The sequence below is a fragment of the Grampus griseus genome, assembly GCF_964374135.1.
Source record: "Grampus griseus genome assembly, chromosome: 6".
Classification (NCBI taxonomy): domain Eukaryota; kingdom Metazoa; phylum Chordata; class Mammalia; order Artiodactyla; family Delphinidae; genus Grampus; species Grampus griseus.
Window position 1 is genome coordinate 99911342 of NC_139000.1, and position 71508 is coordinate 99982849.

General features: G+C 44.5%; 3 protein-coding genes across 4 annotated transcripts; 1 reads left to right on the forward strand and 2 right to left on the reverse strand.

The window, feature by feature from the left end:
* Positions 1-1552: 1552 nt before the first annotated feature.
* Positions 1553-36900, reverse strand: LOC309824089 (tumor necrosis factor receptor superfamily member 10A-like; the record flags this gene model as incomplete). Its single annotated transcript, XM_082656848.1, has 9 exons — positions 1553-3527; positions 4714-4786; positions 6970-7146; positions 7609-7640; positions 8164-8420; positions 9247-9358; positions 10076-10189; positions 11006-11108; positions 36721-36900. 9 exons carry the CDS (start codon positions 36898-36900, stop codon positions 3214-3216), a joined length of 1362 nt encoding a protein of 453 aa, XP_082512974.1. The 3' UTR covers positions 1553-3213.
* Positions 36901-52626: 15726 nt separating this feature from the next.
* Positions 52627-52761, reverse strand: LOC309823537 (uncharacterized protein; the record flags this gene model as incomplete). The annotated part of the gene is made up of 1 exon (XM_082655899.1): positions 52627-52761. One exon carries the CDS (start codon positions 52759-52761, stop codon positions 52627-52629), a length of 135 nt encoding a protein of 44 aa, XP_082512025.1.
* A 1222-nt stretch (positions 52762-53983) lies between these two features.
* Positions 53984-67333, forward strand: CHMP7 (charged multivesicular body protein 7). 2 transcript variants are annotated; one of them, XM_082656756.1, is made up of 10 exons: positions 53984-54342; positions 56297-56468; positions 62608-62793; positions 62930-63063; positions 63924-63972; positions 64201-64320; positions 64606-64704; positions 64916-64976; positions 65471-65650; positions 65878-67333. In XM_082656756.1, the coding sequence occupies exons 1-10, from the start codon at positions 54044-54046 to the stop codon at positions 65928-65930; spliced, it is 1353 nt and encodes a 450-aa protein (XP_082512882.1). In that variant the 5' UTR covers positions 53984-54043; the 3' UTR covers positions 65931-67333. The 2 variants fall into 2 exon arrangements, with proteins under 2 accessions (XP_082512882.1, XP_082512883.1); XM_082656757.1 differs by lacking the exon at positions 64916-64976.
* Positions 67334-71508: the final 4175 nt, after the last annotated feature.

The window sequence follows — 71508 nt, forward strand, 5'->3', positions numbered from 1 at the left end:
CGTATACATGGATACAAATACATACATGCTACCCAGGTCTACACAGACACACAAGGACTCCCGTATATAACTGTGGCAAGGTAACTTGTTAACTCACTAGTAGGATCTCAGACCTGTCAGGGTTTCAAACAAAATATTGAGAAATGGAACAGCAGAAGTAGTGGGACGTCTCTTTCAAGATCAGGGTAGAAGGACGGTGACTTCAGTCACCCTGACACTCCCCCCAGTCTCTCCCTGCTCTCTCGCTCTGATGAAAGAAGCTGCTATGTGGTGTGCAGCCCTATGGAGAGGCTCACAGCACAAAGACCCAGGGTAGCCTCCTGCCAACTGCCCCCCAAGAACTGAATCCTGCCACCACCTTGTGTGTGAGCTTGGAAGCTTGTCCTTCCCCACTCAGGTCTTGCAGTGACCGCAGCCCCAGTCTTGTGAGACCCAGAATAGAGAACCCAACTATGCTGGGCCTGGATTCCTGATCCATAGAAATGGTGATGTAATAAAGGCTGTGGTTTTTAAAACACTAAGTTTTAGAGTAATTTCTAGTAATACGGGCTTTTACGTATCCTGCAAAACTGCTCAGGTTCATCCCAAGTGGACTGTGAAATAAAGCCTATTGACCATGGAATATCGCCCCTAACACCTTCACCTTCTCACCCCGCAGGCTCCAGTAAAACTTTGACAGACACAGAAACAGATGGAGGCCCAATCAGACTGCCCAGTTCAAGGACAATTCAGATGATTCGATACAAGGGCCTCATACAGGCAAAATTTCTTTTCAAGAATTTATTTTAAAGTAATTATAAATTCACCTCTTACTCCTGATTTGTGATCTAAAATATTTTTCTTCCCAATCCTGATGTAATATGTAGTAACTCACAGGCAGGGGCAGTGGCAGGAGGGGGGCCCAAGGGAGTGTGCAGCTCTGCACCCAGCACCCTCACTCTGGGGAAGGGGACAGGGGTGGGACCATGGGGCCTCCCAGGAACTCTGGTGGGTGGGAGAGCCAGACCCTAAGGTCCAGGGGAAGGGAACTGGGGCTCCATGAGGTTGCAGGGCTGAGCCACTGGGCCCACTGATGAGGATGCAGAAAGGCCAGCGGGGAGAGAAAGGGAAGATGGCCCAGGAGTTGCAGGAGGCCCCCAGGTGAGGGATCACAGAATGACCCCAGCAAGCAGGGCCCCACCCCACTTCCCAGCAGCTCTGTCAGAGCCAGTCTGCACCTCTAGGGAGCCCAACAGGCCCAGGTGTGGCCCAGAGACATCACCTGCGGAGGCTGTGGGGAAGCCGCGCCAGGCTGGGGTCCTCCCCCAGGGGAAGGGCAGGGAGGAGGAGCTGGATTGCAGTCCCCCAGGAACCTGGCGCCCAGAAATCCAGAGTCAGAGCAGGAGACGCCCATGCAGGGCGAGCTTGAGCCCGAGGCATAAAAGGGAGAAGGATGGAGCGGGTCACACAGCAAGAACACACACCCCTGTACCTGTGTCACTCAGCACTGTTCTACAGGAGGACAGGAGGATGGAGGAGAAAAGCACACATAAAATTATATAAAATTGCATATTTAATTTGGTCACGAATTCATAAAAATGCATATTTATATAAAATTATAAAATTTTAAATATAATATTGCATAATTTGGTCACAAATTCATAAACACATGAGTATTTTATACCTAATGATATTTCTTGTATTGCCTGATATTTCTAACAAAATCTTCAAGAAGGGGTCCTCTCATTGAGAAGAGACTTGAACAGACATCCAATTTTCAAGTAAAACTTCAAAAGTATCATATTTGCACTGGCATAAAGCAATACAGGATGCAAGTTCACATTTCTTAAAGATTCTCATTGGTAAAACACACAATAAACATGCGAACAAGTGAATATAGCTGACAGACACTGGCAAGGCTAATACTTTAGATTGGCACTCAAGGAAGTCTTCTGAGAAAGGGACAAGTGACCCAACACCTGACTGACAAGAATCCATTTATATTTCCCACTGAAGATGAAGGCAAAGTGTCCTGCACAGAAGGAACAGCAAAGGCAGGAAACACCTGACTTCCAGAAAAGGGAGGGACATCAGGGCCAGGGGCATATAGCACCAAGACCACAGGGTCGGCCCTTCTAGAAACTCAAGTGGACTCCGCATGCTATATCCTGATGTGCCTAAATTCAGGCAGTTCCAGGTTTGGCCACATTAGCCACATCAACCTTAGGGAAGACAACACACAAAGCTTTGAGATGGAATAGACCAAAAACCCCTGAGAATTGTTTCCACCATTAAATTATCCTGCAGCAGTTGGAACACTATGGAGAAGGGTTTAATGGCAGAAAGATATTTTTAAAAAGCAATAAAAGGACCAAACCTTAATATAGCAGCCATTTTAGGTCAATTCTCACAGTATTTAAGAGCTGGTAGTTTTGTGTGAGTCTCTTCTGCAGAAGGCCATGAGATCCTTTATATAGCCAATTCAGGTGAACAGGAGGAGGCCCAGGCACCACAGCCCAGTTCACGGACCCCAGATGCAGGGCTGCACGTGGAGGCCACTTCTCCTCACTCTCTGCTCAGATGTAAACTCCTACCTATAAAAAATGTAACTATTCACACAGTTATAAAATTGACATGTTTAAAGTGGGCCCTGGAGAAGTCACCAGGCATCCAAAAGTGACCAAACTTCCTTTGAGGGAGAAGATGCTATCAGTGCTCTCCCCACAGTGGGCTTTTTCTCCTTTCCTTTTTTTTTTTTTTTTTTGCTTTTTTTGTTGTTGTTGTTTTGTGTTTGTTCTTTTGTGCTTTTTGTTGTTGTTGCTTTGTTTTTTTTGCCTCGCAGCTTTTGGTATCTTAATTCCCCGACCAGGGATTGAACCTGGGACCTCAGCAGTGAAAACGCAGAGTCCTAACCACTGAACTGCCAGGGAATTTCCTCCTTTTGTATTTCTAATTGTTTTTGATTCCCAGCTCTCATCCAGGTAACCCACATAAACAACCTAGAAAGTATATTTGCAAAATTGTTTTTACACTTATATAAATATATATATATAAACATTAAAGTATGAAGATTCACAATATGTTTGCACTTTAATGATGTGTATTATGTTACACATCATTAAATGCATACATATCAACATGAATGACAAATACAAATAACAAATACAAATGAAAAGTGCAAGTCTATTACGATAAAAAAGTGTCTTCAGCTGAAAGGCTGAGGTCCTCAAACACTCAGGACACAGCAGAGCCTGCTTCACCATCTTCATAGACATACTCTCCCGAGCCCAGCAGGTGGTCCCGAATTGTCTCCTTTGCCAGTCTTTGCCCCAGCTTTTCCAAGGCGTCCAGCAGGGTGTTGACTGAGGCCGCCCGTCCCTTGTTGCTGACCCAGGTCTCTAGCATTGCATACAAGGCATCCCGAGGGACCCGGACCCCTTCTCTGACCAGAAGGATCTCATTTTGCGTGAGGCCCAACTGCCTCATGAGCAAATCCCAGGAGTCACACGGCACGATGGTTGCAAAGTAATCAAAGAACAGCTTCAGGCCTAAGTTCGGGGAAAGTCACAGAGACAGAGTTGGGACAGGCTTCAGAAAGGGCAGAGGACCCTCAGTCAGGCCTAGACCCCAGGGTGCGAGCTGAGGAGTGACCCCTGCTGGTGAACCTGCTGCTCTGCATCCCTGACATGCTTCCCATCAGCAGAGAATCAGGCCACACTCCATGGGCCTCACCTGTGCCCAAAGCACTGCAGGGAGTCCAGGTCTCCAGAGAGTCCTGCCCTAAGGGGGGATGAGGGCCCACCAGGGAGGGGAGATGGACGTCATGGAGGGAGAAGGCAGTCTGTGGTAGGAGACAGAGGGCGGGACACAGTGGTGCAACAGACCTCAGAGGAGGACACCTGCCGTTCTCACGAGAGTGAGGTCCCCTGGCTGCCACCTCTGCAGTGGGGACAGAGCAAGGGCCTGGAGGGAGGAAGGTCTCTGGCCTCACACCCAGCTCGGCCTCGCTGACTGACACTGTGGCAGAGCTAGATGGGGACAGACTCGGAGCAAGAATTTAACCCATAAAATGGAGCAAGCACCACCCACCTCACGGGACTGTACTGGGGATTCAATGAGACGTGTGAAATGCAGTGCACACCACCGTGCATAGGTACATAAGGTGGGCCCCGATACAAATTTATATTTTCTAACGGCTACACTGAAAAACGTAAAAAGTAACAAGTAATAGCTAATTTTCATAAAATAGGGTACTAACTCAATATATTCTAAAAATTTTCATTTCAGCATGTAATCAGTATACAACAAACTGTTAATGAGACATATTACAGTCCTTTTTCCTACCAGTTCTTTGCAATACAGTATCGAGTTACACTACAGCTCATCAGATTTGGCCACAGGTCAGATGCTCCACAGCCTCCTGCGGCCCCTGGGTGCCCTGCTGGACGGCACAGCCCCTTAGATGCCTCAGGGTGGGCCAACCTGGCCCTGAGCAACAGGGGAGGAGGGAGGATGGGGGGCAGGGAAGGACAGGGAGGTGTTAGGGGACACTGTTAGGGGACAGAGGGGTGCAGGGTGGGGAGAAGAAGAGGGGGCAGAGAGGGAATTAGAGTCCCAAAGGTCCAGTGACAAGCCATCCCTGCTCTGAGTTGCCCTAACAGCTATGGGGACGGCAGTTAGGACACTGTCCCTCCTCCCTCCACTCCTGCCCCAGTGCCCGGGGAAAGCACTCACTTTTAGTGGGGTCTGCACCGTTTGCTGGAACCAGCAGCCTTCTCATGTGAGACGCTTCAGCTTCTCCTGGTTCCTGTAAAACACAGTGGAGAACAGCCTTGGTCTTAATCAGGGGTCCTGGGTTCCAGAACTGAGCCTAGCAAACATTGTTCTGAAATTCTGGCATATGCAGCCATAAGTGAAACAAAAACACAATGTAGGATATTTGAAGGGAGAAGACAGAATAGTCATTATTTGATATATGATTGTATTCTTACAAAACTCTAATGGTTTAGCAACAATACTTAAATGTGAATGTATGGATGGATGAATGTTAAAAATTGTAGCAGATAATAAATTATATAAAGAATTACAATAGTCAGATAAACTTATAAGGTTACAGAACACTTGTAGTACAAAGACACAGCCTCAACAAGAAATGAGAAATTTACCAAAGAAAAACACACATCTATTTGAGGTATTATAAAACCCTTGACTTGAAAATGCTACCTCTCTTCTTAAGAAAAATACAGAATATCTAAAAGACCTCAATTCTTCCTAGATTAATTTATAAATTAAGGTAATACTCAAAAAATTAGCAGCTAAATCGAGTATAAGGAATGAGATGGTAACTCAGAACAATTCAGGGAGCTCCTCATATCTTATTTATCACAAAATAAATTCCATTTAACTTTTTTTTTTTTTAATTTTATTTATTTATTTATTTTTGGCTGTGTTGGGTCTTCACTGCTGCATGCGGGCTTTCTCCAGTTGCTGCGAGCCGGGGCTACTCTTCGTGGTGGTGTGCGAGCTTCTCATTGCGGTGGCTTCTCTTGCTGCAGAGCACAGGCTCTAGGTGTGCAGGCTTCAGTAGTTGTGGCACGTGGGCTCAGTAGTTGTGGCTCGTGGGCTCTAGAGCGCAGGCTCAGTAGTGGCGCACAGGCTTAGTTGCTCCATGGCATGTGGGATCTTCCCGGACCAGGGCTCGAACCCGTGTCCCCTGCATTGGCAGGCGGATTCTTAACCACTACGCCACCAGGGAAGTCCCTCCATTTAGCTTATAAGCTCTATGCTACCAATCACATCATTTTAAAAAAGCCTACCTGGGCTTCCCTGGTAGGCCCACGCACCACGATGAAGAGTGGCCCCCGTTTGCCACAACTAGAGAAAGCCCTTGCACAAAAACGAAGACCCAACACAGCCAAAAAAATAAATTAAATAAAATAAATTAAAAGCCTACCTAAGAAATTAGAGAATTTTATCTTCTGTTTGATGAAGGACTTTTTTTTTTTTTTTTTTTTTTTCTGTACACAGGCCTCTCACTGTTGTGGCCTCTCCCATTGCGGAGCACAGGCTCCGGACGCGCAGGCTCAGCGGCCATGGCTCACGGGCCCAGCCGCTCCGCGGCATGTGGGATCTTCCCAGACTGGGGCACGAACCTGTGTCCCCTGCATCGGCAGGCGGACTCTCAACCACTGCGCCACCAGGGAAGTCCCGATGAAGGACTTTAAAAGCTCTGAGCAATGAAAAAATAAATGTATCGACAGATTTAATTAGTTAATATATAAAATTCTGCACATTAAAATACTAAACCAAATGAAAAAACACACATGCATGTACTCATGGGCACAAGAGCATGTGTGCTCAGAAAGACTCTTAACAGACAAGACAACAATCATCTCAAAATAATCAAAACAAAAAAAATACAAGTTTAAGTCAGTTTTTTGCTTGTTACCAAAAAAGAAATATATTAATGTCATATCAAAACTATTGAAATGATATGACCCCAAACGTCTGTGTGTGTGTGTGTGTGTAAAGTGAAAAATACTTCTATACGTTGACAAAGAGATTCTACTTCTACTAGGAAGCCACCCCACGAATATGTCTATTCATTGAGACAAATACTAATTTTCAAATAGATTCAACTTAATAATAATTTTGAAATAAATGTGAAATTCCTAACGTGATGAGGAATGGCTTAAAAGCATGTAACAATCACACAGAAAAATATCACGTAGCTTTAATTCCCTCACTGAACAATCATGGGAGGGACCACTCTGGCTGTTCTAGACACCAGGAACGTGGTGAGAACAAGACAGATAAGTAGCATAAGAGCTGCCAGTCGACCATAGCAGGGGGTGGGCTCCCTTCCCCTCCATGACCATGATCTCCCTCCATCACCACTTCCCCATGGGACAGGAGACCTGACCAGCATCGGCCCTTCCCTCTTTCTACCGCAGTCCTGGGCAAGCAGAAGGGCCAGGGCACCACAGTCACCAGAAGACGCTTTGCTTCCCCCTGGGACTGGGCAGTGGCATCTGTCGGCTTCACCTGCTCTTCTGCCTCCTGCTCAGGGACCAGCTCAATCAGCGAATCTCTGTTGATCAGCATATTGTTGTGGGCATTGTCCAGAGCCCCAGAACCTCTTAAGGGATGTGAGCGCCAGAAGAGGACCTTGGGAAGGCAAAGAGCTGACTCAGGAATCCATACCCACAGATCCATGTAGTGTCTGCGGGGGACATTGTGGGTTTTGCCTCCCCACCTACTCCCATGCTGTGTCCCCCCAGGTGGGCACAGACTCAACACATCCAGGGCTCTGCTGATGGCACCTGGACCCTAGTGCTGTGCTAAGGGGGGTTCAGCACCCCTTCCTGACACCCCCCATACCCCAGGGTGCATCCAGGGTTATGGGGTGAGGGCGTCTCACAAGCAGGAAGAGGGACAGGGCTAGCACTGCCAACCAGCCTTAGAGCTGCTCTCAACAGGCCAGTTGCTCTCCTACAGTCAGCCCAGAGCCCTCAGGCCACTTGAGAGAGCCAGGGACAACAGCATAGGACAAACTGGGGACCGTGTCCACCCAGGGCCAAACAGTTACTGAGGGCCTGATGCCACCAGGTCCTGGAGAAACCAACTCACCCTGCCCATGCACTTAGGGTCCACACCACGACCTAGAAGAGAAGAGGCATCCGCCTGAGCCGTGGGGAGCGCCCTCTTGCAGCACCTCCCTCCCCAGGGACAGTGCCAGGGACAGGGTGTGGGCTGGGGGCTCAGACACTGAACAAGGAGCCCCGGGCCTGGTGACAGGGAGCGGGCCATTCCAAACCTGGAGAACTCTCGGGGAGGGAGAAGAGAAGGGGGAAAATGAAACCCATGTAAAATCTCTGTGGGGTTCTGCTGAACGACCCTCTCCCCTGACTCTTGTCACCCAGTCAAGGTGCTGACCACCTCTCTGCCCTGGCTGGGGGTCCTAAAGACATTAAGAACTGACCCTGCTCCCCGCCCACCATACTTGGCCAGGGGGAAGAGGGGACCGTCAGCTGAGATGGGGGACTCATGCGATCCCGGCTTCGTAGGAGCAGGTGAGGTGGGAGGTGGAGGGGGATCCCGGGGAACAAGATCAGAGCCAAGCCAGGAGGACTGGGGAGACGGAGGAGGGGGCCAGCACCTCCCCCTTCCCTCCCAGAACCTCACCTTGAATGCAGAACCGCCAGAAGAGATATGCGATCACCGGCAGGAAACAGACAGGTGTAATTACAGCTACAACTGTGATCACCAGCTGTGAAGTGTCTGAGGAGGAAGAGGGAGTGGTGGGCAGTCTTGGGGGCATGGTCACTGTCTCACCAGGAACCGGGGCCTCCCCACTGGCCTGGGTACCTGATTTTTGGTCCACACATGTGAGGTCGCTGAAAGGGCTACAGGGCGTGGCCACGACCATCCCATCAGGGCACCTGGGTACAGACACAGGGAGGACATGGAGGGGACCCGTCAGGGAAAGCTGGCCAGATGAGGAGAAAGAGGGAGAAAACTCCCACCTGGGGTACCCTGACAAGACAGTGCAGGAGGGACGGGCTTCTCCTGTCTGCAGGGCTGGGTCCCCTCACTGCCCCTTGCTGGGTGGGAGAAGGATCTGGGCTTGTGCACTCCAGCCCCCAGGGCTCCTGCTGAGTGTTCAGAGCTGCCCCTTAAGGAGCTGGGCCTTCTCTGCAAGGCCTGCACTGGCCTCCCTGGGCTGCAGGGGAAGCCTATGTGAGGGGGCATCTCATCCAAGTCAAGGGTCAGAAGGGTTTGGGCACAAGCCAAGCCTCATCCTCCAGTCAAGCTTTAATACAAGGATCCTCTTGTCCTCCACCTGTTGACTCTTCCTACCAATCGCAGCCAGCACTGGAGCGTCAGAGGAGAGCAAATTACTATTGGTCCCTACATCCCCAAATAGGAAAGATTCAGATCTTATTGGGGAACAAGGGCTGGATGTGAGGCCAGCTGAGTTGGCTCGGGTTTTATGGGAACCTTGAAGGAGCACACATATGACCTCATTATGACTTCTGTCTGTGGTAGACACTTGTCTTTCTAGGCTCCTTCTGAGGAGGTGTGGGAAGGGGGCCCTGGGGAAGGACACACAGAGGAATGAGGAGGGGCTGCTGCAGGCTCAGGAGACCCCACAGGCACAAGGGAGCCCTGAGGAGGTAGGAGGGGCTGCATGCAAACCGGAGAAAGGGGTACAAGGAAACTGGGGGTCTCTGTGGGTTGGGAGCCCCCTAGGCTCCCATGTCTCACCGGGTTCTGCACTTGTAGCAGAATTCAGGTGCATCTTCTCTACGGAAAGTGCCAGGTTTGCACTGACACTCAGTGTCCTTGGTTGAGGTGCACGGACTTTTCTCTTCTTCCTCTGGAGACCAAAGATAAGGTTTTGGGGGTGTGTTTCCCTCACGTGTCTCTCAGCCATTCTTCACCACCCAGATCCCCACCCACTCAGTTCTACTCAGTTCAGGAAGTAATTTGGGGGCCATTTTCTGCAGCAACACACACAGACCATCCAAAGGACAGCCACTGTTCACGTGTCACCAATGGAGGCATATGAAAGGGACCATGCGTCATTACAGATCACATCAGGATTGGGAAGAAAAAGGTTTTAGGTCACAAATCAGGAGCAAGTGCTGGGGTGGGGGTGGGGCAGGGTGTAATACGAGACACTCTGGATGCAGAGGACCGCTTTGGTGACTTCCCAACACCTGGCCCAGCTGGTCATGAGAGAGGCTGAGATCCCGGAGCAGAAGTCACAGGGCTCACAGGGGACCGGCCCAGAGCCAGACTCGCCACACAGCTCAAACCCAGCCCTGTCCCACTCACCCAGGCCTCCCGTGCTGTCACTAACCAGCCCCTCCGTCACGGGACACATTACTCCCCCCCTTCCAACTGATGCTCTGGAAGACTTCCCTACCAGGTGGCATACGTTATACAAATAATTTCTGTTTTCATTTATTTTGCTGACCTAAGACAGGGTAGGACGAAGACCTAGCTGGGCTGGAAATCAGGTTGCTGACTTCCCGTTCCATTCAAATCCCATCTCATCACCCAACTGTAGGCATGGGGACAGGTTCTGTACCTGATTTGCAAGTCTTACAGAGAAAGCAAGAAGGCAGGGTGTTTGAATAATTGGTGTAATCCACCTTATCCGTGCACGGCGCACAATCTCCACTGGCTTCCTCCATGTGGAACCCTGGGAAGGAAGGGAAAAGCTGGTGAGTAAATCCCCACAGGATTCCCAGAGGCTGGCAGTGTGGACAGGGCTGCCTCTTTCGGCCATCCGTGGAATCCACACAGAGAACTCTCCTTGACCTGGCTTTAATCTTTTGATTCTGCATCTACCACGTACCTTAGACCAGTACTGCCAACAGGAATATATTACAAGCCACGCATAAAAGTCACGTTCACAGTTGGCACATTAAAGAGTAAAAAGAAAGAGGCAATATCCAACACAGTATCATTTCAACATGTATCAATATAAAACAGTGAGATTTTTACTTACTTTAATACCTCACTAAAAAAATAAAACTCATGCTCCCTTCACAGTGTTCAGGGTCTATGGCCTCCTCCCACCTGTCCGGGTGACCTCTCCACCCTCCACTCACCCCAGCTGCCCCCTAGCTTTGCTCAAACAAGCCCAGCCCTGCCCCCTGGGGTGACAGTTCCCGGGGCCCCCTCAGGAGCACTCTACCTGCCTCTCTGCACCAAAGTCACCATCTCCAGGAGGCCTCACCAACCCCGACTCTGTCCCACCCATCACTCAATTATCCTCACGGTTTCTATCTCATCTCTCTGACTGTCATATCTGTCCATCTGTCTGGGTACCATCCTAGGAGGAGTGTTCCAGGAGGGCGGGGGCCTCGTGCCCTCCACTAGCACAGCGCCTGGCACACGGAAGACTTCCAGTAAATGCCTGTGGAATAAGAGCCGGGAACTGCAGGAATCAGAGGACCAGAAGGACATGAAGATAAGGGTGCGGTAAGGGTTGGAGATCAGTCTTAGAATGTACCTGGTAGACACTTCTCTGAGAGGCTGTGTTTCCCTCCCTGCGGGGAAGCTAATTGCTGGTGAAATTTTTCCTGCCTTATGGGCATGGCTGAAGCAGCTGCAATCTGTGGAGACAAAGCAGGGACAGGCATGAGTGGCTTTCAGACTCTCATCCCTCCCAGGATGTATCCCACAGTCCCTTGACCACAGCCTGCAAAATGAAACAGAACTGGGGCCTTTCTTCCAGCTATAAACTCTCATTCTTTTCATGTTTGTCCCCTGGCCTTTTGTGCTACCAAGTAACTTACACATAAATTTTTTTCCTGGTATTCCTTTCTCTTATAATAAAATAAAATATGTTTATTCCAGAAAGCATGGGCAAGGAAAAATTTTTTATAAGAACACAGAAACCACAGGGATCCCCCCAGTTAGAGAAAACATCCATTATTTTGTGTCTTTACTTCTTCTATTTGACCATACGTGTAATACTCTCAGGTTCGCTCTCTTTCTTTCTCACATGCACGTCCGTGCGCGCACACACACATTTTCACAAATGAGTCATACTATGCACACACTTTTTCAAAATCAGGATACAGGATCACAGTTGAGTAATGAACTTTTGGCTTTAACCGGACAAGCTGTCCTGGAAAGGAAGCTGCTAGCGTTCCACATAATGAGTCACATAGAGGAAGAAGAAATAGCAATACAGAGTTTTGAGATGAGTCTCCACGCTAACAATGACACAATGGGGCCAGTCGAAAAAATCTGAATGGAGTCTGAGGATTTGATGAGGATTAACGTGTTGATGTTAGTGTTCTGATGTTGAAGGCTGTGTTGTAGTTTTGGGGGAGAATGTCCTCATTTGTAGGAAATATACATTCTTCAGTCATGGGATCTATCATATCAGCAGCTATTTTCCACATGGTACAGGAAAAAGGTGGGGGGGGGGGTTGTATAGTCTTTGCAACTTTGCTTTAACCTGGGAGTGACAAAATAGAAAGTGAAATTAAGGGAAAAAAAAGAAAGAAAGAAAAACACAGTTAAGATGGAAACAGCTTACGTTGAGCCCAGTTCAACTGCCTGGATCTAAAAAACATAAAATGCAGCTCTCTTCCACAGAAAAGTCTGTCAAGTATTTGGGGACAGCTAAGCCCACATACGTCCTCTAAGTCGTCCCTTCCCCAGGCTGGGCCTCCTCTGACTCCCCACAAGTTGGTGGAATCTCCTTTCCCTGCCTTCACAGTCCTATTCCCTCCTCTCTTTCCTGGTTCTCCTCTCACAGGCGCTCTCCCTCAATGTTTTATTATGAACATTTTCATGCATCCAACAAAGTTTAAAGATCTGTACGGTAAACTCTCATATACTCACCACCTAGATTCTGTAACTAACATTTTGCTATATTTGCTTTATCACATATTTCTTTCTTTTTTAAATTAATTTATTTAATTTTTATTTATTTTTGGCCGCGTTGGGTCTTCGTTGCTGCACGCGGGCTTTCTCTAGTTGTGGCTCGCGGGCTCTAGAACGCAGGCTCAGTAGTTGTGGCGCACGGGCTTAGCTGCTCCACGGCATGTGGGATCTTCCCGGACCAGGGCTGGAACCCGTGTCCCCTGCACTGGCAGGCGGATTCTTAACCACTGCGCCACCAGGGAAGCCCCAAATTTCTTTCTTTATCTATCCCTCTGTCCATTCTCCTATGTGTCTTATTTTTATGATGAAATTCACGTCTGCAACTCAATACTTTAGCATTGTCAGTAACTTGAGCTCCACATTTATTTAGTTTTTTTCAGTGTTAAGATTTACAAAGAAAGAAATGCACAATTCTTAAGGGTACCATTCAAACAGTTTTTAAAAACACATACACTTGGGAAACCCAAACCCTCTATCTAGATCCTGGAAATTAGCATGACTACAGAACATTCCTTCACACCCCTTTCTAGGTTATCCTAATCTCCTATGTGACTCCAAGAGGAAGCGGCCTTCATCAGAGGGAGGAAGGTCTCTTCTGCCCTGATATAATGAGAGGTTTTAGCATGCCAGGGAGGTTAAGAGTTGTCGAATGCTTTTTCTGCATCTGTTAAGCTGTTCATATAGTTTTTCTCCTTCATGGTGTTAGCCTAGTGAAAAACAGACTCAATTTCAGATGTTATTCCTGTGACTAAACCCACTTGGTCAGGGCATGTTTTCTTCTTTAAATATTCCTGAATTTAGTTTACTATTTGTTTTGTTAAGGAATTCTGCCTCTGTTTTTAGGAAGGCTATTGAAACGTATTAATATTTTTCTTCTTTTCAAATGTTTTTGTCAGGTTTCACTATTAGGGTTATGCTGGGCTTAGAATCTACTAAAGAACTCTTATGTTGTCTGAAAGAATTTGTGTAAGATTTTTGTCAGTTCTTTTACTGTTTGTATTTTTGCCCCCTCCCCTGCTGCCTAATCTGGGGTCTCCTGGTCACCCAGTCTCAGAAATCTCACGGATCTTTGAAAATCTCCACTGGCACTGAGGAATCAAAACCACAGCACTGTGGTGCCCCATTTTTACTTCTTAGACTAGCAAAGAATTAAAGTTTAATGTGGCAAAGGGGTAGGGAAACAGGCACACTTGTGGACTCTCGGTGTGAGGTAAAATCGTAAAGCCTTCTTTTGGAGGCCAGTTTATCCTTATCTAAACAAAAGTGTAAAATTATCTAACCTGCTCACAGCAGTTCCACTTCTAAGGAGCTACCTAACGGACACTGCACATGGCTACACGGATACTTGACAGTGCGTACAGGCGCCCAGAGCCATTCATCAAGCCGTGTTCAACATGAATCCTACCTATGATAAACTGATAATTTTAAAAACTAAGTCTATATTTTTTTGTGAATACAAAACGCTATTTCTTTTCTGATTTTTAGTACTAATTTGTACAATGAAAAGTACACATTTTCATGATTCCTGTAACCTTGTTAGGCCCTTAATTTTTTTTTTTTTTTCCTGTGAACATATAAGAAACTTCGAAGAGAGCCTCAAACCACCGGAGAAAGCAGTGGAAGGAGGCACATTTTTTTCCATAGTGAGTTTCTTTAGGATGCACACTGATAGTGGTAAATCGCCCCCAGAGCCTCCAGCTCGCCTCCTAAAGAAGTGGTGAGAATCTGGTCCCAACTGTGGGTTGATTGATGGTTTCTACACAGCACCCATAAATTGCAACAAACAGCAAGCAACGTTAAGGGTTGCTCTCCTTTCAGGGAAAAGGAAATTCAAAGGAGCTTAAGGCAGTGGTGGGGGAAGGCAGGGGCCTACACGGTTAATCGATTTACAAAGGACACGTTTTAAAAGTTAAACGTAGTGCAAAATAAAAAGAGAGAGAGAAAAAGAGTGAGGAGGATCGGAGGAAGGAAAGGGGAAGAGAAAGAAAAGGCGATCTGTCTGTCACTCGCTGATGCTCTCCTGGGACCAATCTGGAGGCCAGACCCTCCAAGGACCCGGAGGCGGAGAGCGGGCTCTTCTCCTTCGGGGCCGCAGGTAGATGTTGCCAGCCCCGGATCCGCACTCCGCCACCCCCTCACCCCCTGTACTTGGGCTTCGCCCGGGTGGGTGCTGCCGGGACATGCCCAGCCGTGTCCCGCCCCCCTCGCCCCCGCCCCTGCCCGGCCACGGAGCGCGCCATCTGGAGCCGGGACTCGCGGCGGGAGCTCACCAACAGCAGGACATCCAGGACGAAGAAGATGAGAACCAAGGGGCCCCGCAGCCGAGGCCTGGGACCGGGGGTGCGCCCTGCCCGGGTGCTCGAGGCGGCCTGTGTGCTCTGTGCCCGCTGCCACGTGCGGTCGCGGGGCGCTCGCTGTCCAGGTCGCCGCGAAGTAGCCATCAGGAATGAAAGTGTGCTTCGTGGGGCGCGGGATCGTCCCTGCCGCCTGTGGGATGCGCGGGGCAGGGCTCTATGGTCTAATGATTCAGCCTGACGCTAGCTTTATATCCTCGGGTTGCGTCACCCGCGGGGGCGAATGAGCTACGCCTTCCGTCGAGTTGACGTAAACATTCACCACTTCTAGCCAATCGCGTGTGGCTCAGGAGAGGAGCCCAGCGACCTTGACGGCACCTCTGTTTCAAAGAGGAAACTGCCTGCTTTGGCGGCTGATGCCCGGGGATGTGCCTTTGGAGGTGGGGACAGGGCACCTCCCACATGCTCTGTTGTGATCCGGGCTGTGAGATTCAGAATCTGCGTTCAAGGCGGGTCCTGACCCTGCCCCTTTGCAGGGCAAATGCCCCACCCGTTCATAAACCCTGAACCACCTGTCTTCTGACTACCGCCTTCTGCCCACTCTCAGCTTCTGCTCCTCCCCGCCCCCCTTCCATTGACCAGGGCCCCAAGGAGGCCAGAGAACAGGGACTCCCAAGAAGGAGACCCCACCCCCACCCCGAGAGTCTGCGGAGCGCCTCCAGCCCCGCTTGGCACAGAGTGGATGCCCTGCACGTATTGTAGGGGTGTGAACTAAGAAACCTTGAATTGTTAGAAAAATGAGTAGACTGCCAGACTCACTTGCACTTTCTGAGATTTAAGTGCTTAGAGAATGAGAGAGGCCTGGTGGGATTTTTTGCCCTGGGCCTATTCACGTAATTAATGTTAATAATCAATTTACTATGGAATTACAAATAAGTATTTATTTAAAGGCAAAGGATACACACTATATTTTCCTGTTGTGAACTCTACTTTTTAAGGACCTTAATTATCATTAGCATGGCTGTATAAATTTACTTTCATCACGTTTGTTTTATAAACCTGAAGTTGTACCTGATAGAACATTTGGACCCTGGTGAATACCCCCTCAGGGTTCCCAGCATCTTCCTCTACCCTCTCCCTCACCCTCCAGTGTCTGGGCCTCTGATATCTGCGGGCTCTTGCCATGGACTCCATGGTGCTGTTCCCAAGCCCGAGTCTGTCCCCCATTCTTCACTGGTGCTGGGCCCTCTATCCTAGGGGGGTGTGAGCATTTACAACACAATGCAGGTACAAATACTTTGTTAAAAAAAATTTTAAAGTTCCATCAAAGTCTGTTACGGCACCTTTCAGATATAATGATGCAAAATAAAGAGAAAGGAACCTTTATTATGAAAACCTCTTCCACTGAAAGGAATAATCTATTCCCGGTGAGCCTGGTTCAAAGCAGAGTAAGTCATCCTCCTCTTCCCTCTATGCCTTTCCTTTCTTTCCTTCATCATTTTGCTCCGCAGGCCTACTTCCTATTAGGATGTTGCAGATTGGGAACAAGGGTCCCTGTCCTTTGCTGCATGGTGGTAGTGGTGGGGTGAAGTGGGGGGGGACCACAACTGGGAGGTGTTCTGGAAGCTGCCCCCTCAGAAGCCTGGTGAGGGCCCAGAAGCCTCGTAGGGAAGTGCTTCTGTATTAGCTGTTTGGCACAGCAATGCCCCCAACCAGACCCTATATTTGATTTTTTTTTCTTTTTTTTAATTGCAGACCAGAATACCAACATGTCCACTGGAGACCTCTGGGTTCTAATCATCCCTGAGTCAATAAATCCCTGTGTGACTTGAGGAAAGTTTTTTTTAATTAAAAACATTTTTTAAATATTTTACACACTGCCCCTTGACGCCGGTGGCCTGAGGCAGGTCTTCTAGTAACAGTCCAACTAGAGGAAGGGGAGTCTAAGCTGCTCCTGGGGAGGGGAGCTGCCAGAGAGAATCCAAGGCAGACTGGATGGAACTGATGACTCAGGCTGGTGGAGGTCTTGGGTACCCCCCAGCCTCGTCACCTACCATGGCACTGAGAACGAAGAGGAAGCAAGAGACATTCCAACCAGCCAGAGGAAATCCTCCCCAGCCCCTGTGCAAAAGCCCACAGTCATGGAGGTGTCTCTGAGTCTCTTAACTCTCCGTTTGCATACAGTCCTTTTTTCTTTTCTTTTTGCCTTTTGACCCTCTTCACCCATTTCTCCACCCCCGCCAACCCGCCCTCCCCACCTCTGGCAACCATCAATCTGTTCTCTGTATCTGTGAACTTGATTTGGGGGTTTTTTGGGTTTTTTTTTTTTTAAGATTTTATATGTAAGAAAGATTATATTGTATTCTCTTTCTCTGTCTGGTTTATTTCACTTAGGATAATGCCCTCAAGGCCCATCCATGTTTTCACAAATGGCAGGATTTCATTCTTTTTATGGTTGAATAATAGCACATTGTGTGTATGTCTGTGTGTGTGTGTGTGTATACATATATATATGCCACAATTTCTTTATCCATTCATCTATTGATGGACACTTAGGTTGTTTCCAGATCTTGGCTATTGTAAATAATGCTGCTATGAACATGGGTGTGTTCCAGTTAGTGTCTTCATTTTTTTCAGATAAATACCCAGAAGTAGAATTGCTGGATCATATGGTAGTTTCATTTTTAATGTTCTGAGGAACCTCCATAATTTTTCATAGTGGCTGCACCAATTTACCATCCTACCAAGAGTGCACAGGGGTTCCCTTTTCTCCGCTGCCTCACCAATACTTGTTATTTCCTGGGTTTTTTTGATAATAGCCATTCTAACAGGTGTGAGGTGATATCTCATTGTGGTTTTGATTTGCATTTCCCTGATGATTAGTGATATTAAACATCTTTTCATGCACCTGCTGGCCATCTGTATGTCTTCTCTGGAAAAATATCTGTTCAGATCTTCTGCCAATTTTTTAATTGGATCGTTTGGTTTATCTTATTGAGTTGTATGAGTTGCTTATATATTTTGGATATCAGCCTTTTATCAGATATACGATTTGCAAACATTTTCTCCCATTCAGGATGTTGCCCTTTTGTTTAGTTGATGGCTTCCTTTGCTGTGCAGAAGCTTTTTAGTTTGATGTAGTCTGACTTGTTTATGTTTGCTTTTGTTGCTTTTCCTTTTGGTGTCAGATTCAAAAAATCATTGCCAGGACCAATGTCAAGGAACTTACTGCCTACGTTTTCTTTCTAGGAGTCTTATGGTTTCAGTTCTTACGTTCAAATCTTTAATCCATTTTGAGTTAATTTTTGTGTATGGGGTAAGATAGCGGTCCAGTTTCGTTCTTTTGCATGTGGCTTTCCAGTTTTCCCAACACCATTTATTGAAGAGACATCCTTTCCCCATTGTATATTCTTGACCCCCTTGGCATAAATTAATTGACCATATATGCATGGGTTTATTTCTGGGCTCTCTATTCTATTCCATTGATCCATGTGTCTGTTTTTATGCCAATACCATACTGTTTAATTACAATAACTTGGAAATATAGTTTGAAATCAGGAAGCAGGATGCCTCTAGCTATGTTCTTCTTTCTTAAGACTGTTTACGCTATTTAGGGTCTTTGGTGGTTCCATACAAATTTAAGATTATTTTATTTATTTAATGTTTATTTTTATTTTTTTTCTTATTACTCATCCATTTTATACACTTCAGTGTATAAAATTTGTCCTTAATTTTTCTTTGTCTTTAATTTTTGCCAATTTGCTTACTATGTGTCTCGGCGTGTTTCTCCTTGGGTTTATCCTGTATGGGAGTCGCTGTGCTTCCTGGACTTGGGCGGCTCTTTCCTTTCCCATGTTAGGGGAGTTTTCGACTATAATCTCTTCAAATATTTTCTCGAGCCCTTTCTCTCTCTCTCCTTCTGGGACCCCTATAATGTGAATGTTGTTGCGTTTAATGTTGTCCCAGAGGTCTCTTAGGCTGCCTTCATTCCTTTTCATTCTTTTTTCTTTATTCTGTTCTGCAGTATTGAATTCCACCCTTCTGTCTTCCAGGTCACTTATCCGTTCTTCTGCCTCCGTTATTCTGCTATTGATTCCTTCTAGTGTATTTTTCATTTCAGTTATTGTATTGTTCATCTCTGTTTGTTTGTTCTTTAATTCTTCTAGGTCTTTTTGAACATTTCTTGCATCTTCTCGATCTTTGCCTCCATTCTTTTTCCAAGGTCCTGGATCATCTTCACTATCATTAATCTGAATTATTTTTCTGTAAGGTCCCCTATCTCCATTACCTTTAGTTGTTTTTCTGGGGTTTTATCTTGTTCCTTCATCTGGTACACAGCCTTCTGCCTTTTCATCTTGTCTATCTTTCTGTGAGTGTGGTTTTTGTTCCACAGGCTGCAGGATTGTAGTTCTTCTTGTTTCTGCTGTCTGCCCTCTGGTGGATGAGGCTGTCTAAGAGGCTTGTGCAAGTTTCCTGATGGGAAGAACTGGTGGTGGGTAGAGCTGGCTGTTGCTGTGGTGGGCAGAGCTCAGTAAAACTTTTATCCACTTGTCTGCTGATGGGTGGGGCTGGGTTCCCTCCCTGTTGGTTGTTTGGCCTGAGGTGACCCAACACTGGAGCCTACCTGGGCTCTTTGGTGGGGCCAATGGCAGACTCTGGGAGGGCTCACACCAAGGAGTATTTCCCAGAACTTCTGCTGCCAGTGTCCTTGTCCCTTGGTGAGCCACAGCTGCCCCCCACCTCTGCAGGAGACCCTCCAACACTAGCAGGTAGGTCTGGTTCAGTCCTATGGGGTCACCGCTCCTTCCCCTGGGCCCTGATATGCACTCTACTTTGTGTGTTCCCTCCAAGAGTGGAGTCTCTGTTTCCCTCAGTCCTGCCGAAGTCCTGCAATCAAATCTCGCTAGCCTTCAAAGCCTGATTCTCTAGGAATTTCTCCTCCTGTTGCCAGACCCCCAGGTTGGGAAGCCTGATGTGTGGCTCAGAACCTTCACTCCAGTGGGTGGACTTCTGTGGTATAAGTGTTCTCCAGTTTGTGAGTCACCCACCCAGCAGTTATGGGATTTGATTTTATTCTGATAGCGCCCCTCCTACCATCTCATTGTGGCTTTTCCTTTGCCTTTGCATGTGGGGTATCTTTTCTGGTGAGATACAGTGTCTTCCTGGCGATGACTGTTCAGCAGTTAGTTGTGATTCTGGTGTTCTCGAAAGAGGGAGTGAGAGCATGTCCTTCTACTCTGCCATCTTCCTTACCTCAAGTGTCAAGATCATTTTTTTCTATTTCTGTGAAAAATGCGATTGAAATTTTGATAGGGATTGCATTGAATCTGTAGATTGTTTTGGGTATATGAACATTTTAACAATATTGATTCATCAATTCCATGAACATTTACTATTTTTCTATTTATTTGTATCTTCTTCAATGTCTTGTAGTTTTCAATATACAGATCTTTCACTTCCTTTGTTAAATTTATTCCTAGGAATATTATTCTTTTTGATGCAATTGTAAATGACATTATTTCCTTAATTTCACTTTCTGAGGGTTTATTATTAGTGTAAAGAAATACAATAGATATTTATATCAATAAAGATAACTTCATTGAATTCATTTATTAGTTCTAAGAGTTTTTGATGGAGTCTTGAGGGTTTTCTATATATAATATCATGTTCTCTGAGAATAGTGACAGTTTTACTTCTTACTTTCCTATTTTTTTAACATCTTTATTGGAGTATAATTGCTTTACAATGGTGTGTTATTTTCTGCTTTAAAACAAAGTGAATCAGCTATACATATACTTATATCCCCATATCTCCTCCCTCTTGCATCTCCCTTTATTTCCTATTTGGATGCCTTTTATCTCTTTTTCTTGCCTAAGTCCTCTGGCTAGTACTATGTGGATAAAAGCTGTGAGAGTGGGTATCCTTGTCTTATTCCTGATCTTAGAGGAAGAGTTTTCAGATTCTTGTGAATTATACCACGCAGAGAACTTCCAGATAAGGAAGACACATCTAGATCAGCAAAGGGTAACTACTGCCCTTTAGTTACAATCAAAAAACATTACACAACATTCAAATACCACTCGGCTGCTCTCAGACCTCTCTTGTGAGTGAACTATGCTTTCAAAAGCCCAGTCATATGTGGAGCCCTCCCCTTTTGGGGAAGGACACAGAGAGGAAGCCACAAGAGTGAATCTGCTTTTCAGGAGGGCAGTAGTTGTGACACTCATTACTCTTTCTCCCGGGACAGACGTGACTCGGATGGGTGACCTCATGTGTCACCCCATCACCTCTTTTGGGCATCTTTTCATGGACAGATTCCTCCCTGTCCTTAGCTTAAGTCAAGAGCCAACCAGGACAATGCTGGAGAGAGATTTCTTATAGGAACATTTATGTATTATCTGATTGTTGCAATAATGGGACATTTATATTCTACAATATGTACACACAAATTTTGATGAGACTTATTTGAGAACTGTTGCTAACAACATTCCTGTTCATCTTATATTCCCAAAAGAGAGAAGGAGAAAATTAAATGCATGGTGAGTGTTGAAGGGGTTTTAGGTTCTCCATGAGGAAGGTGACCTAGGATCCTCCAGAACTTCTTCTGCCTGGATTATTGGCCAACTAGAAGAATCAGAACCACGCAAGTGTAGAGGCCACCTCACTGGAGCCAGTGGGCATGAGTTCACCCACCGCCCCCTACCTCTGGCCCTTTTGGGCCTGCCTGGTGGTCAGGGTCTGAACAGCCTTTGTGGGTGCTGTAGGAGCACTTCTGAGTGCTCTGGCCTCAGAGGAAATCTCATGACGTTCCTGCGTATGCTGAGTGTCACCATCACTAGGCCCCCTAGTGACTGCGTGACACAGGGAGTATGTGGAGAGAGAAGGAGTCTGGTTGGAGATTTAGTGGACGGAGGATGCAACTAATAGAAACAAAGAGTGGCATCCTATCCCTTTGTCCACATAATGTAACCCAGTCAGGGGGTGACATCCTATCACCTTGGCATTTTCTTGGTGAGAAGGAAGTCAGATTCTGTCCATACCCTCAGGTGGGATTACACAGGGCTGGACTCATTGGTGGTCATCTCAGGGTGTGTCTGCCTCATGGATTATTTTAAAATCAGAAGAAAATTTAACGTAAAAGTAACCTAGTAATGGATCATTAAAACATGTACAAGACAAGGTACAAGAATAGAAAGGGTTCCAAACCCTAAAGCACAAGTTTGATGAGCTGGTTGTTTTCCTAATGTACACTGAAATACTGGATATATATTGTGCCTGACTTTCAAAATGAAATAAGAATCCTGCATGTTCTCCCTTAAACATACCTTTGGATATTGTTAAAGATCCCACCTGTTGGCAGTACTGCAATATTCTACATTCTAAATGGCAGTAAGGTAGATTAGGACTTGGGCCCATATGACAGAGAAAAGTAAGCAGATATAGATGGAAGATGTTAAGTGTAAAGTTAATGATCAGGTATATAAGTGAATATTTTTCTCCTCTAAATTGATACACTAATTTCAGTACACTTCTTTTCTTTGAATAAGGGAAGTTAGAATAACCATAATGGTAGTAATGACTGAACAACTCACAAGACAGCAGTGGGTGCAGGAAGGGATTTTCCCAGGGAAACCTCAGGAGCCAGGAGATGTAGGTCCCTGCTTGCTGCTGCAAACCAGGGATGGAGGTGAGCTTTGTCTGGGCCATTTCCCTTCCAGGGATCTTCCCACCCTGTGGTGAGGACATTCCCTCCCTAAGGATGCCCTGATCCCTCTCAAGGTGTGAATACTTTGCCAGGGTCTGTCCTCATCCACCTGCAGGGCCCTGGAGAGCTCTGTGCAGACCTGCCGCTTCCCAGCCCCAGCATGACCCTCTGCCTCCTCAACCCCAGTCCTGCGCCTGACCTTTCTCCAGCATGGGGATAAACGAGTGCACGGAATCAATTGTGAGGAACCCTGACCATAGCTCCCCCAAAATCTCCAGACCAAAATGAACGAGCTGTTGGTAGGAACCAAAATAGTGCACGTGTGTGTGTGTGTGTGCATGCATATGTGCATGTGTGCACGTATGTGTGTGTAGAGGAAAAAAATACCTCTATATCTTAACTCAATATTCCACTTCTTCTAGGAAGTTACCTTAAGAACATGATCAAGAATCTAACTGAAGATATATTTTCAAATATATTCACAAGTTCTTGGCTATCAGGATGCTGGTGATTGATTGAGCATTGGGGGAGGGGATGGTTGCAGGGCTCCAACATAGCAATGGACACTTGCCATCTTGGGAATGCAGGGTATCTTCCTCACCTTCAGAGGTGACCCCACAGAAGGTTTATTGTCTGCGTTGGGGTGGGGAAGTTGGGGCAAAGGTGAAATGCAGGAGAAAAGGTACAAGGCTGGAGAATGGGAATGCCCTATAGTAAGAGGACACGTAGTACTGGTTTGGAGCAAAAGGGAAGGAGAAAGGGGGATAACTGAGCAGGAGCAGATTGTGGAGGAGGGGAGAGATGGTACTCGAGGACTATGGAAGAGTAAAACAGCAGGTTGTGGTTTCCGTGTCTTCAGGGTGAGGCTGAGGTACCAATGGGCAGGGGCAGAAGGGCAGCCTCTGGGTGTGGGGGATGCAGCTGTGTACTCAGCACATTGGTTCTGGGAAGGGGACAGAGGTGGGACCATGAAGCCTTCCAGAAACTCTAAGTGAGAAGGAGAGCTAGGGCCTAAAGTCCAGGGGAGAAGAAATGGGTCTCTGTGAGGTTGCAGGGCTGAGCCACTGGGCCCACTGATGAGGATGCAGAAAGGCCAGTGGGGACAGAAAGGGAAGGTGGCCCAGGAGCTGCAGGAGGGTGAGGGGTCACAGAATGACCCCAGCAAGCAGGGCCCCACCCCCCCTTCCCAGCAGCTCTGTCAGAGCCGGTCTGCACCTCAAGGGAGCCCAGCAGGCCCAGGTGTGGCCCAGAGACATCACCTGGGGAGGCTGTGGGGAAGCCAGGCCAGGCTGGGGTCCCTCTCCCAGGGGAAGGGCAGGGAGGAGAAGGAGGGAGGAGGGGCTGGACTCTAGTTCCCCAGGAAGCTGGCGCCTGGAAATCCAGAGTCAGAGCAGGAGACACACTCATGTAAGGTGAGACTGAGGCATAAAGGGTAGAAGGAAGGAGCCGGTCACACAGCAAGAAAACACACCCCTGCACCTGGGTCACTCAGCACTGCTCCAGAGGAGAGCAGGAGGATGGGGGAGAAAAATACACACACTTATTTTTATTTAAAATTACATATTTTGGTCATGGATTCATAAATATGTAAATATTTTGTAGCTGATGGCCTTTCTTGTATTGTTTGATATTATTGACAAACTCTTCAAAGGGATTATCAACTGCTTCCCTTTCAAGGAGAAGAGATAAACCAGGGACACTGTGATTTCCTAAATCAATTCTTCCACTCCCATGCACGTGCAGGGGCTATCTGCCCTGTGTTCTTTTGTCCTGTCTTCAAGTTCACTGATCCTTTCTTCTACCTGTCAAATGTGTGGTTAAACACCTCTAGTGCGGATTTCTCACTTCAGCTATTTGACTTTTCAGCCCTACAATTTCGTTTTGGTTCCTTTTGATATTTTTTTAATGGACACATTCCCTACAGTAATCCTCACTTCTTAAGTGTCTGCTCCAGCTTTGACAGCTGTATGCAGCTGAGTAGTTATCACCCAATCAAGACACAGAACATTCCCAGCACTCCACACAGCTCCCTTCTGCCCCTTCCAGTCCTTTCTCACCCACCCCGTCAGGAGACAGGCACTCCATCCCAGGCTATATGTGACTCAAGTGAAGAATATACATGAGGGCACTTTGGAAAATAGAAGTAAAGGTTATTCCACAAATGCAAAGGTGCTTTGATCAGTAATAATGTACCATATCAATAGTCTAAATAAGAGAATGAAAGCATCTGATAGTCTCTATGGAAGGTGGAAAGATATTTGGTAAAATTAAGCACCAATTTTGATTTTTTGAAACCATCTCAAAATCGGAGGCTGCATCCACAATGATAAGAATTTCTACATGAAACCAAGACCCAACCTCATTCTTTTTTTTTTTTGCAGTACGCAGGGCTCCCACCACCGCAGCCCCTCCCATCATGGAGCACAGGCTCCGGACGCGCAGGCTCAGCGGCCATAGCTCACGGGCCCAGCTGCTCCGCGGCATGCGGGATCTTCCCGGACCGAGGCACAAACCCGCGCCCACCGCATCGGCAGGTGGACTCCCAACCACTGTGCCACCAGCGAAGTCCCAACCTCATTCTTTTAAAAAAAATTTAATTTAATTTAATTTTTACTGAAGTACAGTTGATTTACAATGTTGTGTTAATTTCTGCTGTACAGCAAAGTGATTCAGTTATTCATATATATATTTTTTAATATTCTTTTCCATTATGGTTTATCATAGGATATTGAACATAGTTCTCTGTGCTATACAGTATGACCTTTTATCCCCAACCTTGTTCTTAATGGTTAAATACTAAGGGTCTCTCCAAGAGAGTCCATTCAATACGAAAACACCTGCTTTTTCTAAGGATAGTTGAACATTATTCTGAAAACTCTAGCCTATGAAGCATGTTGTGAAAAAAAAAATGAGGCAGATTCTTGGATGGAGCAGGTAAAACAGTCGTTATTTTAGATATGCTTGTAGAGTTTAAAACTGAATCAGAAAATTTATGACAAGAGGGTCCAACTTACAAAATGCTTAAAATACAAAGAAAACAGCCTTGACAAGAAAATGTAATAATTTATGTGAAGAAAAGCATAAATCTTAATTGAGTTATAATACAGTTGAACCTTGAACAACACAGATTTCAACTTTGTGAATCCACCTATATGTGGATTTTCAAAACATATACAGTCAGCTCTCCATATTTGCACATTTTGAAATTTCTATCTGTAGTTGGTTGAATCCACAGATGTAAAACCCATGGGTGTGGACGGCTGCCTTTACCATGCCATTTTATATCAGGGACTTGGGCACCTGCAGACTTAGGCATATGTGGGAACTCCTGGAACCAATTTCCTGCAGGAACCGAGGGACGACTGTACTTGACTTGAAATTCTATCTTCATAAGAAATATGTTGAATATTGACAATATCTCAATTCTTACTAGATTATTTTTTAATTTTAAGATAAATTTAATAAAAACTTCAATGATTTTTTTGGGGGGGAGTGGAGGAAATCTTGTGAAACAATTCTAAATTCTGCCTGGGTAAAATTATAAGTTTTAAAAAAGTAAGGAAAAGGTATTTGCTCTGTTACATACTAAAATATATTAGAAAATTTCATTGGGAAGAGCATATTACATAGTATAATGTCTTGCATGTAAAAATATACAGCTGTACATATGCATATGCATATATACATGGCATATACATAAAGATTCTGGCAAACAATCACAAGAAATTCCCTCTCCTAGTTACTTGAAATAAAAAGAGCCAGGGGGCTGGGAAAAGAGTGAAAGAGGTCTCACTATTGTCTGAGAACCTTTCTGTACTATTTAAATTTTCTCACTTTGAACGTGTATTGACCTCTTTTTAAAAATATCAAAGCAGTTAATCAGGATGGAGGGATAACTGACCTTTTAAATGTTTGTTTTCTTTCTTTTTTTTTTTTTTACATTCACGTTATTAAGTTAAAATGTGTACTGAGCAAGAAATGAGCAAAAAGGAACTGTCTAGGCAGAAAGAGACCAATGTCTGTATAAACATTTGAACTGTGATCAAGGACAGACCAAAAGCAGAGAGAAATAGGAGAATCCATTGCTAAATGGGGTTGGAAGAACCAGAAAGTGACTCAGAACAATTCAGGGAATACATCATATCAATCACAAAATAAATTCCATTTAGGTTATAGCTACACGCTAAAAAAAATAAAAATTCTCTACGAGATTAGAGAACTTCATCTTATATGGGGTCTCCCTAAGCTTATAAGCAATTAAAAAGTGTTGTATCTACAAATTTCACTAGTTAAAAATGAAAATTTCTGTACACTAAAATATTAGACTAAATAAAATGATAACAAAAAATTAGGAACTTATTGTCTGTATGTGAGAAAATGCGCAGGCATGATAGCTTGTCTTCTTTGAAAGACTCTAAGCAGAAAAGACCAAAATCATAAACAAAAATAATGAAAATAAAGAAATGCAAGTTTAAACCGATTTTTTTGTAGTTAGCAAAAATGAAAAAAGGCCCACAACATAAGATCAAAACTACTGAACTATATGAACCACAACCGGATGTACACGTGACCACGTGAGTGTGTGTATGCAGGTCTACGGTAAAAATATACTTTTGCAGGTTGACCCAGATTCTATTCTTCTAGAAAGCCACCCTATTTACATGATCAGAAAAATATATATGGATTTATTTTCACATATATTCAATGTAATAATAATTTTGAAAAAAATCAAAAATTCTTAGTGTTATGCAGATTATTACTAAATTATGTAACAGCCACACAGTGGAATACTATGCAGCCTTTATTTAATCGTTCAACAAACATGGGAGTACCCACTCTGTGCCTGCCTGTTTTAGGTTTTAGGAATATAGCTAGTGAAAAGAAGACAGATAATAAGTAGCATAACATCTCACAGAGCTGCTGGTCTACCATAGCCGGGAGCAGGTTCCTTTCCCCTCCGTGACCCTGATCTCCCTCCTTCACCCCTTCCCCATGGCACAGGAGACCTGACCAGCATCGGCTTTTCCCTGTTTCTACCATGGTCATGGGCAAGCAGAAGGGCTAGGGCACCACAAGGCCCAGCACACACTCATCAGCACACACTCTGTTGTTTTTCTACTTTCAATTTCATTACTTTCTGCTCTAATCTGTATTATTTCCTTCCTCTGCTTACCTTACCTTTAGTTTGCTCTTCATTTTTCAGTGTCTTACAGTACAATATTAGGTTATTGATTTGAGATCTTTCTTCTTCCTTTAAAGTAGTCATTTACAGCTATAAATTTCTTTCTAAGTTTTCAGCTACTTTAGCTATATCCCATAAGTTTTAGTATGCTGTATCTTCAATCTCATTCATCTCAAAATATCTTCCAATTTCCTTTTTGATGTCTTCTTTGACTAGCTGGTTATTTGGGAGTGTGGTTTAATTTTTACATAGCTGTGAACTTCCCCAATTTCTTCCTGTTATTGATTTCTAACTTCATTCCATTGTGGTGGGAGGGTATACTTTCTATTATCTCTCTCCTTTTAAATTTATTGATATTTGTTCTATGAGCTCACATATGGTCTAATCTGGAGAATGTTCCATGTGCACTTGAAAAGAATGTGTATTTTGTTGTGGTTGACTAAAGTACTCTATAGATGTCTGCTAGGTCTAGTTGGTTTATAGTATTGTGCAAGTCTACTATTTCCTTGTTGATCTTCTTTTTTTTTTTTTTTTTTTGCCACACCATGCAGTGTGTGGGATCTTAGTTCCCCGACAAGGGATCGAACCTGTGCCCCTCGCAGTAGAAGCTCGGAGTTTTAACCACTGGACCACCAGGGAAGTCCCCATTATGAATTCTTATAGATTAAGGAAATTGCACTTCTAAGTGTGCTTTGTATTCTGAGTATTTTTTTCTAATTTGTTTTTAACTTTGTCATGATTTCTTCCATGCAGCTTTCTTCTTAATTTTTATATAGTTGACTTTAGGCAAGTTTTATAGTTTCTTGTCATACTGAAGAAGCCTTTCCCCTCTCCGAACTTGTAAGAATTTTTTTCTCATATTTTTGCAGTACTTTTTTGTTTCATATATTACAATTAATTCATTGATCCATCTAGTCTTAATTTTCTAATATAAGAAGAGCATAAGGAAGACACTATTATTTTTCAGAAGTCATCCTAGTTGCTCCATCACCATTATTGAATAGTCACTTTTTTATCATTGATAGGAAGTGTCATCATCATAACACATTATTAAGGAAAGGTTTTGAAAGTTGGTTTTTTTAGAGTATCTTTCATTACTGATAAATATGAATTAGATGAGAATGACAGATAGATCCTGCAGGGAAGAGTGAGGTCATCTGAAGGAGGAGAGCCTGGAGGTGAAGGTCAAGCCTTGGGACATGGGCTCCCAGGTCGTGACAGCTCCTGCAAGTCTTCAGCTCAGTTCCTGGAGAATACCTTTGCATTCCAGAGCACAGAACCCCCTTTCTTTGGGTCACCATTTGACTCTTCACAGCTTAAATTTTTTCCTATTGTTTTTTTGCCGGGGCAGATGGCATGAGCTTTATCTGAAGGCTTTTCCCTCCTTATTGTATTACTTCTGTGCCTCTTTGTGTCTTCCATTGACTGGCAGCTCGTTGAGGACAGGGATTAGGACTTTCTTCTCTCAGTTCTAGAGACCCAGGTGGTGTTGTCCAATACAGTAATCATTAGGCCCATGTGGGGATGGAGCACTTCAAATAGCTTCTCTGAATCAAGGTGTGTTGCAAGTGAAAAATACACTCTGAATTTCAAAGACAGTCTTTAAAAAAAAAAAAAAAAGGATCCCAATGTTTTAGATTTCTTATATTTTCCATCTCTTTGTTGAAGTTCTCACTGTGTTCATTCATTCTCCCCAGTTCGGCAAGCTTCTTTGTGACCATTACTTTGAACTCTTTATCAAGGAACTTACTTATCTCCATTTCATTAAGCGTTTTTCCTAAGGTTTTATCTTATTTTGTCATTTGGAACAGATTTCTTTATTTCTCCATTTCGCTTGACTCTCTGTGTTTGTTTCTATACAGTAGATGAAACAACCATCTCTCTCCCAGTCTTGAAGGAGTAGCCTTGTGTAGGCAATGAATTTTTTGTTCAGCCCTCCCCCAGCTCTTAGTCATCTCTCAAACTTTTGGGATTGCTGAAGCAGCCTATTATATTTTTTAAGTGTTCCCAGTAGTTGAGCATGTGCCAAGACGTGTCCTATCCCAAAGGAGAAGATCTCAATGCCTAGATTCAGGATGACTGGAAGCCAGCCACACATGCACAAAGAAAATTACGGGCTAATATCCTTGATGAACATAGATGCCAAAATCTTCAACAAAATATTAGAAAACTGAATTCAACAATACCTTAAAAGGACCATGCAACATGATCAAGTGGGATTTATTGTAAGGATGCAAACTATGGTTCAAAATCCACAAATCAGTCAATGTGACACACCACATTAACAAGATGAAGAATAAAAATGATATGATCATCTCAATAGATGCAGAAAAAGCATCTGACAAAATTCAACATTGATTTATGATAAAACTCTCAACAAAGCAGATATAGAGGGAATAGACCTCAACATAATAAAGGCCATATCTGACAAGGCCACAGCAAACATCATATTCAATGGTGGAAAGCTAAAATTACCTCTTCTAAGATCAGGAACAAGATAAGGACACTCACTCTTGTCACTTTTATTTAACATAGTATTGGAAGTCCCAGCCAGAATGATTAGGTAAGAAAAAGGAATAAAAGACATCCAAAATGGAAAGGAGTAAGTAAAATTGTCACATGTCACAGATGACATGATATTATGTATAGAAAATCCTAAAAATGCCATCGAAAAAACTCTTAGAACTAATCAATGAATTCAGTAAAGTTACAGGATACAAAATCAACATGAAAACATCTGGTTGCATTTCTTTACACTAATAAAAAACCAGCAGAAAGAGAAATTAAGAAAACAATCTAATTTACAATTGCATCTAAAAAAGAAAATTCCTATGAATACATTTAACCAAGGAGGTCAAAGGCCTGTATATTGAAAACTACATTGAAGAAGACACAAATAAATGGAAAGATAGTCCATGCCCATGGATTTAAAGAATCAATACTGTTAAAATGTTCATACACCTAAAACAATCTATAGATTCAATGCAATCTCTATCAAAATTTCAATGACATTTTTCACAGAAATAGAGCAAAGAATTAAAATTTGTACTGAACCACAAAAGACCCTGAATAGCCAAAGAATCTTAAGAAAGGAAAGCAAAGCTGGAGGCATCTTGCTTCCTGATTTCAAACTATATTATAAAGCTATTTCAATTAAACAGTATGGTATTGGCATAAAAACAGACACATAAATCAGTGGAATAGAATAGAGAGCCCCAAAATAAACCCATGCACATATGGTCAATTAACTTATGCCACGAGAGCCAAGAATATACAATGGGAAAGGACATTCTCTTCAGTAAATGGTGTTGGGAAAACTGGACAGCAACATGCACAAGAATGGAACTGGACCACTATCTTATACCATACACACAATCAACCCAAAATGGATTAAAGAGTTGAACATAAGAACTGAAACCATAAAACTCCTAGAAAAAAACATAGACAGTAAGCAACTTGACACTGATCCTGGCAATGATTTTTTGAATCTGACACCAAAAGCAAAAGCAACAAAAGCAAACATAAAAAAGTGGGACTACAAAGCTTCTGCACAGCAAAGGGAACTGTTAACAAAATGAAAAGGCAACATATTGAATGCGAGAAAACAGTTGTAAATCATGTATCTTATAAACAGGTAATATTCAAAATATATAAGGAGCTCATACAACTCAATAGCAAAAATCCCCCAAACAATCCCATTTAAAAATTAGCAGAAGTTCTGAATAGACATTTTTCCAAAGACATACAGATAGCCAATAGGTACATAAAAATATGGTCAACATCATTAATCATCAGGGAAATGCAAATCAAAACCACAATGAGATATTGCCTCACACCTGTTAGAATGGCTATTATCAAAAAGACAAAAAAAGAATAAGCGTTGGGGAGGATGTGAAGAAAAGGGGACCCTTGTGTACTGTTGGTGGGAATGCAAATTTGTGCAACCACCATAGAAAACAGTATGCAGATTTCTCAAAGAGTTAAAAATATAACTACTATATGATTCTGCAATTTCACCTCTGTGTATTTATCCAAAGAAAATGAAAACGCTAACTAAAAAAGATATAAGCACCCCATGTTCACTGCAGTATTATTTACAATACTCAAGAAATGGACACAACTGAAGTGTCCATTGATGGGTGAATGTATAAAGAAATTGTGGTATATATATATATATATATAATATATATATATATATATATATATAAACACAGTGGAATATTATTCCACCACAAAAATTTAAATCTCTCCATGCATGACAACGTGGGTGGACCTTGAGGGCATTATGCTTGGTGAAAAAGTCAGACAAAGAAAAATACCATATGATCTCTCTTATATGCAGAATCTAAAAAAAAAATTTAAAAAAAAGCTCATAGATACAGAGAACAGATTGATGGTTGCAACAGGTGGGGTAGGAGTGCAGGATGGGTGAAATGGATGAACTGTTTTGTATGGTTTTGGTTTTCAGTTTAAATAAATTGAATAATATTTTTTATTTAAAAAATTAAATAAATTAAAGACCCTATCTACAAACATAGTCTTATTCTGAGCTACTGTCGGTTAGGATTTAAACATATGAATTTGGTGGTGGAGGAGCACAATTCAGCCCATAACAGGCACGTAGGAAAAATACAAAATCATCTAACATACATGTAAATAAGTAAATAAAATAAAAAGGAAGTTGACAACCTGTCCTCAAAAATAGTCTGTCAATTTCCCACTAAATATCAAGGAGTCACAGAAAAAGATGAAACAGCAATTCAGGATAGGATCTCTGTGCAATAAATGATATCATAGAGACAACTGGAGAAATATGAATGGGGTCTGAGGATTAGCTGATAGTACCCTTTGGATGTTAATTTTCTGATTCTGAAGGCTGCATTTAACTATGGGGGTAGAATGTTCTGGTTTGTTGGAAACCCCCACCGAAGCATTAAGGGGTGATGTGCATTCTGTCATTGACTTGTTCTCAGATGCTTCAAGGAAATATGTTTAGTACGGTTTTTGCAATTTTCTGTAATTTGAGAGTGTTTTAAGTCAGGATGTTAAATTTTAAAAAGAAGAAGATTGAACCAAAAACAAGTTATGTGGAGCCCAGTTTGACTGGCTGGATCCAAATAAGACAAAATGCAGCCCTCTGACACCTAAAATTCTTTGAAGAACTTAGAGACAGCTGTGCTAATGTGTGTCCCTCTAGTCCTCCCTTTTCCAGGCTGGGCCTCCTCTGAGTTTAGGCAATGGCTGCGTCCTCTTTTTCTGCTCACACAATCCTATTGCCTCCTATGCTCCCGGACTTGCATGCTATGACCTGCTAGATTCACTTAGTTCTAGCAGGTGTTCTCTGCAAATGAATACAGTTGGTTATTTCTTCCTTTCCGATCTTTATGCCTTTCTCCTCTGACTTAGAGCAATGTCCAGAACCTGAGTAGAATCATCTTGTATCTGTTTTGCTAAGTAGTATTTTTCAAGGAATTTGTCCATTTTATTCAAGTTGTCAAATTTATCAGCATAAAATTATTATTCATAAGATCCCCTTATTATCCTTTTCATGGCTGCAGAGTTTGTAATAATATCCCATCGTTACTTCTTTATATTGGGTTTTTTTTTTGCTTTTTTTTCTTTTAAAATTTGGTTTATTGATTTTATTTTATTCATTCTGTTGATTATTTCAAAGAATCAATGCTTGGTTTGTCAATTCCTTTAACTGTTTGTATTCTATCTCATTGATTTCTACTCATATTATTATTTCCTTCTTATTCTTTTGAGTTTAATTTGCACTTATTTTACGGTGATTAATGTGGATCTTCCAGTCACTGATTTTATTTTATTTTTTAAAATTTTACTCCCTATTTCTCCCAACCCCCTCTTCTTTTAACAGAAGGAAGGTCTTTAATTGCAAACTACACAGTTTACTCTAAGCACTGCTTTAGCAGTCTTCCACAAATTTCCATGTGGTATGTATTCAGTATTATTTATTTTGAAATTAAAAAAAATTCTCTTTTGATTTCATCTAAGAACCATGAATGCTTTGGAGGTATGTTGCTTTAAACTCAAATTTTGGAGTTTTTTTTTCTAGAGATCATTCTTGACTAGTAATGTAATTTCATTGAAGTCAGAGAACAGAGTCTATACGATTTCATTGCTTTTAAACTTATTTAGACTTTTTAAAATTGTCCAAAATGTGGTCTATGTTGATGAAAGTACCACGTTCGTCAAAAAAGAATGAGACTTCATTAGATGTTGCAGTGTGCTCTCTGAATGTCAATTAAGTCAAGGTGGTTGATAGGGGTTTTTTTGTTCTTTTTTTTTAAGTTTGTTTTTAATTTGGTCGTGCCGCAGGGCTTCCGGCATCTTAGTTCCCCAACCAGGGAGTGAACAGGTGCCCTCTGCGGTGAAAGCAGAGTCCTAACCACCGGACTGCGGGGCAATTCCCATGGTGGTTGATAGTGTTACTACCCTTTCTCATTTTCATTAAAGGGTGATATGATAGTCCTTTAATTTCATCAGTTTTTGCCTTATGTATTGATATTTTAAAGCTCTACTATTAGGCACATAATATTTATGATTAAGATGTCTTCCTGATGAATTGACACTTTTAACACTACAAATGGTGCCTTTTTAAAAATCTTTGGTAACATCAAGTGAAAACTTGAAATTGACTCCATGGTGCCTTTGGACCTGGGCAATCCCTCAACAGGACATTCAGTTACCTCTGTTCTGTTCCCAACCTGCCAGTCATATTTCCCACCATAAATACCCCCTAGAACAGGACAAGGACATCATACCAGCATTAGTGCAGGCATCTTAGAACCCATGTGCGTTCAGGGGAGGCACGTCTGGAGCTTGCTGAGCAGCCCTGTGCAGGGACAGTTCCGGCCACAGGGAGCTGAGGCAGAGACACAAAGACCCCCCCTCACCCCCATAAACACCACCAAGGTCACCAAGGTGAAAAGAGCCTGGAGGGGCTGCAAGACAGAGGTGACAATGCTACTGGTGGCAGGGACACTGGTGGACATGGGGTGAAAAGTCCACACGGACAGGATCACAGACAAGAACGAAGTCAAAGTAAAAGGGGGAGGGGGTGGGCGAGGAGGAGGCTTCCTAGTGTGTAATCCCCACTGCACCCTGTTTGAGGGACCCGGGTGTGGTGGAGATCTGAGGCTTTGCCGACCCACAGACCTCTGTGTCTGTGGGGGCGGGGGGTGTGTGTGTGTGAGAGAGAGACAGAGACAGAGGAGGGAGACAGGAGGGCTGCACTGGAGCAGCAGCGTGGGACAAAAGAGAGAAGGTAACGAGGGGACTTCCTTGGCAGGCCAGTGGTTATGACTCCCCGCTTCCACTGCAGGAGTCAAGGGTTCGATCCCTGGTTAGGAAACTAAGATCCCACATGCTGCCAGCATGGCAAAAAAAAAAAAAAAAAAAAAGAGGGAGGAAATGAGAAGGAAGGAGGAGATGTGGAAGTGTGTTAAGTTGAGCCCTGTGTAGACTCTACTGACCCTGCTCTGCCCAGAGATGAATCATGAGCAGGGATTTCCCTCTCCTGCTTCCCGCCCCCGTCGCTTCCTGCCCTCCCCCCCCGCCCCCCCCTTAGACTGCAAAACAGTCTAGTTTGATCTTCACTCTCTCTTTTTCCTGATAAGAGTCAACCAAACAAACACTACTCTTTGCTTGACGAGACAAACACACCCTAAAGCTACACCGTTACTCTTTTTTTTTTTAAAGATTCTTTAAATTCTCTAGTGCTTTACAATTTTCAAACGTTTCACACACGCGTGATTTCATATAATCCCATAACAACACTTCTTTTCCCCTTAACCCTATATTGCCCCTCCCTGATTCCCTCTCCCTACTGGTAACCACCAGGTTGTTCTCTATATGCGTGAGTCTGGTTCTTTTTTGTTTTATTCACTAGTTTGTTGTATTTTTCAGATTCCACATATAGGTAATATCATTCAGTGTTTGTCCTTTACTCTTAACCTGAGCAGCTGTGACATAGTGCGTCAGACTTGTTCTCAAAGTCTTCTTGTGGTCTGAGGTCTGTTTCTTCTGAGATTTTTGTGGGTTTGGATGGTTGTTGTATAGGTAAAAAGACAAGCTACGATAACACTAAAGCCTTCCGCCTCCTAGCTCAGGGCAGCCATTAAATAGTTTTTCCAGGATGCACACCTTACCTGTTTCGATCTCAAAATGGAAATAAAAATAAAAGCTTCACACCCTTTCCTCCTAAACTAAAGACAGAGCCCCTGGGGTTAGCTGTATGATTACTGGTGGTTTACCCTGTAAGCCCTGTATGTTGCTGTGGAAGAAAGTGCCCGGAAGGAATTTGGCAAATTGCTCACAGCAGCCAAGAACGGGTGCTGAATGCAACGGAGGATGGGAAAGCTACTTATCTGTAAAAATCAATGGGAAGAATAGATGCAATGAGCATGTTTTAGAATTTAAACAGAGGCATAAAAGGGGGGAGGGGGAGGGGAGGAGAGGGGAGGGAGGGGGACGGGAGGGGAGGGGGAGGGGAGGGGGAGGGGAGAGGGGAGGGGAGGGGGAGGGGAGGGGAGGGGAGGGGAGGGGAGGGGGAGGGGAGGGGGAGGGGAGGGGAGGGGGAGGGGAGGGGAGGGGAGGGGGAGGGGAGGGGAGGGGGAGGGGAGGGGGAGGGGAGGGGAGGGGGAGGGGAGGGGAGGGGGAGGGGAGGGGAGGGGAGGGGGAGGGGAGGGGAGGGGGAGGGGAGGGGAGGGGAGGGGGGGAGGGGAGGGGGAGGGGAGGGGAGGGGGAGGGGAGGGAGGAAGCTGGGAAGGAAAGGAAAGGAGAGGGAGGAGAGAGGGGGTGCGAAGCGGAGTAAGGTAATGAGAGGGAAGGGCTGGGCCATATCAAGGCTTGCTAAGGAGTTTTCAACTCTTCTCTCTGGAATTTACTTCGGGGGCAGCCAGACAAGCCTAGGAATGCGGGCTTTTCTCCCTCTGGGCCCGGTCGGTCCTGCCGGGTCATGACTCTGCTCCTTCTCCCGACTCTGCCCACTGCTGGTCCCGCTCAGACAACCCGGGCCGCAGGTGACTCGGGCAGGCACCCCACCGTGTCCCCACGTCCCGCCCACCCCCTTTCCCGGCCGCCAAGCGCGCCTTCCGGAGCCAGGATCCGCGATAGGGACTCACCGACTGCAGGACACCCAAAAGGACGAAGATGAGAGCCCTGGGGCCCCGGAACGGAGGCCTGGGACTAGGAACCGAGGCCCGGGAGCCCGAGGCGGCCGGCGCGGTACGTCCCCGCTGCCTCGTGCGGTCGGGGAGCGCTCGCTGTTCAGGTCGCCTCGAGGGGACAGCCGGCAGCGCCATCAGGGATCGAGAGTGTCTTTTGCTGAACGCGAGAAAGTCCGCTTCTGATTGCTAGTTGCTGGAAGTCTGCGGGATACCGCGGTTCCGAAGCACCGCTCTCGCGGGTTTGGGGTGAATGAGGAGAGCTGGTGGCCCCGCCTAGTCTTACGCGGGTATTGCGCAATCAGTGCCGGGCGAATAAGAAGCTCCTTCTTCCTCTGAACTGGACAAAAGACGGAGTTGGCGTTAAAAACCCTTCCTGAAGCGGGTCCCTTACCAGGGCCAACGACGCTCCCGAGCTACCGCTCTGGGCTTCTCACTACAGCCTTCTGCCCACTCTCAGCTTCTGCTCCTTCCACCCTTATTGGCAGGGTGGGTGCATGAATATCACTGCCTTCAGAGTCACTTTGCAGCTCTGTCCCAGTGCTAAGCTTCTGAGCCAGAGGCTTGATCTTAGCGTCTCAGTAACCAGGTGCTTGGCTGGAGCAGACACTCAATGAACACGTGGGTGGACAGAATGAAGGTCGCAGAGGCAGCAAGCGGTGGATCTGAATTCAGGTCACCATTAGGCTCCCGAACTCCCCCGTCACCACCTTGCACGTTCCCGTAATTCCAGGTCTGTCATCTGACTTTCGCACTCAGGACTTCATGCCATCTCTTCTTAACCCTGCTGCTCCTGCAGTCAGGCAAGCTGGAGGAATCCACTTTATTAAGCCTTTCTTCGGAGTTTTCCTTCTCTGTAGATTCTTTAAAGCCCTTGGGAAACAAAACTGCTGGAGACTAATTGGCACGTGAAACCAAATGGGCCAAGAGGGGGGTCTCTACGTGGGTCAGGCCCTTCCAGCTGTCCCTACACACTGGGCACTCTGCTGGGCCCAAGTTCTGTGGAGTCCAGTATTCAGAGAGCGGCACAAGGCTAGGTCCTGCTCACAGGGTGACTGAAGGGCTGGGGACTGAGTAGGAGAGAAGGGAACCTGGGAGCCTCCAGCTCCACCCCTTGTATCAGTTTTGTGAGGCCAGGGTAGTAGGAATTAAAATTCATTCTTCTCCATATGTTTATCCAATTGTTGCAACATCATTTATTGAAAAGACTTTCTTTTCCCATTGAATTATATTACTGCCTTTGTTGAAATTCAATTGATTATATATATGTTCCATTTCTGGACTCTATATTCTGTTCCATGGATCTATTAATTTTCTATCCTTATGCCAATACCATGTTGCCTTGATTACTGTAGCTTTATACAGTGTTGAAATCAGGTAGTTTAAGTCCTCCAACTGTTTTTTTTTCCTGGAATTGTTTGCATTTCCATGTAAGTTTTATATAAATTAAAATATTCAATTAAAAAATCCTGTTGTGAGACCTACTAGAGAATGGACTTGAGGATACGGGGAGGGGGAAAGGTAAGCTGGGGCAAAGTGAGACAGTGGCATGGACATATATACACTACCAAACGTAAAACAGATAGCTAGTGGGAAGCAGCCGCATAGCACAGGGAGATCAGCTCTGTGCTTTGTGACCACCTAGAGGGGTGGGCTAGGGAGGGTGGGAGGGAGGGAGACACAAGAAAGAAGAGATATGGTGATACATGAATATGTATAGCTGATTCACTTTGTTATAGATCAGAAACTAACACACCGTTGTAAAGCAATTATACTCCAATAAAGATGTTAAAAAAATAAAATCCTGCTATGATTTTAAGTGGCATTGCATTAAATGTGGTGATTGATGAGAAGAATTGACATTTTAACAATATTGTTTTCCAATCAATGAGATGGTTTTGTTTTAGATCTTTCTTACTTTATCTTGATAATATTTTGTAAGCTTTCTGTGTACAAATTGTACACATCTTTTGTAAATGTATTCCCAAATGTTTTTGATGCTATTTTCAGTGGAATTGCTTTAGATTATTTTATTTTCAAATTGTTTTTGTGCTGATGTTTAGAAACACAACTGATTTTTCTGCATTGATCGTGTATCCTATGATATTGCTAAATTTATGTATTTCTAGTTGTTTTGTAGATTGTTTAGGATTTTCTACATAAGCAATCATATTGTCTGCAACTAAACGCAGTCTTACTTCTCCTTTTCCAGTCTTTATTCCTTTTGTCTTTCTTGCTTAATTGCCCTGGCTAGGACTTCCAGTACAATGTTAAATAGAAATGGTGAAAACAGAATTGCTTGTTTTATTCTTAATTTTAGAGGGAAAGCATCCAGTATATCACTGTTACATATGAGATTAGTTGTAGCGTTTTCATAGATACCATCTATCAGATTAATTAACTTCCGTTCCAAGTTTGGTATAAATTTTTATCATGAATGAGTTTTGAATTTTGTCAAATGATATTTTTCTACATCTATTGAGATGATCTTATGGCTTTTCTCCTTTATTAAAATGATGAATCAAATTGATGGACTTTAATATGTTAAACCTACCTTGAATATCTGGGCTAAATTTCACTTGTCATGATGTATTGTCCTTTTCACATATTTGCTAGATTTGATTTGCTAACACTTTTCTTAAGGATTTTTTGTGTCTGTATTCACGAGAGATAATAGTCTATAATTTTCTCCTTCTATGATGTCTTTGTAAGGTTTTGGTATCAGTATCAAGCTGGCCTTATAAAATAAGATCAATTTTCTTGAGACTTTTATAAGATTGGTATTATTTCTTTTGTAAAGGTTTGATAGCATTCACCAATAACACCACCTGGACCCGAAGGCTATTTGTTTATGTTTTTGTTTGAGTGTGCGTGTGGTTTTTGATAATAAATTCAATCTTTTAATAGATATGGTGCTATTCAGATTTTCTATTTGTTCGTGTATTTGTTTTGGCAAGTGACGTTTTTCAAGGAATTTGTCTCTTTTATCTAAGCTGTCAAATATACTGGCATAAAGTTGTTCACACTATTCTCATATTATCTTTAATGATCATAGTGATATCCTATTATTCTGACTTTGGTAATTTGAGTTTTCTCTCTTTTTCTTGATGAATTTTGCTAGGGATTTATAAATGTTATTAATCTTTTCAAATAACTATGTGATCTACATTAATTTTCTTTCTTTTACAGGTTCATTTTCTGTTTCTATTTCATAGATTTCTTCTCTTTGTTTTTACCTTTCTTCTACTTATTTTGGGTTTATTTTGACTTTTTCTATCTTCTCAAATAGCAAATAAAATCATTGATTTTAACCTTCTCTTATTTACAAATATAAACATTTACACCCTCTAACCCTTACTCTAGCTGCTTCCCATAAATTTTGATATGTTGCAGTATCATTATCATTCAGCTTGAAATATTTTCTAGTAGTTTCTCCTTTGATTCATGGATTATTTAGAAGTATGCTCTTTAAATTCCAGATATGGAAGTTTTTTAAAAAATATCTTATTGTTTTTGGTTTCTAATTCAATTCCTTTGCAACCAGAACACATACTCTGGTACAATTTCAAACCTTTTAAATTTATCAAATCTTGTTTTATGGCCCAGAATATGATCTACCTTAGTGAATATACCATGTGCATTTAAAAGGAATGAGTATTCTACAGTTGTTGGGTACAGTGCTCTATAAATGTTATAAATGTTATAAATGTTAATTAGGTCAAAGTAGTTGAGGAATTTTTCAGAACTTCTATGACTTTACTGATTTTTTTTTCTCACTAGTTGTTCTATGAGTTGTTGAGCAAAGGGTGTTAAAAATTTCTCTGACTGTAGATTTGTCTGTTTCTCCCACTAATCATGTCCATTTCTGCTTCAAATCTTTAAAGCTCTGTTATTAGGTATACACATATTTTTGAGCATTATGTCATTCTGATGAACTGACTCTTTTATCATTATGCATCCTTCTTTATCTTTGCTAATATGCCTAATATTGAATCTACTTTGTTTGAAACAATGAGAGGCACACCAGCTTTCTTATACTTACTGGTTGCATTGTATGTCTTTGCCCATCTTTTACTTTCATTCTATCTGGAATCAGGAATTTGGGATTAAAATATACACACTACTATATATAAAGTAGATAACTAACAAGGACCTAATGTACAGCATAAGGAACTATACTCAATATCTTATAATAACCTATAATGGAATAGAATGTAAAAAAAGAATATGTATGTATATTTGTTAAAAAAAAATAAAGTCCATATGCTTTAGACAGCTTATAATTTCAGCTGGCTTTTTTTCCAGTTGGAGGATCTCAGCCTTATAACTGGAATGTTTATTCTAGTTACACTTATTGTTGTAGCCTTATCTGGAATATACGATCTGCCACAATTTCTTCATTTTGCCCTTGTTTTTAAAAAATATTTTCACTGGATATAAATGAATCATGACTCAGCAGGTTCCTTTCACGGCTTCAAAGATTCTGAGCTCCACTGTTTAAGTCAGTTGTCATTCGGTGGTCTTACAAATGCAAAAAAAAAAAAAAGGTTTTTCATGCACAAAGCCACTGACTATGCTGTGCCCAGGTGGTGTCTTCTTTATATTTATCTTTCTTTGGCATTTTCTGAGCTTTTTGAATTTGTAACTTGGTGTTTTGCACTACACGTGAGAAAATTACAGCCATTTTTTTTCTCATTTGTTCAGCCATTTGTTTTCAGTCTCCAATTCCAAATATATTCCATGGTATTGTCCCAAAGGTCACCAAGACTCTGTTCCTTGTTTCCTTTCAATTTTTTTTAACCTCTGCTTTTCAGATTGAATGGTTTCTATCAAATCTCTCTTCAAGTTCACTCATTCTTTCTTCTGCAATATTCAAACTCTGTTAATAACATTCAAGTGAATTTATTTCAGCTAATGGAATTTTCAGTTCTAGAATTTCCTTTTGGTTCTTGTTTTATAGTCATCACTTGTATGCTGAGATATCCTACCTTCCATTCATTTTAATATTTTCTATAAACCAAACATATATTTTAAATCTCCCTAAAAGAGACTCTATTATGAATTAGAGTTAAGAACCACTGGAAAGACATAAATTTTACCTGGAAGGAAGAGACATGTAATGGGAAGTATCAGTAGCAGAGAATGTGAAAATATTTTTTAGACCCTGCATACTTAATTTTATAACTATTTATTGAGAATTGATTATGTACCAGACATAATGCATACAAAGATTAAAATATGCAGTACCTCCTCCAAGAGACTTGCAATCTAGTAAGGAGACAGTAAAACAATTGTAATAAAGTGTGGTATTGACAGGACATATTAAAAATGTTCACATCACCAAGGACTTGTATTTTTACTTTGGAGGGAAAAAACCTTGGGATAATCAGGAGAAAGAAGGTAGAGGAGGAGAAGAGAAAGGAAGAAAAATGAATAGAGAAGGTATCACACCTTATTTACAAGGAAGGATTAAGGGAAACCCAAAGATGACAGAGAATAGATAAACAAGCACAACAGACAAAATTTTAGCCTCTGACAGCAACAGCTACAGCAAATAGTAAACACATTCTAACTCCTAGCCAGACAAAAATACAACCTCACACTAAATGCCTACTTAGCTCTTCTTTTAACAGGTACATCATGTCCAGCTTTCAACAAAAAATTACATGGCATACTAAAAGAAAAAAAAAAAAAAACCCATAGGGTTTTAAGAGATAGAGCCAGCACCAGAATAAGACATGGATGTGGTGGAGATGTTGGAATTATCACACCAGGAATTTAAAACAACTATGAATAATATACTAATGATTCTAATAGAAAAGTGGACAACATTCAAGAACAGTTAGGAAATGTAAGCAAGGAGATGGAAACTTCAAGAAAAAATTAAAAAGAAATGCTAGAAACAAACAAACAAAAAAAAAACCCACCGTAACAGAAATGAAGAATGCTTTTCATGTGCTCATGAATAGACTGGGCATGACCAAGGAAAGAATCAGTGAGCTTGAATCAATGTCAACAGAAAGTTAGAAAACCAAAGTGCAAAGAGGAAAAAAAAGAATGAAAAGGGCAGAACAGAATATTCAAGAAGTGGGACAATTAAAAAGGAGTAACATATACATAAGGGGAATACTGGAAGGAAAAGGAGAAGAAATATTTGAAGCAATAATGACTTCAAATTTCCCAAAATTAATGACAGACACCAAACTAGCAGAACACTGAGCAGGATAAATACCTCCAAAATTCTATACATAGGCATATCATTCTCAAGCTGCAGAATACCAAAGAAAAATAGAAAATCTTAAAAGAGGCCTGAGGGAAAAATACCTTACCTATAGAGGAGGAAGAATAAGAATTATATTGAGCTTTTCTTCAGTAAGCAAGAAGGAAGTGGGGTAAAATATTTAAAGTGTGAAAGAAAAAATTCCCACCAACCTAGATTTCTGTATCGAGCAAAATTATCCTTCAAAAGTAAAAGAGAGAGCTTCCCTGGTGGCGCAGTGGTTGAGAGTCCGCCTGCCAATGCAGGGGACACGGGTTTGTGCCCCGGTCCGGGAGGATCCCACATGCCACAGAGAGGCTGGGCCCGTGAGCCATGGCTGCTGAGCCTGTGCGTCTGGAGCCTGTGCTCCACAACGGGACAGGCCACACAGTAAGAGGCCCACGTACCAAAAAAAAAAAAAAGTAAAAGAGAAATAACAACTTTCTCAGACAAAAAAAAATTGAGGAAGCTTGTTGCTAGTAGACCTGCCTTGCAATATACATTTTTAAAAAGTTTTTTTTTCAGAAAGAAGGAAAATGATATAGGTCAGAAACTCAGATTTGCATAAAGGAAGAGCTTTAGAGAAGGAATAAAACAAGGCAAATTAAAATCTTTTCTTTTACTTCTTTTTTTGTATAAATACCTTTTAATTTATTTAGATCTTTGTTATTGTTTTAATATTTATTTATTTATTTGGTTGCTCCGGGTCTTAGTTGTGGCTCACAGGCTCCTTAGTTGTGGCATGCGAACTCTTAGTTGCGGCATGCATGTGGGATCTAGTTCTGTGACCAGGGATCGAACTCAGGCCCCCTCCATTGGGAGCATGGAGTCTTAACCACCGTGCCACCAGGGAAGTCCCTACTTCTTTTTTTTTTTTTTTGAAAGAAAGTTTTACATTCAACTGTTCTTTATTGAACACTGACTATGGACCAGTAAATATTTAGACTCTGGACACCCAGGGCGAACAACAACAACAACAAAAGACTGTCATCATGCAGCTTATCCACTAGTAAATATAATTATAATACACTTTCTGATTCTGCAGTGACAACTATTTTTTAGTTATATTGCTATAAAATTTAACTATCTCATTCAGATTAGAGACAAACTATATTCTAAGGTTACTTATTCTTATCTGATCTAACAGATAACAGTTTGTTCAAAATAATTCTAGCAAAAATGTATCTAGTGATTGTAACTTCTTGATAAGTGAAATGAATGAAAGCAGTGTTATAAGGGTTGGGAGGAAGGAATTGGGATGACACTGCCATAGGGTACTTGCACTACCTGTGAAGTGATATAGTGTTGTTAGAAAAAGGACTTGGATTTGTTTTTTTTTAATTTTATTTTTGGCTGCATTGGGTCTTCGTTGCTGCGCTCGGGCTTTCTCTAGTTACAGCGAGCGGGGGCTACTCTTCGTTGCAGTGCGTGGGCTTCTCATTGCAGAGCGGGTGGCTTCTCTTGTTGCAGAGCATGGGTACTAGGCCCACGGGCTTCAGTAGTTGCAGGGCTCAGGCTCAGTAGCTGTGGCTCGTGGGCTCTAGAGCGCAGGTTCAGTAGTTGTGGCGCACGGACTTAGTTGCTCCGCGGCATGTGGGATCTTCCCGGACCAGGGCTTGAACCCGTGTCCCAAGCATCGGCAGGCGGATTATTAACCACTGTGCCACCAGGGAAGTCCAGTTGGATTAGTTTTAAGTGCATATTGTAAACCAAAGGACAACTACTCAGAAAGTTTTTTAAAAAATGTAAAACAGATGCTAACAGAGGTTAAAAATGAAATCATATAAAATGTTCAGTTAAACCCATAGAAGCCAGAAAAAGTGGAAGTCAATACGAGAAACAAAGAACAAGGCAAAGAATAGAGAATAGTAACAAATATCATAGATATATAATTCAACTATATAAATAATAATTAAAAACATCAGTGGTCTAAATACCCCAACTAAAAGACAGAGACTGACAGAGTGGATAAAAACAAACAACACTCAACTGTATGATGTCTGCAAAAAAAGAAAAGAAAAGAAAAAAAGTGATATAGACACAGATAGACAAAAAGTAAAGCTGTAGAGAAAAATATACTAACATTAAAACTAGAACGGTGGAATGCCTATATTAATTTCAGACAAAGCAGACTTCGGAGTAAGGAAAATCATCAGGGATAAAGAGGCGCAACATGCAACGAAAAAAAAATGTCAATTCTCCAAGAAAACTTAGCAATCCTTAATGTGAATGCACCTAACAACAGAGTGTCAAAATATACGTGAGGCAAAAATTGACAGAAATGCAAGGAGAAATAAATGAATCTACTATTATAGCTGAAGACTTCAGCAGCCTCTATCAGTAACGGACAGATCCATCAGGCAGAGAATCAGTAAGGACCTAGCTGAGCTCAACACCACCATTCATCAACTGCATCTAATTGACATCTATAGTCTACTTCATCCAACAGTAGGAGAATACACATTCTTATCAAGCTGACATGGAACATTCACCAAGATAGATCACATTCTGGGCCATAAAACACCCTTTACCAAGTTTTAAGGAATAAAACTCCTACAATGTCTGCTCTCAAACCACAATGGAATAAAACTATAGAAATCCATAACAGAAACATCTAGAAAATCCCCAGATACTTGGAAATTAAACAATAATTGCTAAACCACACATGGTCGAATGAGAAAGGATTTAGAGAAATTAAATAAATTTAATTAATAAAATAAAATAAATTAATTAAAATAAAAAATTTAATTTAATTAAAATAAAATTAATTAATAAAAATAAAATTTATTAAACTTTGTGGGCTGCAGCACAAGCAGTGCATGGAGGGAAATTTATAGCAATGAATGCACATGTCAGAAAAGAAGGAAGATCTTAAATCAATAATCTAAGATCCCACCTTAGAAAACTAGGGAAAAAAAGAGCAAGTTAAATTCAAAGTAAGAGGAAGAAAAGAACAAATAAAAATTAGAGCAAAAAGCAATACAACTGAAAACAGGAAATTAGTAAAGAATATCAACCAGACCAAGCTGGCTCTTTGAAAAGATCAGAAAAATTGAGAAATCTTTCGCAAGTTTGAGGGGACGGGGTGGGGGGAGAGAGAGAGAAACAGAGACCATAACTATTGATCCCAGGGATGCTGACAGAATAGTAAAGGAATATTATGAACAAGTCTATGCCTATAAATTTGATAACCCAGATAAAATGGACAAATTCCTTGAAAGAAACAATCTACCAAAACTTACACAAGAAGAAATAGACAATCTGAATTGGCCTGTATCTATTAAAGAAATCAAATCAGTAATTAATAAACTACCCAAACAGGAAGCACCAAGCCCAGATGGGTTCACAGCTGAGTTCTACCAACCATTTAAAGAAGAAATTATTCCCAATTCTCCATAATCTCTTCCAGAAGATAGAAGCAGAGGGAATACTTCCTAACTCATTCTATGAGGCCAGCATTACCCTAATATCAAAACCAGACAAAGACATTACAAGAAAAGACAACTACAGACCAATATAGATGCAAAAAGCCCCAACAAAATCTAGCCAAGTGTAAGAATTATATACCATGACCAAGTGGGATTTTCCCAGGTATGCAAGGCTGGTTCAATATTTGAAAATCATTCAATGTAATCCACCACATCAACAAGCTAAAGAAAAAAACTGTATGTTCATATCAAAAGATGCAGAAAAGCATTTGATAAGATCCAGCACCCATTCATGATAAAAACTCTCAGCAAACTAGGAATAGCGGGAATTCATCAACTTGATAAAGAACATCAACCGAAAACATACAGCTAACATCATACTAAATGGTGAGAAACTAGAAACTTTCCCCCTAAGATCGGGAACAAAACAAGCATGTCCCCTCTCACCACTCTTTTTCAACACCATGCTGGAAGTCATAGCTAATGCATTAAGAAATAAAAGGTATACAGATTGGGATGGAAGAAATAAAACTGTATTTGTTTGCAGATGACATGATTGCTTATGTAGGAAATCCAGAAGACTCAAAAAAAAAAAAATCCTGAATGGAACTAATGAGCATTTATAGCAAGGTTGCAGGATACAACATTAACATATAAAAGTTAATTGCCTTCTTACATGCCAGTAATGAACAAGTGGATTTTGAAATGGAAAACACAATACAATTTACATTAGCACCCCCAAAATTGAAATTCTTAGGCATAAATCTAACAAAATATATTCAAATCTGTATGAGGAAGACTACAAAGCACTGATGAAAGAAGAGCTAAATAAATGGAGAGATGTTCTATTTTCATGGATAGGAAGACTCAATATTGTCAAGATGTCAATTCTTCCCAAATTGATCTACAGATTCAACATAATCCCAGTCAAAATCTTATTTTGTGGATATCAATTAACTGATTCTAAGGTTTATATCTTGGTATTTACCCCAAATGAGTTAAAAATGTATGTCCACACAAAAACCTGCACATGGATGTTTACAGAAGGTTTATTCATAATTGCCAAAACCTGGAAGCAACCGAGATGTCCTTCAGTAGGTGAACGGGTAAATAAAGTGTGGTACATTCAGATAAGAGAATGTTATTCAGAAATAGGAAGAAATGAGCTGTCAAGACATGAAAAGATCCTGCTGATGAGACTCCCCCTCCCCCTCCAGTTCTCATTTATCCAAAGACTGTACTGGCCAGTGTCATTTTATTTTTGCCCTCTTGACAAATATTCTAGAGGCTGAGGTAGGACTGTATAGGTAGATCCTTACTGTATGATATTGTTTTAGGGGCTAAAGGGGAGAAACTGAAAGTGTTCTACTCTTTTTTCTACAGTGTTGGCGTTTTTCTAATGTATCTATTTTTCTTGTCGCACCTTTTCGACTTCAGTACACTTGGTGTACTGAGTTAATGGCTAGTACTGTTTTGGCTCTGTGAAAACACATTTGCGAGAAGAGGAAGTAGTGACTTCTGTCAAACTGTTAGATGCCGAAACTTTTAAATCCCAATTTTGTCCAGATCTTACCAGATGCTACTGTACTTGAATGGTTAATAAAACTGCGTAGCGCTGGTGAAAAAAAAAAAGTTTCACTTGAAGGCAGGCCTTTAAAAAAATCTAACAGTACTTCAAAATGATACTTTCCCCCTTTCCCTGCAGAAAGCAAGAGGTTTTTGTTTTTGTTTTTGTTTTTAATCTTCACTGTGAGAACCTGGTAGAGCTCCTGGAAGTAAAACTCACAATAGTTTGAGGATTCCCTCTAAGACTGGCCTTCCTTGGTGTCTTTAATTTTCAAATTTATCCACACATACAGTTCTGGTTTTCCTACTTTGATACTGGTTCCCAAGGAGGATTTTGCCTGTAGGTTTCTGCTCTAGTAAGTTGTGATTCTCTGTATCTGCCTGTCTGTCTCTCCAATTTTTGTAGTAGAAGTTTGCCCTTTGATCTCAATTCTCTGATGGATCTAAGAGTTGTTAATTTATTGTTTTTTCAGCTCTTTTCTTGTTAGGACAAAGTGATGACTTCCAAGTTACTTACATGCTGGACTGGAAATATAGAACAATTTAGAAAGAAAGAGTGGAAGAGAAGACAGTGAGATTAAAAAAGGATAAATTCTTTGGAGTAAAACTGAATAGTTTCACAAATGGTCACTGAGGCATTCTAGAAGATCATGGTTGTTAATGAGTAGATAGCAACTGTCTCCTATGGTTTGCAAGCTTTGAAGAAAGAAGAAAGGGGATTTCCCACATCTGTGATTGCTCTAACCCCTCTGTCTGAACATGCAGGCAATTAAATTTAGAGGCATTTCATCCCCAAACAGCTAAGAAACAAATAGTCATTCAAATAAATAAAAGATTCAATTACTGTATTAGTATATTATATTTGGATAAATATTCTTATGCTGTAAAGGATAGGCCTTGATGAAATTGTTTCTTTACTCATAGTTTGATCAATTAAATTCATTCATTTATTCATTCAACAAACTGAGTCCTTAGGATGTGCCAGGCACTGTGCTAGACACAAACATAATTAAGAACACAGTCCCTACCAGGAAGGCACTTAAGCTAGTCAGAGAGACAGGCACACAAATAGAAACTTAGAAAACAATGTGGCACATTAAAAAATAGAGAGGTACACAGGTTATAGAAAAATAAGGAGGGACACCCAATCCAGCCTGGAGCAGGAAGGAAGGAAGAGGAAAGAAAGATTGGGAAGTCTCCCATAACACAGCGGTGCCTGGCTTCTTCCCCTATAAACCTTGTAGGCTAAGAATAATGTATTTTCCTTCTCAGTCCTCTTTTAGCCAAGTCCTGATGGCTGTAAATCATAGAGATAAGAACTAGAAATAACTGGATAATGCAACAGGGCATGCATATTTCTACAAAAATGATGAAGCATCCCCCATAAGCAGGTGAGACGACACAGAGCATCGTGCAGCATGGAAGCATTGTAGTAGCATCTGGAGAGTTTGTGCTTTATGGCTGAAGTGAGGCTGCTTTGGTGTCCGGCCAAAAACATATTGGAGCATCAGTAAATAAATATCGCTGCCATGATACGCTGATGTTAGGTGGCATTCTTTCTTCAGACTCCGCAGAACTAAAGAACTTCTGCAATCACACATCTACAGTAGATACTACATTCAGAAGCAGAAGGTGGGCGCTCGAAAAAAACTCAAGATCCTGACATAGAAACCTTTAATTCACAGAGGAGGAATCTGAGAGGAAACCTGCTTGTCTGAGGCCATGCAGCTCTTTACTAATAGAGATGAAACAAGAATGCGGGTCCAGGTGATTTCTTTCTTTATTTTTTAAAAAATTGAATAATATCTGAGTGTCGAGCCATGTGCTGAGTACAAAATATGAAATTTATACTCACTGATACTTCTCTACTGTCCTCCATTCAACCTCCTGCCACAAGTATCATACAGTCTCACTCATAAATACTTTAGATGTATCTATAAGATATACTTTTAATAAAACATAATCACCGTGTCATTGCACTCAATTTGCTAATATCATCAAATACCCAGTTTAAAATTGAAAGTATCTAATGATCATAGATGGGTTTTTATGGTTGTTTGTGTAAATTGGACCCAATCAGATCTAATAGCATTGCCCATTAAACGTCTGTTTGTTGCCATTATTTTTTTGAAGAAACAAGGTCATTATCTAGTAGAATACCCCAGTCTGGATTTTGCTAATTGCAACCTCAGTTTTCACTAACATGTTCCTCTACCTTCTGATTTTTTTTTTTAACCTCCATCAACTAGTACTTAGATCTAATACCTTGATCAGATTAAGGTTCAATTTTTTGACAAAAATACTTCACAGGTGGTTCTGTGTACTTCCCATCACATTACTTCGGGAGGCAAGTAATGTTGGGTTGTCTTTCCTTTTGTGATGTTACGATTAACCCAGCAGGTGTTGTCAAACTGACCCATCCATTCTAAAATGCCAAGGGTGCTATGTTAGATGGGGTGTTCAGACAAGGCCTTTCTGATGAAGTGACCTTTAAGCTGTGACCTAAGGATGAAAAAGAGCCAGTCCTGCAGAGCAGAGGAAGAGTGTAGCAGTTGCAAGCCCGGCAGTATGAAAGAGCTTGCCATATACCCAATCGCCCCTCTCAAGATCAGCAGAGCTTTCTTTCCATTCTCCACCACTCCCAGTAGCTCTTCCAATCTCCAACAGGTGGAAGCAGAGAACTCTGTGCCCAGAGGTGTCAGGAACCCAGTGGCACTTTGAGATACGGGTGGTCACAGGTGCACAACTTTGCTCTCCTGAGCACGCTTAGGACCAGGACTATTTTATCAGACTCAGAGACCTAGGGGACAAAACAACCTGGTCTCTCTCATGACACGAACCAACCGGCCATTTTATAGGACATGAGAGCACGGCCAAAATATGGCTCTCAGGGTACAACTCATTTGCTCACATTACATACTACTCTTCTTTTCTGGAATGTTCTCCACCACACTCAAAATAGTCGTGGTTCCAGTTTCTCTTCTGAAAAATGGAAAAAGTGCCAAAACATCTCACAGGGTTGTGTCAAAGTCTGGTCTTTGTTTACAAAGCCAGACACCAGTTAAAGTGCTCAGGATAGATTTTAATCAGTAATATACTACTGCAATAGAGAAAAGAGCCCAGGATGAACTGTACTCAACTTCCATTTGTACAGAGGTGACTGGGCTCTTTAAAGGGAGAACGAGGGAAGAGGGTGAGGGTGTCTCAGTAGGGACAGGGCAGTGAAAAATTACAAACTACAGGAAGGGAGGGTTGATCCCTGTAAAACTCATTTGGGTTTGCTAACTAGGGCTTATCAAAGTAAGACTCCTCCCCTCCCACAGAGGCCAGGAGACAGGAGCCCTGTCTTCGAGTGTTGGCTGGAACATACAGTAAATTTTTTGACAACCTTGAGTTTTCTTAGGTAGGCGTGTTAAGGGGGGGCTAGGGTCATCCAATGAATATGCCTCGAGCTTCCAGAAACTATGTTTGTTCATGTCTTTATGGACCAAGGTGGACAGGTATAGTTAAGAAGAGGCTTCAGAGGAGCCTGTCCAGAGCGGGATCGAGGAAAATTTTTGTCACTTGTTACGAGTATTAAATGAGATACTGACTGTGAAAGTACCTGTAATACTATAACACAACACATTAGCATCAATGGACACATTCATTCATGTAACCAATCATATCCCTTCCCCTCCTTCAAAATGCTTATTAAAATTCTTCCTTACACTGAGTCCCAACTACTAAACATCCTGCCACTCAGTGATAGCACCTATTACATTATGTGCTAGGTATTTTACATACATCATAACATTTCCTTCAAACAACCCTATTAGGAAATGTTATTTTACAAAAGAGGCTCAGAAAGTTTAGGTACTTGATCAAGGTCACACAGCCAGTAAGAGGCAGAAGTCAAATTTACATTCAACTCTGACGATTGTTACCTGGTTTCATTAAACAAGAAACTCCTTTCACTTTTTTTTTTTTTTTTTTTTTTTTTTGCATTTCATCACTTATTTAATGTTTAAGCTCTCACACTAGATTTTTACAAGCTGGTGAACAATGACAAAGTATTTCTCCCACAGAACTATAACCACATGTTCCCAGACAGTATAAATATATGGTTGAGCTAACGTTAATACACATCACCATTTTATCCATTACATAATAAAACAAATTGTCAAGTATCCAAATATTAAGTTACAGAGCTCAAAAGGCGTATCAAATATTAAACGTCTGTTCAATTCATTAGCAGAGACCCACTTCCTGTTTTTTTTTTTTTTTTTGCAAGAGAGGTTGGGAATCACACTTCAAACAAAAATAAGTTGGTAAACAACTTCAGGTAAGTATGAAAAAAACTTACAAGAATTTCAGAAATTTTATGATTAAGAATTGTTTTAGCTACAATAACAGAGTATTTCTACCCCCAAAGTGCAAACATTAAAATTAACTATAAGGCTTTTTTGTCTGGAGACCTTAAAAAACATGTGCTTCTGTACAATGCAGATTTTCAAAATGGAGGTGTTCCATAACAGCACAAAATGAGATTTATAGACAGACATTAAATAATCACTGTTTCTAACCACTCTTATGGGGGCATCTTTGTGGAGTATAATGAATTTCTACAGTTCACTTGTCTGCATAGAGGTCATGCTGTGCCCGGCAGTAATCTCCACTGCCCTTCAGAAACTCCATAAACGTGTGACCAAGAACACCACAGAACTGAGGAATATGTCCACTCATTGAAGACTGTGGCCTAATCATACAGCTGGTCCCGAGGCGGCGGCGGCAGGGCAGGGGCGGCGGTGGTCGTCGCGGGGCAGCGGCGGCTTCGCAGGCTCGGGCCGGGGCACCGGACTCGCTCCTGCAGCGAGCGGCTCCGAGAAGAGCGCGCAGCCTCGCCGCCCGCAGTCCCGAGAGCCAGTATGCGTGCGGAAGTCTCCTTTCGCCTTTTAAGTGGTTCAGTTAAAAAGAAAACCAATTTATTCTTAACACACTGGACGTGTTTCTTGCTCATGAGATTTTTTTTGTGAGACTCGAACAAGATCCTAAGATATTAGAAGGGCAAGAGTGAAGTTACTCACCTTTCAGTTTATGAAATATTTCTACAGAACCACTATGCGTGGTAGATATTTAAGCCATTGCTTAAATATCAGGACACAGATTAGTAAATGCTAAATTGTTCAGTCCAGGAAAGAGATCATCAGGACAGTCGGAAACGGTTCCAAGGAAGATTGGGGGGGGGGGCGCCGCGTGGTATGTGGGATCTTAGTTCCCTCACCAGGGATGGAACCCATGCCCCCTGCAGTGGAATCGCGGAGTCTTAACCACTGGACCGCCAGGGAAGTCCCTCAAGGACGATCAGAATTGAGCTGGATCTTAAGCGATCCATAGGATATTGATTCTGAGAAGGAAACAGAGGGACACTCCAGAAGGTGGGGAGCAAGTAGAACCTTATATATCCCTGTAATTCGGCGTATATACTGTCACAGAGCTTGCGTGACCAACAGTTTCGGTTATCCGCTGATATGACCATAAACGGAAGCTAACTTGGAAGTTTAAATTATATGTCCGAAGTAAGAACGCCTGGTCGAGGAGCACTAAACGGTGATCCACGTGGGCGATCCTGGTGCCTTTGGCGCCCCTTAGCGGGACTCTCCAGTCCTACTACCTGAAACCACCGCAAGTCTGAGCGTAATCGTTTGCCTCTATACAACACCACGCCAAACTCCACGATTACCGAGGGGTCACGACACGCACTTTCCCGCCGCGCAAGCGCTACGTTCTCCTTTCCGCACAAAGGCTGCGGGAGGAGGGGTCGGCGCAAGCGCTCTGAGTTTCTCGGAAAATAGGGTCATCATCCCGCCTCCTGGCGCAAGCCGGTAGAGAAACGCATGCGCTGTGAGGAGGCAGGGACTTATTTCACGCGGCGGTGACGTAATGACAGAGGAGGAGGCGGCCCAGGAACGGAAGCCGGGAAGGAACCAGGGCGGAAGGGGACCAGGGCCAGGGCTGTGTGTGGAGCCTCGGCTGGCCTGGGGTTCCAATGTGGTCCCCGGAGCGGGAGGCCGAGGCCCCGGCCGGGGGAGACCCGGCGGGCCTACTGCCCCCCGAGTGGGAGGAGGATGAGGAGCGCATGTCCTTCCTGTTCTCCGCTTTCAAAAGGAGTCGCGAAGTGAACAGCACCGACTGGGACAGCAAGATGGGCTTCTGGGCGCCGTTGGTGCTGAGCCACAGCCGCCGCCAGGGGGTGGTGCGCCTGCGTCTGCGGGACTTGCAGGAGGCCTTTCAGCGCAAGGGCAGCGTCCCGCTGGGGCTGGCCACCGTGCTGCAGGACCTGCTGCGGTGAGGGCGGGCCCGTTCCGGGGGCGGGGCGGCTCCGCGCGGGCAGGGACCCAGGTCGTTCTCCGGAGCGCACCGCGACCAGCCCGGGGTCTGGCCTCCAGGAGCCGTCTGTGTTTGCTCACTGGGCGAAGAAGGAGGCCGGGTTAGGGGTGTTTGGAGGGAGAGGGAGGCGGGGTATGGGGGGAGATTGAGGGGCCAGTATAGCCCCTCAGTTAGAGGGAGAGATTAGATGAGATCCAGACGGTAAGAGAAGAGGCCAGCCTGGCGGAGGTGCCAGTGATTTGTCTGGACTGGAATCCCGTTATGTAGTTATTTCGTAGGGGCTTCCACATTTGAATAACCCCGGAACAGAAGGTCTGTGAGACAGGATTTATTGAACTAAGGAAGGGCAGAGCTAAGAAGAAGGTAGTGGTGGGGAAGAGGCCTGTACGGGTCTTGCCAGCAGCCTCCACCCCATCCCCGCCACAGGTCATGTGTCTGGCCTCTCTTGGTGACCCAAGAAGGTCCTGTAGGTGCTACCTGTGCGACAGGTGCAGGGTTTTGGAGGTTCCTGAGGCGGTAGCATGCACATGAAACAGACGTACTGCACTTCGCAGCGTGCAGGCATTATGCATACACCGTCTGGCTCCCTCAGCAGTCCTGTGGGTGAGGTGGCAGAATTATCCTCAGCAGACAGAAGAGGAAGCTGAGCCACAGAGAGGTCGAGCGACTTGCTGGGGGTCACACAGCTGGATAGAGGCCATGCCGGGGCTGGACCCCGGGTCTTCTGATTCTAAAGCATTTGCACTTCACGTTGTATATGTCATACCCAGAGCAGCCTCGCCAGCACAGTGACTCCCTCCGTGACGGAAGACGAAAGTCAACTTTGATATGTTGCTTTCAGCTCTCTGCTCTTCCTGGTTAAGAGATCTCCCTTCTCCCCAGCCCCCTTCCCTTGGCTGACATTGATAGGGCAAGCCATTTCTGGAACTTCACCTTTCTAGGAAAGTGTGCTGTGGACAGTTTGAGTTCATGCCCAACGTGGGGAGACAGTAGCTGAAAAAGTCAGTGAGGGGCAGGAAGAGTCTGGGCTTCCTTATTACAACAGGACCATCCTCTGCCACTTCCCACCCAGAGACCTTTAGTACCTCGATTTCTCCTCTCCTGACTGCTGGCACTCCACTGATGCCCCTTGGGGCTTGATGGGGTCTGGGACCTGAAGAATTTCTCAGGAGATATTTTTCCATAGAAGCAGCATAGCAGAGTAGTTAACAGCTTTGCATGAGGGCCAGATGGCCTGGGTGCAAATCTTTGCTCTGCCACGTGCAAAATTATGTGACAGAGGAAAAATTATATGCCCCTCCCTAAGCCTCAGTCTGACCAGTTATAAAATGTGATGATAATTGTACTTAGATTTATTGTATTTGAAGAGATACTCCTTATGTAGCCCTTAGCATAGTGACTGGCCCAGGGGAAGCATTCAGTAAATTTAGCTACTTAACACTAGAACCATGAAATGCTTATGTCTTATCTCCACCCACCCAAGCCTAGGAATAGCAGAAAACCCTTTCTCTGAACGTCTTTGTATTCTTCCTCATGTCTTGCTCTTGACATTAATCCATTATTGTTGTTTTCATTTTATCGTTTTGAGCTCCGTTTGTAACGGGAAGTCTCAACATAGGCTGTGTGGCCTCCTGTGCCTCTCTGTAGTCTTAGTGGAGAGCTTGCATTTTGGAACCAAATCATAGTTTAGCTTTGGCCTCTGTCATCTTCTCAGTCCCTCAGTTTTTTCTTGCAGAAAATTGTGAGGCTTAGAGCTGGAGCGTAAACAGTACCGCTCACAGTAGCCGGCACGGAGTAGGTGCCCGGTAAATGGTGTTTATGATGATGACCAAATTCCTCTCTGGGGGTAAGGAGGGCGGTGGGGACATTGCAGTAAGGCTTACTACGTGTCTTTTTCTTTCTTTGCCTGCAGTCGAGGGGAGCTGCAGCGGGAGTCAGACTTCATGGCCAGTGTAGACAGCAGCTGGATCTCCTGGGGGGTCGGAGTCTTCCTGCTGAAGCCCCTCAAGTGGACTCTTTCCAATATGCTAGGGGATAATAAGGTTCCTGCCGAGGAGGTGCTCGTGGCCTTGGAGCTTCTGAAGGTGGGTACTCAGAAGCAGGAGGTCTGGGTGTCATCTGGAGTGGTGGCAGGACCCTCCACGTTCCTTGGGTTGCTTGGGTGAATAGTTAGAAAAAGAACGGATCTTTTTTACCTGGTGACAGAGTTGATAACTGAGTTTATCTAACCTCCCTTTCACTGTACTTTGTAGTCTTTAGTTGTTAGTTGGACCTTTACATTTCAAGGGTGAGCCTCTGTCTAGGAATTGTCAGTTAACACACAGTTGATTCTTTTCCGTACTTGTAGGGGTTAATGATAAACTAAAGTTTAGAAAATGCTTTGCCTTCTGTGGTTTATGTACAAAAATTTCTTTCTGAGGACCTTAGACTTTCAGCTTTGCCCTCCCCTAAATCAGCGAACTGGGCTCAGATGTCCTCCCTTTGTACTTACTTACCTCCATGAAAGAAGCCACCAGGCCCTTGATCCCTTCCTACTCTCCTGGTCACTCCGCTTGCTCCTGGCCTGCCTTCCGTCCGCAGCCCAGAGCATGCAGCTGATGCTTGACTGCTTCCCTTAGCAACACCCTCGGGCGCCTCTGCAGCGTCCGGGCCACACCAGAGACACCAGCAAATCAGCCACCTTAGATAAGCCCCACGGTCCACCATCCCTGCCAGAGAAAATCGCTGTATCGCCAAGCCTGGGGCCCCTTTCAAGGTCCCCAGCTTTAGGAGGGCCCTGGGAGCCACTTGGCAGCCCAGTGTTCTTGTCCCCTCCCCGGCCCTCCCACACGCCTTGCATTGTCTGCAGTCACTGCACTGAGAAGGTAGAATCCCCTTAGTCGTGCCTTCAGCTGTCTGTCCTCCCACCTCCAGTGTGACTTCCTCTGAGCCCTGCTTTCTCCCCAGGCTCAGAGGATGAAGTGTCCTTCCTGTGTTCCACGTGTGCTCGCGAGTCTGTCCCTACCCTTTGTGGCATCTGTGACCCTCCAGATCTGTATATTCCTTTGCCCTGTCTGTTGGTGCTCTCCTTCTTCAGCCTCTAAATCCACTCTGGTTTTCCCATCTCAGGATGACTCCTTGTGGGACCTGGGGCCCCTCCTAGTCACTGCTCTGTCTCTCCTTCTCGGCCAAGCTTTGTTGTCCCCACGTCCTCACCCCCACACACCTTTTAACCCAGGGCAGACCTGCTTCACCGCCATCGTTCCACCCAATTGCTGTGGGTGAGGTTATAGTAACCTTAAGTGTGTGCGTGTGTGTGTTTATAAAGTTGACTAAACACCAGGTGGCAGAAGTAGACTCGGAGACAGTGGTTATTTTTGAAACTCACAGACCAAGCCCAACCTCAGGGCCCTTGCATAGCCCTGGAGGCTTCCACACTGCTGGACGCAGGTCGGAATCCCCCGCCCCCGCCCCATGAGAAGCTCCAGTTTCTCCTCACCTCCACAGACACCCCCCAGCACCACCCTTTGGCCTGGGGAGCAGGTCTCCAAAATCTACCAGCTCTCTCTGTCCCCTGGGAGTTTTGACTGAACAGCATGCACTTTCTTCAGGGGAACACCTCTCCTCCTTTGCGCTGCACCCCCTCCCCTCCCAGGGCCCTGACCTCCAGGACCTCCGGGGCTCAGCCAAGACCCCACAGAAACCGTGGGGCATTTCAGGTGCTTCTGGGCCACCTCCATCCCTCCTTGCGGTCGTTCACCTCCGGTGTTCTCCAGTCTGGAGCAAAGAGAGGTAGATCCATTTATCCCCACAGATGGGATTTTGGACTCAGTCTTTTGAGAGCAAACGCAGAGATGGGGGTGGGAGTGGAATTACATAGACCTTCTAAGGACCAACAATAATTTCTGACAGCAGAGTAGTCTAATCCTGTTTAGGTAGAAAAATAAATTTAGCTCTTCAGGGGCATGGACTGTTGAATCTGTACCCAGCTTACATCACTGAATAGAACACTTAACACTTATTCCCTTTCGGTGACATCTGCTATCAAATATATGGTGACTTCAAAGATATGGTTTTCTCCTGGGTTAGAGGCTTGTTTTCATGTGTGAAAATAAAGGGTCTTATCTGGATATTTTTATAAAACAAAAAAGCCTGTTTCTGCGGTAAATTGATTTTCCCAAGTCTAAACACAGAAAGCAGCCAGCAACTTTTAATTTTATTTGAAAAAAATACCAAAAAGTAAAAATTGCCCATAGATTTTGCTATTTAAAAATTTAAAGAAAGAAATTAAAGTTTCCTTTCTATTCATCCCATTTCCATCTCTTTGGGTCCATTCCCTTCCTGCTTGTGTCTGTAAGAACACACACATCTTTTCTTATTGAGCCTATTATATTACTTTCCATGGTATCTTCTTGTTTGCATTTAATACTTCTTGGAAATCTTATTTACTTGTTTACTTATCTACTATATAAGCTGTCTCCCCTACCAGAAGGAGAAGTTCCATGGGCTCTGGGAACAGTGCCTGGTACCTAGTAGAGAGTCAGTAAATATTAGTTAAGTAAATAAATGAATATACACATACATACATATGGATATACATACACTCCATTTTTTTTCCAGAAATGGAATCTGCTTTCACCTGTTGGTCTGCACACTCCTTTTTTTTTTTCACCTTAGTATATCATGAGCATCCTTCCAGGTCCCTACCCAATATGGCTCTACTTCATTCTTTTGGATGGCTGCGGAATAATCTATAAACACGCCACAATTTATGCAATAGTTACCAAATGGATATTTGAGTCATTCCAATTTCTCCCTACTGCACAAAGACACTTCTCTGACAGCCTCGTGCCTACACGTATGTACTTCTACTTTTATTTTTATGGAATTGATTTCTAGAAGTGCATGTGTACATTTTAAATTTTAACAGAAATTGCCAAATTGCTTTTCAAAAGCTTGTGTAAATTTACACTTTCACGAAGATTGCATTGAAGTGTCCAGTCTCTTCACATCCTTGCCAGCCCTGGATAACAGCAATCTTTCAAATTTTGCCAATTTGATGAACAAAAATGATACTTCCTATTGGTGATTTGAGTATCTTTTCACCTATCTAGTGGCCATTTACATATTCCTTTCTGTGAATTGCCTCTTTATATCCTTTGCCTGTTTTTTATTTTGGATTCTGTCTTTTATATTCATTTGTAGGAGTTCTTTATTAGGGATAGATAGATACATAATATATTTAATATTAGGGATGTTAATATTGTTTCCCAGTCTCTTGTTTGCTTTTCATTTTTATTTATGATGTCTTTTTTGTTGTTGTTTCTTTTGCGGTACACGGGCCTCTCACTGTTGTGGCCTCTCCCGTTGTGGAGCACAGGCTCTGGACACGCAGGCTCAGCGGCCATGGCTCACGGGCTCAGCTGCTCGGCGGCATGTGGGATCTTCCCGGACCAGGGCACGAACCCATGTCCCCTGCATCGACAGGCGGACTCTCAACCACTGCGCCACCAGGGAAGCCCATGATGTCTTTTACTATATAAACGTTTTTATATTTCTACAGTCAGAGTTCTCAAATTTTCCTTTATGGCTCTTGAATTTCTGCTCATGCTTAGGAAGGCATCCTCTACTTCAAGGTTATCAGATTTTTGTTTGTTTGTTTGTTTGTCTTTTGCGGTACGCGGGCCTCTCACTGCCGTGGCCTCTCCCGCCGCGGAGCACAGGCTCCGGACGCGCAGGCCCAGCAGCCATGGCTCACGGGCCCAGCCGCTCCGCGGCATGCGGGATCCTCCCAGACCGGGGCACGAACCCGTGTGCCCTGCTTCGGCAGGCGGACTCTCAACCACTGCGCCACCAAGGAAGCCCTATAAGATTTTTAAAATATTTTCTTCGAAGTATTTTATACTTTCATTTTCTCAATTTAAGTTTTAATAATTCGGTATGTAGTTTTGTATATGTGGTAGAGAAAAGCTGTTTTCTTCTAAATGAGTAGCCAGTTGTCTTAACATCATTTGTTACTGTTGTGTACCATTAATGTGTGTGTGTGTGGACGGCACACCGTTCTTATTACAGTAGATTTGTAGTAAATGTTTTTATCTGACAGCACAGTCAGATCTAATGAAAGCTCTAGTTTCTGTCTTATCAGACTCCTCTGCTGCCTTGGATACTGTTGACCACTCACTCCTTAAAATTCTCCGTTACCTTGACCTTGTTTTCACTACAGTGCAGGCTCTCCTTGGTTCTCCCCAAGCAGTTTCTGGATCGCTTTTGTGAGTTCCTTCATCTCCCGAACATTTTGAATGTTGGTCTTCCTTCAGCTTATTACTTTGCTATCTGCCTTTTCTTGGGCAACTCACTTATACTTGCGATTTTAATTACCTTCTATATGCTGAGGACTTTCAGATTAATATATCTCCTGTCCTGGCATCTCCTTCGATTTTTTATTTATTTATTTATTTATTTTCGGTACGCGGGCCTCTCACTGCTGTGGCCTCTCCCCTTGCGGAGTACAGGCTCCTGACGCACAGGCTCAGCGGCCATGGCTCACGGGCCCAGCCGCTCCGCGGCATGTGGGATCCTCCCGGACCGGGGCACGAACCCGCGTCCGCTGCATCGGCAGGCGGACTCTCAACCACTGCGCCACCAGGGAAGCCCAGAGCTTCAGAATTTTATATCCAGTTATCTCCTGTACAATCTCAAGCATCCCAAACCAACATGTCCAAAACGGAATGTTTTGTCTTGCCTTTAAAAGTATGCTTTTCCTCCTGAATTCTTGCTGTTAATCCACCCAGTCACTCAAGCCAGAACCCAGGAGTCATCCCAGATTCCTCTTTTGCCCTTCCCCCCAGACCCAGTTACCATGGACTGCCAGTTTTATCTTTTAACTTTTGCTTGAATCCCTCCCTCTTTGTCCCTATTCCCATTGCCCTGTTCAGTCCCTCGTATTCTCTTGTATCAGTGGTCTCCCTGCCTCTGAGCCTAACTCCTACCATCCATCCTTTCCCCTTTGTCAGCTACATCTCTGTTAATCTAGCCGTGGCCTTCCCTTCAGGGACTACCCACCATCTGCAGAGTGAAGGACAGCATAGAAGATACGTTACACTTTGTATGAGGCAGAAGGGCTTCTGCTGTCTCAGCCCTTCCCACCCGCATCCCACCCGCATAAACACCACACTGGACTCAGACTCCCTGCCGTTGAGGGACTCGTGACCATCACTCTTCCCACGATGCCTTTCCCACCGACTTCACCTAATGACTTATTCACCCTACAGGATTCTGCTCAACAATCTTTTTTTTTTTCTGAGCAATTGCTGAACTCCTTGGGTATTCCTTCCCTGTATTTTCATAGCATTCTGTGCATACTTCAGTAAATATTTCTTGTTTACAGAAGACCGAGCGAGTAATTTCCATGAAAGAGGAAGACAGTGGCATTGTTTTTTGGAACTCGTATTTCTTAGACTTCTCACAAAAATCCTATCCCACCCATTTGTCACATGAGACTCTTTATAGACTCAATAATTTCCGGTTTGCAGGATTGCCATTTGGCATAAAAATGGAGAGACCAGGGGCTTCCCTGGTGGCGCAGTGGTTGGGAGTCCGCCTGCCGATGCAGGGGACGCGGGTTCGTGCCCCGGTCCGGGAGGATCCCGCGTGCCGCGGAGTGGATGGGCCCGTGAGCCATGGCCGCTGGGCCTGCACGTCCAGAGCCTGTGCTCCGCGACGGGAGAGGCCACAGCAGTGAGAGGCCCGCGTATCGCAAAAAAAAAAAAAAAAAATGGAGAGACCAGGATTGGCAGGGAATTTAAGTATCATCTCATCCACCTTCTCCAGTTGGTGAGTGGGATGCTGAGGACCAGTGAGACTGACTGGTCCAGGGTCACACAGGCTAGGCCAACCACCAGGCCTTGGCTCTCATTCCTGGTCATTGCACCCCACCACACCACCTCATTCTCCCCGTGGGGGACCACGGGCCAGGGAGCTGCAGAGACATGAAGTCCTAGCTGGAAGGGCAAGCACGCATCTGGCTCCCAATATATTACGTACCTCATTTTATCCGTGTTCCCCAGACTTTCCTCCAAGGTTTAAAAAAACACAAGTCCTTTTTCCTTTTCCAAAACTGAAGACAGAGTCAGAGCTCCCCTGCTCTTGCCTTGTGTGATTGTGGATCTGAAGCACGGGGTCAGGGCTCTCTGGGTTCCGTGGGCAGCGATCAGGGCCCGCAAGCACCTTTCTCTTTCCCTGCAGGAGAAGGCTGAGGAGGTGTATCGTCTGTATCAGAACTCCCCTCTCTCCTCGCACCCCGTGGTGGCCCTGTCGGAGCTGAGCACCCTCTGTGCGGGCTCCTGTCTGGATGAGAGGACCTTCTATTTGGTGTTGCTGCAGCTGCAGAAAGAGAAGCGAGTCACCGTCCTTGAGCAGAATGGGGAGAAGGTATGGAAACTCGCTGTTCCTTCCCTGCCTCGCCGAGCACTTGTTCAGTGTGTACTGACGTGCCCGCCAGCATCCCTGCCTGTTGATTTCTCAGCATTTGGGGTCGGGGCAGCAGTAATTTGTCCCTGTCCCTCAGATTGTGAAGTTTGCCCGGGGCCCACATGCCAAGGTCTCTCCTGTCAACGACGTAGATGTCGGGGTTTACCAGCTGATGCAGAGCGAACAGCTGCTGTCATGCAAGGTGGAATCCTTATCCCAGGAAGCAGAGAGGTAACTCCCCCTGAGCTGAGCACCCCTGACCTCCACCCTGGCCCTTAGAGCTGGTGTCTGTGGGCGCTTAAAAAAAAAAAGGTTATTTATTTATTTATTTATTTTACTAATTGTGAAAGTACTGACTGTTCAGTGGAGCCATCATGGAAAGCACAGACTATCACAAAGGAGAGAAAAATGAATTCCTCCCCCAAAGAGTACAGCTTTTAACACTGTGTTTATGCTCTTCCGTGCCAGTATCCATTTAGCCAGTGTTTATTGAGGTAGGCCTTGTCTTGGGGACTTGGGGATAGAGTAGTGAAGGAGACAGGTCTCTGCCTTCCAGGGGTCTTGCTGAGGGACCTCTGCTCTTCCCCTCCAATGACTATGCAAGGCGTCCCTGCTAAAGGCACATTACCACTTCTCCAAAAAGTAGGGTATGTAGACATGGAATTAGAATGGGCTTGTTCACGCCCTCTTACAGTGGGAGAAACCCCATGTTGTGAGAAGGCCAGCATCATTGGTGGTGTTAGGAAGTCATTCCCTACCTCCCGGCTCCCAGGATGGGAATTTGTCTTCAGGGTGCCTCGTCAGCGTGTTTGCACACCACACCCCCTGCCCGCCCTGCCCCCGCTGTGGGTGAAACAGCTTCTTGGTCCTTTGCCTTTCCCAGGGGCAGACCCGCCCAGCCCGCATCTCAGCTTGCTGCAGGGGTTTGGCAGTGGGCTGTTGGGCATCGTTTTTCTGGCCATTGGGTGGAATGAATTTGATCTTCAGATTTGAAAGTACCTTCACTAAAAGTGCTGCTCTTGGGGACATTTGAGGACCCTGCCACCCGCGTCCTCGGGCCTCGTCATCTTGAGCTGTCCCTTTGTTCGTAGGTATAAAGAAGAAGCCCGCCGGGCATGCCGAGCAGGAAAGAAGCAGCTGGTGAGTTCTCTCTCTTCCCCCCACAGCTCTGTGCCCACAGCGAGAGGAGCCCCAGTTCAGGGAGTGACCTTCTCGAGGGGAACAGTCTGCGGGTGGCCCAGACACCACAGCTTGTTTTACAAACCTGGGGTGGTCTTATCATCTGGGAAGGGCTCTCTTCCTCTAGCCCTTTCGCCTGCCCGGTCTGACCCTGACCATGAACATGTCTCCACACCCCGCTCCCCCCAGGCCCTGAGGTCTCTCAAGGCCAAGCAGCGGACGGAGAAGCGCATCGAAGCCCTGCATGCCAAGCTGGACACTGTTCAAGGCATCCTGGACCGGATCTATGCCTCGCAGACAGATCAGATGGTAGCCACTGCCCCTCTGCCCCAGTGCTTGGCTGGTCTCTGCGGTGTCCGCCGCTCACCCCCTCCGCTGTGGCTTTGCTGTTTGGAGGAGGCCTGGGTTCTTTCAGGATATGCTTGGGACTGCCCTTGCCTCTCCTATTGGGCAGTTTTGGCCTCAGTGGACATGGAGTGAATCATGCATGGCTGGGGGAAAAGACCACAAAGCTTTCTTTTGGAGATGAAACAATATTGTCTGTATTTTGCCCAGTGTGCTTTATCCGCCCTGATAACTTTGCCTTCTCTTCAGGTTTTCAATGCGTATCAGGCCGGGGTAGGAGCACTGAAACTCTCCATGAAGGATGTCACGGTGGAGAAGGCAGAGAGCCTTGTGGATCAGATCCAAGAGGTACAGGAGGGGGTGGGAGGACACCCCTACACAAGGCAGTTCCTGAGGACAGGAGTGACTTCGCCGTACTTCCTTCTTTCCCAGACTGTTTACCCTGCGAACTTGACGACGCTTTCCTTGATTCTCCAATGGGGCAGCATTACTTTGTAACCCTGAACACTGAGACCCAAAGACCATTCAGGGTTCAAGGCGTTGTGCTTTTCTCTTACAGCTGTGTGACACCCAGGACGAAGTTTCTCAGACTCTGGCTGGGGGGGTAACCAATGGCTTAGGTGAGTTGACACGGTGCTTCCGTCTTCTTTCCTCTCTAAGATGACTTCAGCTCCTTGTGCTGTGATAGGTTTGGCCGTGGGTCTGCTCTTTTTGGTGCAGGCAGGGCTGGCCCACCCTCCCCTCTCTCTGGGGCTTCTCCACAGGAGTAAGGAGAAGGAATTGGCATTTCCTCCTTGATAGGCTGTGCTAACGACCCCTTGGTGCTCTGGCGTCCCTTACTCCCTAGGCCTCTTCGAGGGCAAGGAGAAGCAGGGTCCATTCCATGGTGTTAGCAAAATACACCTCCTTGATGACTTAGCTCTGTGTATGGAAAAAGCATATCTGCTTGAAGGTGTCCTCTGCCTCCCAACTCACACGATTTTTTTAATAAACCTTCAAGGAGGCCTGGGCATCTTTTGTAAAGCCGAGCTGGGTTTGCAGTCCTCGATCCTTGACTCAGTAATGCGTTTCCTCCCTGGGCTTTATGTGTCCTTATGTCGTCTTTTCTTTCCAGACTTTGACAGTGAGGAACTGGAGAAGGAATTGGACATCCTCCTTCAGGACACCACCAAAGAACCTTCGGATCTGCCCGACAACCCCCAGGAGACGTTTTATACCAACAGTGTGCCTAACCCTAGGATCTCGGACGCTGAACTTGAAGCTGAACTTGAGAAACTGTCCTTATCAGAGGGAGGTACGGAGCTGTATTCCCAGGGCTGCTGGTGGGCTTGTGGTCCTCTGGCTGGCAGTAGCGAGGCTCGAGGTTCACGTGTCCCAGCCCCATTGCCCAATCTGCCAGGGTACCGAAGTCGGGTGAGGGAGCTGTGGGCTCATTATTCAGACTTGGTCCCTTAAACACTGGGATGCTTTCGTCTCAAAGACCTACCTGGTATAGAGTTCAGTCATTTCTTCTCCTTGCAGGTTTGGTCCCAAGCAGTAAATCTCCAAAAAGACAATTGGAACCGACTCTATAAAGCCATTGTAGGACCCTCAAGTGAAGGACCCTCGTGTCAAAGAGAGACCAGGCTTGTGTGTGTGTACATAGTTATTTAAACGAGAAACTCTCGGAATGTGTTGGAAAGAGGAGGAAGGACAACCACTCTGATGTATCTGGATGCTACCACTTCCTACGGGACAGATAGAATTTCTGGAAGCGTGCTCGCGAGGCGTGCTGTCAGCTGGGCTTATGGCCCTGCATTCTCATCTTTCTAGTGCCACAATTTATACAGTTCTGTGTTTGCCCTGTCATCTTTCATAGCCTGCGGCTCCTGCCACGGGCTCAGTTAGGTTTGTCTTCCCCCACCAGCTTTGTTCCAGCCAGCGAAGGCGAAAGATTCGTGCAGCTTTGCCAAATCAAAATCTGTCCTCGTCCCCCACCCTCACTGTGTTTAGAGGAGTTTATTCTGTCAGTAGGTCCGTTACACAGCTCTTCCCAGCCCCTCTCTGTTTCCATTGGTCGCGAGAGGAAGGAGAATCAAACAGCTGCCACGTTATGGAGAAACACACAATGTGAAAGGTTCTCCCCTGGGGTTCAGATTCTCCAGGTGTTCAGAAAGAGAGGTAACCCCTGAGTGGCTCAAGGGTCGTGACAGTTGGAGAGGGGCCTTGTGGGGTTGGTGGCCACTGCCGCCTCTTCCATCTTATGCAAAAGAAGATCTGCTGACTGGAGAAATGGTTACTCTTGGTCTTTTGAACTTGACGAGGAGAAGCCCAGGTGACTACAGAGCCCCGGGTGTCCAAACCCCATATGCTTTCTTAAAAAGGTATCATCTTTGCCTTGCCCCCGTGGTGAATGAATTAAATATTAACTTAAATACATAAATCAGAAGAAGCCGCACAACAGCACACCCCCCCCCCTTCTTGAGCCTGGCAGACAACAGCAGGTTATTTGAATTTCAGAAGCATGTTATGTTGTAGCCCACCACTCGGGGCAGGGGATCTGAGCCAGGATGTGCAATAGAAGCAGAAGACAGTGGCCTCGGCAACGTCTGCTGTGTGCTTCCCCGGTCCTGCGCTGCGCCCGGCCCCACCTCCTGAAGGCCCGTCCTCTACTTCCTTTGACGAGTGGGGGAGGATGGCGGAGGGGGACAGGCAGGAGAGGCCCTGAGTGCACTGGCAGCAGGGAGAAGAAAGACAGCAGCCACACTGCCGCTCTGCTGCGCAGTCCCAGACGCCTGCCTGGCCCTCAGCCCTGCCCCTCCTGCTTAGGGTGATGGAGAACAGAGGGGAGGAATTTGCTCCAGGCCAGGAGCACAAATCACTGTTCAACAAGTTTCTCTCCCACTCGGCCTTGGGAAACTGAAATGTTGGGGGTGAAGAGAAACAATCACTATTTTTTCTTTTTTTATCTGGTAAATGATTAAAAGAAAAACCCTGAGCGCCTCGTCCTCGTCTCTTTTTTAGGTTCTATAAAGTGCCTTGTTCCTTCCTGCATCCCCACCCTCACCTCCAGCATACACACACGGGTTCTTTCACTGACACCACCAGGAGAAGGCTGACCGGCTTCCTAGCGGGAGTCCCTAGCTGCTGGGAAAGTGGTCAGCCTACCTGATGGCTCTCACGCCGATGCTGTTATTAAATGGCCTCTTTTGTTTAAGAATGTGTCATCATTTTCCTTACTCTTTTCCTTTCCCTCTTCCCTCTAGATGACCCACTTTCCTCGGCCCGTGTGATCGTACCATATTTTAGTCTGGCACCAGTATTTACTCAGTGCCTGTTACATGCATGGGGTTTGCCGTCCATGGCGGGAGACAGGTTTTGAGCCTGCGAGCAGAGCTAGAACAGGCTAGAAGATCTGCCGCGGCACTCGGTACGTTAGCAGGTGAACCAACCAGCAAAAGGCGTCTGGAGGAGCCAGGGGCAGAGACGGTTTGAACAGAACAGAGTGGAGATAGGCGGGGGGGGGGGGTGTGGATGTAGTAGGGAACCCTCTCCACCCCCAGAAGTGTAAGTGCCTGGACTTGGAGCCTCTTGTCTGCTCTCCTGTTACTCTTTCTCTCGCTGAGCTGAGCTGATAAGGAGTCCTTGCTTCAATGGTTCATCCTGGTTCTTTGCTGTGCAACAGGAAATAAAGAGGTTGAGCCTGGGCTTGGGTCAGAGTAGGACGAGCCGCCGTCTGGTGGTGGCTGCACTTTCGGCATTGGATTCCCGTGCGGGGCCTGGGTCTGGCCTCAGGATTCTCTCCTCTTGAAGGAGTTGACTCGGTTTCATAAGGGAGCTGGTGAGTTTTCTTCTATGTGGAGAGAGATCAGGCCCAGATGAATCAGGTTCAGATGCTGTCCTATTGGGAGTGAAGTTCCCTATGGGGTCCAGATACACAGCAAGGACATTCAGGGAACAGCTATTTCAAGTTCATTGAAGAGACGACAGCCAAGCTCTCATTTCCCTTGAATACTTCCTTGGGTTTTTTAAATCGTGTCAAGCAATCTACAAGTTTTAGAATATCATCTATCCTTAATTCCACTGAGATCAAGTAGGGAGAGAAAATGTAGCTAATCAGATAGGGACTGGTCCTGATGTGGGTCAGGAAACTTGGTTCCAATTCTCAACTCCGCCATTAACTGGTGGCTTTGGAAACACGGGGCCTCTCGTTTCTCATTCATAAAGAGACGCAGACAGGCAAGGTGATCTGGAAATTCTGATGGTCTTAGGGCCCTTCTGAGCGGTCTGCTTCTCCCTTCTCTTGAACCCTTGCTGCCTCGTGACGGGAGTCAGGGCAGTGCCACAGCAAAGCCAAGCCTGGAAAGGTGGCTGGAGAGTCCCCAGTCCCTGCCCGCTGGGGACATGAATGTGGTGTGCGGAGGGCAGGTGGGGGTGGGAGGAAGGGGACGGGCTCAGCCTCAGAGTCTGCTGGGCCTCCCAGAAAGCGGCTCTTAGCCAGAGCCCTGCGGCTGTGTGGGCTCCGAGGTCGGGCACCCTGTTGTGAGAGGGCCCAGGAAGGGTGAAACTGCTGTGATTATCACTGCCTGCCCAAAGGGCAGAGAGAGTGTCCGAGGTTGAGCAGACCCCGGGAAGAGGTCAGGATATTCTGGTTCAGTCTGCTGGCACTGTCATCAAGGCCATCGGCAAAGAGAGAGAGCTACCAAAGCTGTTCAGAAGGATGAGGCCACTGACGGAGCTGCTCACGCACAGGAATCCAAAATCAACCTGGCTTTGCGGTTGACGGGGGAGTTTGGCAACTCTCTTTTCTTTTGAAGTATTTCACTGTTTTCTCCGCCAACGTCTCATTTTACTCAAGCTGCAGCTACTCTTTGGGGAAAGTGTGGTTCCTTCCCTCCTCCTGCACAGAAACAATAGACACCCGAGCGTGAGAGCTGGAAGGAGTCTCAGCAACTGGTGGCAAAGCCTCCGTTTCACAGATGAAGACACGGAAGCTTTGGTGACTTGCCCAAGGCACAGAGTTCACAGGGGAACTTAGGACTGCTGTCTTCCGCGTTGGTAGTCTCTCAGTACACCAGGCTCCTCTTAAGGCAGGCTCTCAAAAACCATGTAACTCCAAAGTACGCCACTTCCCGTGGTCGGTGGTGGGTGGGTGGTAGTCGGGTGTGTCAGTGCTTTGAGCTGGCAGCTCAGCTTCCTCTGGCTGTCAGTGCTGTGATTACACAGACTTCTGTGTGTAGAAAGCCACCTCCTAACTGGCTGGCCGGTTTCCAGTTTTTAGGGGAACCAGGACAGCCTTCACACTGTTCCTTTGCTGATATGCGCCATAACGGTAATCTTTCTTGACTGGTGTTTCATAGCAGGCACATCAACTGTGCAGAAAAAATTCGCAGCTCTGGGCTGCCTTATATTTCCTGAAGGAGCCAGACTTAGGGCCCTTGTGAGATAACCAGTGCTGTGATTTGGTGACATGATACCCCCAAAGCATGTTGTGAACTGCAGGGCGGATCAAACCTCAGCTAGTGGATTCCCATCCCTCTGCACAGTGTAATGAGTGTAGGCCTGCTTACTGGGCTAGCCTAGGATAATAATGGGCTAGCCTAGGATAACAGAAATGTATTTAGATTATACATGTTGGAAGAGAATTCAGCCACACAGAAGTACCATGCTGCAGTTCTCGACCCAGGAAAGTTAAAAATTAACAAACTCAAGGGACTTTCCTGGTGGTGCAGTGGTTAAGACTCCTAGCTCCCAATGCAGGGGGCCTGGGTTCGATCCCTGGTCAGGGAACTAGATCCCACATGCATGCTGCAACTGAGAGTTCACATGCCACAACTAAGGAGCCGGTGAGCCGCAACTAAGGAGCCCGCCTGCTGCAACTAAGACCGGTGCAACCAAATAAATAAATAAATAAAATTTAAAAACAAAACACAAACTCAAGTGATGTGCCTATTACATGTGAGCTAACAGATCAGAGGAGGAAAGAAGGAAGCTTTAGTTTGGGGCCCTGCCTTTCAGGAGCTTAAAGTCAGAGGAAGGGTGTCTTAGTCAGTGCAGGCTGCTATAACAAAATGCCATAGACTGAGTGACTTACAAGCAACAACAATTTATTTCTTATAGTTCTGGAGGCTGGAAGTCGGATATCAGAGTGCCAGGTTCTGGTTCTGGTGAGGGCCAGCCCTCTTCTGGGTTGGAAATGGCCCCCTTCTCATATCCTCACATGATGAAAAGAGGGCAAGGGAGCTGTCTGGCATCTCCTTTATAAGGGCACTAATCCCATTCATGAGGGCTCTACCCTAACGGCCTGATTACTGCCCCCCAAAGGCCTTACCTCCTAATACCATTACATTGGGGTTAGGATTTCAACATATGAATTTGGGGACGACACAAACGTTCAGTCTATAGCAAAGGGTAATTCCAAGGTATCAGCACAATGAAGGATTAGTATAGCACTAGGAATTTGTAGAGCGGCGGTTGGATGGGTTGGGAGGAGAATGCCCAATCTTGGACTCTGGTTCCTATTTTAATGCAATAATAAAAAAAATGAACAGTGGCTAACATTTATTGGGTGCTTACTGTCTGCTGGACACTACAGGTTGGGCTCTTCAGAAGCAGGCCTGGAGACAGAGTTTGGGGTATCAGGGTCACCACCTGTGAAGGAAAAGGGGAAGAAGCACGATTAGGGAGAAGAGCTCAATCTACAATGCAGGCCCCCTAAACTCTTGGTCACACTGGTGGAAAATTCTAGAGCAAGTATTGTCCGTGAATGTCCCGTATCAAGCAGAAACAGCTAGGCCTTTATCCATCCCTACCCTTCTCCCTCAGTCATCAGGTACTCCTGGCAAGGGCCTGACCTCAGCTGGGTGGCTCTCTGCAGCTGGGGCAGCCTAGAAGGAGCTGACAGCTGGCTGGGAGGCTGTTGACTGAACTCCCTGCAGCTGGGCAGCAAATCCTTGAAGGGCGCCCTGGACAGTGCATCTCCATGACTCTCTGGCTGTGCTAAGAACTTTGAACGTATTTAATCTTCCCAATGAGACAGGTACTGTTACTTCACAAATGAGTTAACAGAGGCTTAGAAATGGTAAATAGGGCTTCCCTGGTGGTGCAGTGGTTGAGAATCTGCCTGCCAATGCAGGGGACACAGGTTCGAGCCCTGGTCTGGGAAGATCCCAC

Excerpts from the sequence above, each read along its gene's own strand:
- CHMP7 (XM_082656757.1), top strand. The coding sequence starts at position 54,044 with ATGTGGTCCCCGGAGCGGGAGGCCGAGGCCCCGGCCGGGGGAGACCCG. Across the intron at positions 54,343-56,296 it reads GTGCTGCAGGACCTGCTGCG|TCGAGGGGAGCTGCAGCGGG; the intron begins GTGAGGGCGGGC and ends CTTTGCCTGCAG. Across the intron at positions 64,321-64,605 it reads CCTCGCAGACAGATCAGATG|GTTTTCAATGCGTATCAGGC; the intron begins GTAGCCACTGCC and ends CCTTCTCTTCAG.